This window comes from Callionymus lyra, chromosome 1, assembly GCF_982586985.1.
Source record: "Callionymus lyra chromosome 1, fCalLyr1.hap1.1, whole genome shotgun sequence".
Taxonomy (NCBI): Eukaryota; Metazoa; Chordata; class Actinopteri; order Syngnathiformes; family Callionymidae; genus Callionymus; species Callionymus lyra.
In genome coordinates this window covers 42348373-42420461 of record NC_141818.1, presented here as the reverse complement: position 1 = coordinate 42420461, position 72089 = coordinate 42348373, and the positions used below count along the sequence as shown (strand labels likewise).

General features: G+C 37.7%; 5 protein-coding genes across 6 annotated transcripts in view; 4 read left to right on the top strand and 1 right to left on the bottom strand.

Annotated features, from left to right (window-relative positions):
• The window catches only part of smc3 (structural maintenance of chromosomes 3), a 12276-nt gene extending 7400 nt beyond the window's left edge, over positions 1 to 4876 (top strand). The window contains exons 21-29 of the mRNA XM_087808329.1: positions 1 to 75; positions 458 to 565; positions 1412 to 1520; positions 1876 to 2123; positions 2214 to 2426; positions 2506 to 2697; positions 4016 to 4193; positions 4263 to 4369; positions 4444 to 4876. The exon at positions 1 to 75 is cut by the window's left edge and continues 84 nt beyond it. Coding sequence (XP_087664455.1) covers positions 1 to 75; positions 458 to 565; positions 1412 to 1520; positions 1876 to 2123; positions 2214 to 2426; positions 2506 to 2697; positions 4016 to 4193; positions 4263 to 4369; positions 4444 to 4515 — 1302 coding nt within the window. The 3' untranslated portion in view covers positions 4516 to 4876. The remainder of the gene's footprint in view (positions 76 to 457; positions 566 to 1411; positions 1521 to 1875; positions 2124 to 2213; positions 2427 to 2505; positions 2698 to 4015; positions 4194 to 4262; positions 4370 to 4443) is intronic.
• A 9949-nt stretch (positions 4877 to 14825) lies between these two features.
• rbm20 (RNA binding motif protein 20) lies at positions 14826 to 56886 on the top strand. The gene is made up of 14 exons (XM_087808324.1): positions 14826 to 14924; positions 36692 to 37676; positions 37743 to 37807; positions 38613 to 38722; positions 38812 to 38912; positions 45587 to 45733; positions 45804 to 45935; positions 46824 to 46903; positions 47187 to 47787; positions 47854 to 47928; positions 49590 to 50118; positions 50878 to 50943; positions 55077 to 55198; positions 56389 to 56886. The coding sequence occupies exons 1-14, from the start codon at positions 14863 to 14865 to the stop codon at positions 56455 to 56457; spliced, it is 3144 nt and encodes a 1047-aa protein (XP_087664450.1). The 5' UTR covers positions 14826 to 14862; the 3' UTR covers positions 56458 to 56886.
• A 789-nt stretch (positions 56887 to 57675) lies between these two features.
• On the top strand, positions 57676 to 67950 carry pdcd4b (programmed cell death 4b). The gene is made up of 12 exons (XM_087808322.1): positions 57676 to 57784; positions 58149 to 58221; positions 59274 to 59573; positions 61720 to 61814; positions 62493 to 62606; positions 63365 to 63586; positions 66030 to 66127; positions 66199 to 66313; positions 66369 to 66476; positions 66532 to 66642; positions 67323 to 67462; positions 67531 to 67950. Exons 2-12 carry the CDS (start codon positions 58179 to 58181, stop codon positions 67586 to 67588), a joined length of 1404 nt encoding a protein of 467 aa, XP_087664448.1. The 5' UTR covers positions 57676 to 57784; positions 58149 to 58178; the 3' UTR covers positions 67589 to 67950.
• bbip1 (BBSome interacting protein 1) lies at positions 67850 to 69276 on the bottom strand. The gene is made up of 3 exons (XM_087808323.1): positions 69220 to 69276; positions 68247 to 68312; positions 67850 to 68096 (listed from the first exon to the last, which is right to left on the bottom strand). Exons 2-3 carry the CDS (start codon positions 68290 to 68292, stop codon positions 67942 to 67944), a joined length of 201 nt encoding a protein of 66 aa, XP_087664449.1. The 5' UTR covers positions 68293 to 68312; positions 69220 to 69276; the 3' UTR covers positions 67850 to 67941.
• Positions 69277 to 70898: 1622 nt separating this feature from the next.
• The window catches only part of shoc2 (SHOC2 leucine rich repeat scaffold protein), a 15389-nt gene continuing 14198 nt past the window's right edge, over positions 70899 to 72089 (top strand). The window contains exon 1 of one of the 2 annotated variants that reach the window (XM_087808320.1): positions 70899 to 71008. The gene's annotated coding sequence lies outside the window, so the exon portion shown is untranslated. Of the gene's footprint in view, positions 71009 to 71229; positions 71421 to 72089 lie in introns of those variants that run through there. The other variant, XM_087808321.1, reaches the window with a different exon arrangement.

Sequence of the window (72089 nt, the reverse complement as noted above, 5' to 3'; positions counted from 1 at the left end):
CTGCTCTCTCAGCTGAGCCTGGAGGACCAGAGGCGCGTGGACGACCTCAACGACGAGATCCGTCAGCTCCAGCAGGTCGGTTTCATGGCAGAGACGGGTTATAATCCATTTAACTTGTGAAGTTTCAGAACACAAGAACACACAATATAGCAGATGATTTTTTTTTTTTTACTGTCTCTAATTGACCGGCTGCTCTCTGAATCAAATCCCACTTGTCCTCCGTCCCACACAACATCTCCACCTCCACACCACTCATCCTTTAATGCTCTGCTCGGCTGTGAGAGAGTGGGGCGGCACTACAGAACATCTTGTGTTTACAATATCAAATGTTGTTTTTGTTCCCGGGATAAGATTTACATGCATATAGAAGCTAAGTCACCACAAACTGGGGAAAAAAAAACCATTGAACGGTTGTGATCACTTTAAAAAAGTCAATGCTGTTCATTTTCTTCTGCAGGACAACAGGCAGCTGCTGAACGAGAGGATCAAGTTGGAAGGAATCATGACCCGAGTGGAGACGTACCTTAATGAGAACTTGAGGAAACGACTTGACCAAGTAGAGCAGGTAAACTGTTCATATCAAAAAAAGACAAAGTGGAACTTTCAACTGTCTGAATGTGTCTTTAGCCCTATTCGCACGGGACGAGTATTACCTTTGGACCTCGGTGTTTTGTAAATGACCTCCTCTGTGTTTTTTTTAAGTGCATTCACACGGGATAAGCGACGTCTCTAAACTAGAGATACAGATTTAAAAAGCAATTACTGAAAGAGAAAGTTAGTGTAACCAAGAGTTCTTCTTTTAGAGAAGTTAAAGTGTATTTTCTTTTGTTTCTTAACTTAATTTGTGCAGATGCTCAACAGCGAGCACATAAATTTGCCCCAACATTATTCTTACAGAAGAGACACAGTCTGTTACAGTAGTTTAACCGGTTGTATTCGTGTGGGAAACAACGAGGCTGGAACTTAGTTTGTAGCTTTGCAGCGCGCACGTCTTCTTTACTTTCGTCATGTGGAACACACGTCCAACAACAACAAACTCGATCTTATTCCTTTTCAACCCTTTCAAAATAAAACGGCGGAAGTAAATATTAAATGGCGAGTGCCTAGAAGTCCGTTACAGTGACATATATGCCGCATTCAGAATTACAAACACAGACATTTGGATTCACACGGGACTAGTATTATCGCCCGACGAATGTCCGACAGTCGGTAATTTGAGTTATTACATTAAAAATCAGACATTCACAGAGGATTAAAACTAGGACATTCTCCGCAATTATAACAGATTACCAGAGGTCCCCGGGTAATGCTTGTCCGGTGCCAATCGGACATTTGATACATTGTCCATGAATTGTGAATCTTTCTCACGTTTTCTCGTCCTCCACCTGTTTTCCTGTATCTCGTCACGCAGGAGCTCAACGAACTGCGCGAGACCGAGGGGGGGACGGTGCTCACGGCCACCACGTCAGAGCTGGACGGCATCAACAAACGTGTCAAAGACACACTGTCTCGATCAGAAGGTAGAAAACTCACAACGCGCATGAGGTTTTAACGATGAGAAGAAAAAACCCAAAACAGCCGAGTATTTGCTGCCATCTGCTGGACACATCATCTTCCTGCACTGGACAAATGGACAATGAAAGTGATGAGAACGTTTGACCAGCTATGTAATAATGCAGCACAAAACGAGTCCTTGTTGAAACGTTTTTTTAAAAGGCAAAATGTATCTATTAGTATTCAAACAACAACGTAAAGACTAAAAGACTAAAAAGGTCCCTTTTTTCTATCATTTTCTTGAATGTATCATTTGATAACTGATGACTATTCAAGAAAAAGTGAAGGAAAACCTTCACCAGTTTCTTTTTGCTTCTCAAGACCTGGACGCTCTGGTGGACAAGACGGAGGGCGAGATCAAGGACCACATCAAGAGCATGGAGCGTTGGAAGAACATCGAGAAGGAGCAGAACGACGCCATCAACCATGACACCAAGGAGCTGGAGAAGATGACCAACAGACAGGGCATGTTGCTGAAGAAGAAGGAGGAGTGCATGAAGAAGATCCGAGAGCTGGGCTCGCTGCCTCAGGAGGCCTTCGAGAAGTATCAGACCCTCACACTGAAGCAGGTACATGTTCATGTTCCTATATTGATGAGCATGATCATGGGTTCTATTTTCAAAAAAACCTCCCTCATCTTCTGACGTTCCTCTTCACAGTTGTTCCGTAAACTGGAGCAGTGCAACACGGAGCTGAAGAAGTACAGCCACGTCAACAAGAAGGCTCTGGACCAGTTTGTGAACTTCTCCGAGCAAAAAGAGAAGCTCATCAAGCGCCAGGAGGAGCTCGACCGAGGCTACAAGTCCATCATGGAGCTCATGAACGTGCTGGAGCTGCGCAAGTACGAAGCCATCCAGCTGACGTTCAAACAGGTCGGTGCCTCCTAGAGGTCGGGAAGGATCAGTTGTTTCGTTACAGCCTGACTCCAATCAAACCATCTTGTCTTCTCAGGTGTCCAAGAACTTCAGCGAGGTGTTCCAGAAGCTGGTCCCCGGAGGTAAAGCCACGCTGGTCATGAAGAAAGGCGACACCGAAGGGAGTCAGTCTCAGGATGAGAGCGAGGGCGGCGGCGACAGCGAGAGAGGATCTGGGTCACAGAGCAGTGTTCCTTCGGTCGACCAGTTTACTGGAGTCGGAATCAGAGTAAGAAACTGTTTTCTTTCATTCATCGTTCACATGGTTTTTGTCACAAATTTTGCATTTTTACCTTTTTTTTAAATAGTAAGTAAGTAAGTAATATTTATTTATATAGCGCTTTTCCAGACCAAGGTCACAAAGCGCTTTAACAATCAAAACAATACTCAAAAAAAGTAAATACTTTAAAGATCAAGATAAAACTGAGAACAACACAGGAGTTCTAGAAAATCAAGGAAAAGCCTGAACAAATAGAAACGTCTTAAGATGTTTCTTAAAGGAGTCAGTAGATCCATCAAGCCTTGATTCCCGTTTTTTTTTTTACTACAGTTGAAAATTGTTTGATTATAGTTGAAAATTGTTTGTTTGATTATAGTTGAAATTAAAGTTGAAAATTGTTTGATTATAGTTGAAAATTGTTTGATTATAGTTTAAATTATAGTTGAAAATTGTTTGATTATAGTTTAAATTATAGTTAAAATTGTTTGATTATAGTTGAAATTATAGTTGAAAATTGTTTGTTTGATTATAGTTTAAATTAAAGTTTAAAATTGTTTGATTATAGTTGAAATTATAGTTGAAAATTGTTTGATTATAGTTTAAATTACAGTTGAAAATTGTTTGATTATAGTTTAAATTATAGTTGATAATTGTTTGATTATAGTTGAAAATGGTTTGATTATAGTTTAAATTACAGTTAAAAATTGTTTGATTATCGTTGAAAATTGTTTGATTATAGTTTAAATTATAGTTGAAAATTGTTTGATTATAGTTTAAATTATAGTTGAAAATTGTTTGATTATAGTTGAAAATTGTTGAAAATGGTTTGTTTATAGTTGAAATTATAGTTGAAAATTGTTTGATTGATTATAGTTGAAAATGGCTTGATTATAGTTTAAATTATAGTTGAAAATTGTTTGATTGATTATAGTTGAAAATGGTTTGATTATAGTTTAAATTATAGTTGAAAATTGTTTGATTATAGTTTAAATTAAAGTTGAAAATTGTTTGATTATAGTTGAAATTATAGTTGAAAATTGTTTGATTGATTATAGTTGAAAATGGTTTGATTATAGTTGAAATTATAGTTGAAAATTGTTTGATTATAGTTGAAATTATAGTTGAAAATTGTTTGATTGATTATAGTTGAAAATGGTTTGTTTATAGTTGAAATTATAGTTGAAAATTGTTTGATTATAGTTGAAATTATAGTTGAAAATTGTTTGATTATAGTTGAAAATAGTTTAAAAACAATAGCTAAGACAACTTCAGAGAAAAGACAGGAAACCAAGAAAGACACTCTGATCGGGTCCATGTGTCTCTGCAGGTCTCCTTCACTGGAAAACAGGGTGAGATGAGGGAGATGCAGCAGCTCTCTGGAGGACAGAAGTCTCTGGTGGCGCTCGCTCTGATCTTCGCCATCCAGAAGTGCGACCCCGCACCGTTCTACCTCTTCGACGAGATCGACCAGGCGCTGGACGCGCAGCACAGGAAGGCCGTGTCTGGTGAGAATCAAAATCCTTCGACCCGTCGTAACGAGTACAATCCAGCCCTGAACGTGTCGTCTCCTGCAGACATGATCGTGGAGCTGGCGGGACACGCCCAGTTCATCACCACCACCTTCAGACCCGAGCTGCTGGAGTCGGCCGACAAGTTCTACGGCGTCAAATTCAGAAACAAGGTGAGCGTCCGTCCGACCGGAAACCCGCCGCCGTCACAAACACCTGCTCACGACTCTGTCCATGTGTCCTCCAGGTGAGTCACATCGACGTGATCACGGCGGAGCAGGCCAAAGACTTCGTGGAGGACGACACGACCCACGGCTGAGGACCTGCTGCGTGTTTTAACATGGTTTTCTAGAAGCACCAGAGCTTAAACCTGACGCTTGTAAATACTAGTTTCTGTCCACGTTTTATAGTGTTCACGTTTTTTCTATCCCCAACAATACTGTCTCCATTTTTTTAATGATATAATCCTTTTCAAACCTTTAACTTGTTCAAAAGTTGTCCCACGATGGCGTTTATTTAGTTCAGTTTCAAGTGACGCGTCTTTCTTTCAATACAACAATTCTACTGTTCGCTGATGACTTGTGTGTGTGTTTGTGTGTGTGTGTGTCCGGACTTTTGTCAATGTTCGAGCATATGACATGTTTTTTTTTTCCAAAAGTAGAATAAAAAATAAATAATAATACTGTGTTTTGTTTACTAGTGTTGGCCACTAGGTGGCGTTAAGCTAACACATGGTCATGAGAGGAGTATCCACGGCGACCGTCAAAACAATCTTCTGTTTACGAATCAAATAACTTGATAATTAAGACAACTTTTCAATACTTTTTCTGATGATGAGTTTATGTTTCACACACTTGTGTTTGGAGCTTCTCTCCTGGTGCGAGCGTCTGTCGTGATGGTCGCTCTGGTCGCGAGAGGATTCTGCTGCAGATGCCAAGTGTCAGTAGTCCTGGTGTGATATTGACAGCTCACCTCATCATCCTGCGCTGCCTCCAGATTTGTGGCTTCGCCGCCGCAAGTCAACAAGTCCACGCACTCGGATCAACAGCCGGTGCTGTCGAGGAGTCCAGTCTTACATTGAAAGGAATGATTTCGTGTTTGAACCGATCACACTAAATTATACATATTAAGTATTTTTTACTAATGAATCAATTTAGTTAAATACAAATATAAGATTAAATTAAATTAATGAGTTTTGGACTTTATAAATAAACGTCTTTGATAAAAAACAAACAAAATGAGCAGAATATAAATTATTATAGTTTAAAATTGTTTGATTATAGTTTAAAATTGTTTGATTATTGTTGAAAATTGTTTGATTATAGTAAAAAAAATTGTTTGATTATAGTTGAACATTTTTTATTATAGTTGAAAATTGTTTGATTAAAGTTAAAAATTGTTTGATTACAATTGAAAATTGTTTGATTATAGTTGGAAATTGTTTGATTATAGTTGAACATTTTTTTATTTTAGTTGAAAATTGTTTATTGTTGAAAATGGTTTGATTATAGTTGAAAATGGTTTGATTATAGTTGGAAATGGTTTGATTATAGTTGGAAATGGTTTGATTATAGTTGGAAATGGTTTGATTATAGTTGGAAATTGTTTGATTATAGTTGAAAATAGTTTGATTATAGTTAAAAATTGTTTGATTATAGTTGAAAATGGTTTGATTATAGTTGAAAATGGTTTGATTATAGTTGGAAATGGTTTGATTATAGTTGGAAATGGTTTGATTATAGTTGGAAATGGTTTGATTATAGTTGGAAATTGTTTGATTATAGTTGAAAATGGTTTGATTATAGTTGGAAATGGTTTGATTATAGTTGGAAATGGTTTGATTATAGTTGGAAATTGTTTGATTATAGTTGGAAATTGTTTGATTATAGTTGAAAATTGTTTGATTATAGTTGAATATTGTTTGATTATAGTTGAAATGGTTTGATTATATTTGAAAATTGTTCAATAACAGTTTAAAATTGTTTGATTATAGTCGGAAATTGTTTGATTATAGTTGAAAATGGTTTGATTATAGTTGAAAATGGTTTGATTATAGTTGAAAATGGTTTGATTATAGTTGGAAATGGTTTGATTATAGTTGGAAATGGTTTGATTATAGTTGGAAATGGTTTGATTATAGTTGGAAATTGTTTGATTATAGTTGGAAATTGTTTGATTATAGTTGAAAATTGTTTGATTATAGTTGAATATTGTTTGATTATAGTTGAAATGGTTTGATTATATTTGAAAATTGTTCAATAACAGTTTAAAATTGTTTGATTATAGTCGGAAATTGTTTTTATTATATTTAAAAATTGTTTAATAACTGTTAAAAATGTCCAGAACATAAATAAAAAAATTGAATCATCATCCAACAACTCAAACTCTTTCTAACACACTGAAGATCTCGTCATGTTTTAAGGACAGAGTCAAACTCTCTCAAGTTTCTTATCTCGCTGACAAATCTCCCTCAAACGTGTGCGAGTCACGGCCGAAACCGAAACGGTTGCAGTTGCTGCCGCGCGCCCTTGAGCCAGTTGCCGTCAGATATCAGTTTCACATCTTTTGATGGGAAATGTTGCCAAAACAAAAACCAAACCCCGGAAACAATCATATATATTTAACAATTATACTGAAGGTTTTTACTAAAATTGAAACTTTCTAATGCTAACAATACATTTAAACAAACAACTTGTGTTTGCCATAGTAATTATTTTTAATTGTTTAACTTCTGCAGTTGTGTATTGATGGTGAACAGGTGAGAACTTTCAGCTCAGACCCTCAGTTTTAATTTTTCCTTGAACTGTTCCCAGAGTTGTCGCAAACCCATCATTCAAGTCCTCAATTCCCTTAAAACCCCCTCTGTTAATATAATCCTTCATTTTCTTCATTCTTTTATACCTATTTATTTGTGGAAAAACCGTCCGTGTGTGCTTTTTAAGTGCCTCTCGGAGACAAATATCAATAAAGTTTTATTGCATGAACACTTGTAGCATGCTAATGTTGCTAATAGCTAACTTTTTTTTTAAATGTTTGGTGTACGTTTAACTTCTGTGAATCTTGTTTACAAACTCTTCACTAACAATAACTGTCATAGAAAGAATGTTTCTATACAAAAAACATCATACAAATAATTATATTATTTTTAAAAAAAATAGTGTAATTACAAAATGACAATTGTCATAATTAAAAAGAAAACAAAAGAAACTTCTCTGACATATTTGAAGAAAACAAGCTAGAACTAGATGGTTTTAAAATATATATATATATTGAATTATTAAGTTTTAAATGATATTTTGATATTTTGAAGTTTAAAAACGAGTGAATGTTTGTTACATCTGTTACAATAAGTAGTAAAATGTTAAACACATGAATGATTGACTCTGAGCTGTACTTCTCTTCTGCACCGGAGACAAATATCAATAAAGTTTTATTGAATGAACACTTTTAGCATGCTAATGTTGCTACCAGCTAACAGTTTTTTTTTTTTTTTTTATGTTTGGTGTACGTTTAACTTCTGTGAATCTTGTTTACAAACTCTTCACTAACAATAACTGTCATAGCAAGAATGTTTCTATACAAAAAACCATCATACAAATAATGATATTATTTCTTCTTAAAAATAGTGTAATTACAAAATGACAATTGTCATAATTAAAAAGAAAACAAAAGAAACTTCTCTGACATATTTGAAGAAAACAAGCTAGAAAAAGATGGTTTTAGAAATATATATATATTGAATTATTAAGTGTTAAACGAAAATTTGATATTTAAAAACGAGTGAATGTTTATTACATGTGTTACAATAATTAGTTAAAATATTTGACTATAATGTTAAATACATGAATGATTGACTCTGAAATCTTCTTCTCGTCTTCACCGGACGAATAAACAACTTTCCACCGCCATGTTGTCTCCACGTCTGACTCTCTTGGCATCGTCGTCCTCCCGCTCGTTCCCATAAACACCACGAGTGGATCTCATTGTCTCAACGCAGTAACACCGGCTCCCGCCGTCGAACTGCGGATCATAAACAACAACATGTCTCGCTCTTTACAGTCAACCAGTCAGTTCGTTTCGGGAACAGGTGCCTGGTACGAGCACGGATGAGCTTCATGGTGGTCCATCTGTCGGTCCTGGTCCGGACCAGAACCTGCTGTCCACAGTCACATGTTCGTCTGTCACTGGTCACGGTTATTCATCTTCATGGAGGATCTAATAATCATTTACTCACAGATATAATATATATATAGTGACGTAAAAGTGTTTTTGTTCTTGTTTTTCTAGTGAAGCAACTCAGTTACAGTTTTGTAGCTAAAGCTACAACTAAATCACAATTCAAGTCTCTATACAAATATATATTTGTATATAACCTTCTGGAACTCCTGTTGTGTTCTCAGTTTTATCTTGATCTTTAAAGTATATACTTTATTGAATATTGTTTTGATTGTTTTAAGCGCTTTGTGACCCTGGTCTGGAAAAGCGCTATACAAATAAAAATTACTTACTTACTTACTTACTATATATTTATAATAAAATATACATCAATATAAACATTAACTGAACAACCTCAAATCAAATAAATACAATATATTTCATATTTTCCATATTTTAATGAAACAATATTGTGTGTAAAAAAACCTCCATAACCTTTTTTTTTTTAAACCTTTCAACAAATTATTATAAAGTACAATCATATATTGTACTTATACTATATATATTGACTCATTCCCCCATTTCAAATCTCAACTCAAAACACATCTGTTTAAAACTGCTTATTCCATTTTATGCTATTCCTCTACCCTTGTCTGCTACTTTTTATTTATACATATTTTTTTGTTGTGTTTTAAATGTTTTATGTAGGTTTGGTGACCTTGAGTGCCAAGAAAGCCGCCTTTAAATAAAATGTATTACTATTATTATTATTATTATAATATATTTTCGATCGTTATTCATTTGCGTTCAACAATTTCCCACCGTCATTGAATGCAGCACAAATCTGACCTTCGTCAAATAAAAGATGGATTGAAAGAAAGTACGAATAAAGGAGTAGGTTTATTTTTAACTTTGTTTAACTTCACAACTGTTTCATAAGTAGTTTGTATCATTTTTATTTTTATTTTTAAAACTTTACTACTTGTTGCTAACGGTTCAAGCAGCTAAGTGGCTAACTAGCAGCTAAAGCTAGTTGCTAGCTAGCGGCTAATTGTAATATTACCAGTCATGGCAGCTACTTACTACTAGAATTATTCAATAAGAAAATATAATATGAATCTCATACAATGATTGTTAAACTGACACTTTTGTTTTATTTATTATTATTTAAGTGTTCTGTTAATCCTGTGTCTGCTAGCATAACCTAACCGTCTTTTAACAGGTGCTTTAAATGTTAGCATTGCTAGCATCTTTGACAGCATTAATACACGTCTAACTGTGGCTGGTTTTACTTTCACAGGAAAAAGTTTCTGGAACAAGATGATCCACTTTGTAGGTTCCACACGGTTTCTCAAGAGGTAAGAATGACGAAGTACAACTGTTGTTTGTGGTGAAACTTTTTAAAAAGTGTTTTAGAATCAACTATCTTTACTTGGATTAAGATGTTATGTCTATAGACGACAACACAAGGTCTAGTCTGTTGTTTTTATTTCAATTTATACGAAGTTTTTTTGTGTCCATTAATGAGCCAGTGTTGTTGGATGGATAGACGGAAGACTATAGAAGACTTTAGCTAAAGTATATACAGTATATGTATCTATCTATAGAAGAAAAGTCACACATTGTTTAATAAGTATTTGATTCTTAAATGATTGTCCAGTTTCTCACTAATACTGATGTTCATCTTCATCAATGAGATGTTTTCTACTGACGTTCGAGTGAATATTTCTTAATCATTTACTGTTGAACATACTGTACTATACTGTAAAACAGTACTACTTGATTCTCTGAGACTCCTGTGTCTGTCTCGGTCTTGTCTTGACTTTTTAAGTATATATTTTATTGAGTATTGTTTTGATTGTTTAAGTAAGTAAGTAAGTAAGAAAGTAATTTTTATTTGTATAGCGCTTTTCCAGACCAGGGTCACAAAGCGCTTAAACAATCAAAACAATATTCAATAAAGTATATACTTTAAAGATCAAGATAAAACTGATAACACAACAGGAGTTCCAGAAAATCAAGGAAAAGCCTGAACAAATAGAAACGCTTTGTGACCCTGGTCTAGAAAAGCGCTATATAAATATAAATTGCTTCCTTTCTCTAGTCGCCTTAACTTTGCTTTACATGAAGATTTTTCCAGGCTTAGAATGAATTTAGTCTTTGATATTTACTTCACAAGTTTAAATAAAATCTTAATCAGTGAGATTGGAAATCGAAAAGTCTTATTTTGCTTTTTCTTGTTCTGTATTTCGGGATAATTGTATTTGCATTTTTCAATGTTTTTATTGAGTTTTTTCTCAGAACATCTTGCAACTTTTCAGTTTTTACGATGTACTTCCTTTTCTTCAGTTTTTCGTGTTTTTTGTCGTTTAAGATTTCATACCTTTTTTCTTTTTTGTTTAAATTGTATTATTTCACAGTTGTTTTTCTTTTCTCTATCTGCTGCTTCTGTTTTCCGTGTTATTTTTTTTTCCTTCTTTGTGCAGGTTTTTAGGATTAATTAATTCATGTTTATCACACATATTTATTTCAGATTTTCCTGTTTTCTTTTACTCGTCCTTTTGTTGTTTATTTCTGTTATTTCACAATATTTGTCTTTCCATTTTTCCTGTCTTATTTCGTGATTATTATTTTTCAATTTATTTCAGTATATCGTGCAATTTCAATTGTCGTTATAATGTTTTTCTGTTTTTTTATCTTTCTGTATTTTCTGGGGTTTATTTTATTTACATTTTTCATGCCTTTTTCATGGTTATTATATATATATTATATATCGTGCATTTTTCTGTTTTCTTATCCATGATTCTTGCTTCACTTCTGCCCAACATTTCATGATTTAATCCTTTAACAAACACCATATCAGCTGTTTTCATTGACACACGGCTGATTGTGATGGATGAATCGTAATAGTGTAAATAAAGTAGTAAATGTTTATTATTTTTTACCAGACAAATACTCTAACCGCCACATCAAGTGACTGATGAAGCAGTTACTTGCTTTTACAAGCGTATAAAACTAAAATGTGGCTGTGAAAGAGTTTCATGTTTAAACTGTTGGTGTGCAGGTTCTATTATTTCCCATTTTGAAAACCATTTTCTTATGATTGGACGACGGGCGTCTCTCTTTGTAGTTCCGTGGCAGCGCGTCACCATTTAATTTTAGTTCCAGCAATAAAGAAAACTGTCCTGTTGTGAACAATGGCATTTACAAGCTGCTGTCGGTGATCGTTGGAGCCTCGTTTCTTTTTTATCTTTTATGAGCTTGTGTGCTCTTTAGATCTTTGGCCAAATGCAGACGACCCGACCCAAACCCTTGGACGTGTAGGATGGACCTACTACGAAGTACTACTATAGAGTGTGTGCCGGCAGTTGCACAAATACATGAGTATTTTTGATTTTTAACAAGTACATGTTATTCTGCGGATATGTTGACTTTTCTATATTAACATTGAACAGTTTTACGTCCAGAAAAGATTGACTTCTGACCTCTTGCTTTGTTTAAATGACTTTTCTACCTTTCACGATAGATCTATTTGTATGAAATTACTTCCGTTTAAAGTCAAACAGACTTTATTAAGTCGTTGATTTTCACAGAAAGTGTGAGCGTTTTTTTCGTGGGCATGTGTACCAAACAAAGGAGTGTGAAATGGATACGTTGATCTCGTGCGACGACCATAACCACATTTGACCTTCAGCGTATATGTTCGGGGGGGTGTGTAGGGTGTGCGTGGGCATCACATGTGCACATGAGTGTGTGTGTACGTTGTGTGATATGCTTTCAAGAGAGGAGGCCATAGGTAGAATATCAAAAGCTTCCAATTAACACACTGAGCTGCTTTCAAAGACTTCGCACATGTCGATCCGCGTAAGATAAACATTCCCTGCTTCATGCTAATGCTTCGCTCCAGACAGGAATTCTCAGCTGCACCGGGAACTTTTTCTGGAAAACTGATTGTCTGGGAAGAGAGTTGCTTATTACATAGTCATGGCCTTAGGTTGGAATTTGTCAAATGGTTACTTTGAAATCTATTGTTTTGGTTCTCTTGTTAAGGCACTGCGGCGGAGATGCTCAAAATAACATTTTCTACATGATAAGCATGTGGATAAACCTGCGTCGGGTCCTTGATCCCCGTCAGGCTGTTCTCTCTTCATTTTCAGTCATGTATGCTCCAGTGTTTTAAACATAGCACAGCTGAAAATACACTCAGATCTTTCACTTAATATAATAACACATTTGATTTAATGGACGACACAAGGGTACACAAGATACAAATGTATATCAGTGTATTCAGAATATTTAGTGGTTGAATGAAACAGTTCAAAGGTTTTTTTCTAGGTTTGAATTCATTAAATATTTCTCTATTGGAGGATTTCTTTTTAATTTTTATTAAATTGTATTTTAAAAGGTTAAATATTTTCTTTTGAATAATTGAATTAAAGAAAATATCTGGAAAGATTCATCATGCTTAATTTTAATTCATATATGTAGAAAATATGCGAATTATTGCAAAAGATGATAATAAAAAAAAGTTATTTTTATGTAAACAGGAACATTTTAAAATGTTTCAAAAACACATTTTGTTTATTTGTTGTAATGACAATGTTATACTAATAATAGATTAACTTTATTAGTCCCTCTGGAGATCTCCTTTGGGAAATTGGGTAATAATAAGACAAACATGAATAATAATGTTCGAAATGGAACATTAAGATTTAAAAATAAGTATAAAAAAATTGCCCTTTTTAATTTCATTTATTTGATAATCGATTAATTAAATTTCTTGTAACTTTGGCTCAATAGCATAAAATATGATATGATTAAAATATGTATATACTGTACATGCTGTATAGTTATATCCTTTGATGAAAGAGGAGTCAACAGGTATCATGATAATTAGGGCTGTAGTGATAAAATTTGATCTTTCGATAAACTTCTATGATTCTATTGATTTTAAGGGAAACTGAATTCTTGTGACATCTTTTATTGTATTTGATTGAAGTTAATACACTTTATTTGTACATCACTTTTCTCTCTTGGTTGAAGTATTAGAACTGAAAAAAAACATGTTCAAAAAACAACTTTAAAAGCTGCTGAAGTCGACTGTATCCTCTCATCCTCAGCCAACGTCCATAAAGGATTTCCTTGTTCATTTAGGCGCTAGAGACGTAATGACTGCTGCCATCTAGAGGCTAGAAAGCCAGTTGCAACACAATTTTCTGACGCGTCTGACAATAATAATATCAGCGACAATCGGTGTATTTGATGCTTGTTTGTTATACGAACAAAATGACAAAAAAAAAGGTTTTTACATCGTATTGTTTGACCATGAATTTATTTGTAAACTATCACGAGTCACCACTGTGTAGGTTTTCATGCTAAAATGTCTATAAAAGTCGTGTTATGCTTGTCGAAAGATTTAGACTCAGTAACATAACTCTCCTGTCACACTTCACACATAAAGGTATTCTGGCGTGACCCCCGGCCAACGCCATCCGACGCCATCCGACGCCACGCCTGCATTAATATACGCTTTTCCCCGGGACAAAAATAAATAGAGTTTGTTGTAAACGCTCAGGTCCTTGTCGTCCACAAGAGTTTAGACTTCACAATGATTATTAAATGGTTTACCGATGATGGTTCCTTCATAATTATTACAAGTATACACTTGTGTATATAATACACTTGAACTTCCTGATATAAGAAGAGCTTTTTACTTTCCCCTGACTCAGCAAATTCCACCTTTTCACACGTCTTCTCTGCTCAGTTTAATGAAATCTTCATATGGAGTGGTTCTTCTCAGCACCCTTAGGCTGATGTTTCTCAAGAGTTGCCGCCGTGATCCCACTCACTATACCCTCCTCGCGATAATATATAGCCGCCCCACCTTTTGGCTCACGGGCGGTGAAACCTCAGAGCGCCTGACCATTTGAAAATGTGAATAATCCGACACTGCCCGGAGCGCGAGCGAAACCCTTCCAATGATTCAGCAGATCAAGTGATCTTGACACCTTCCGTGCGACTGATGGCTTTCCCAGAGTTCCACCAGTCCAGTGTGTGTGTGTGTGTGTGTGTGTGTGTGTTGGTGCGAGGTGATAATTGGGAGACTTTCTTCTCCTGCTGTTCTGCTGGTGGGTCTGTCCCAGTTGTTCCACCAACTCTGTAATTCTCTCTGATGCCCCAGACAGTCCTGAAGACACTAGTTTTCTACTCTTGTTTGGGGGGCTCATAGTTTGTCTGGAGTGGCTGTTTGAGGAGATAAAGTTTGGGGTGAGTGTGGGGGTGTGAGTGTGGGGGGGCACCTCTCCTGGCGGCTGTGGATCAAGAGTGTTAAGTGCTCGAAGAAACACTTCTGTCTGAGAAGTAAAGGAGGTCGCTTCCTCGGGATTTGCTTTCTTTGGATTGTTGCAGTTATTTTTGAGCGGGTGTTAAAACTGCAGGTGGTGCTAGGGAGTTGGCTTCGGGCGTAACTTATGAGGAGTTGAACAGGAAGCGTCCCCGAAGTCGAGGAAAAATGTTGGGAAAAGGACAAGCTGGTGGATTCCCATCAGACGCGAGCGGTGACGTCTTCCAAAGGTAAGAGAGATTCACCGGTGGACGACACGAGTGCTTGTTTCAAGGGTTTAGGCCAATGTTTGATGAAACTATTCAATGTATGTAATATAGCGTATGGACGACTAACTAACCTCTGCACTTTGTGTGACAAACTTGATAAACACTCAGTTTATTCAAGTTTAAGATGAATAAAACAACGATTTTGATATATACGCTTAATGTGTTTTTCGAGGTATTTTTAAATATAATAATACAATATATATATTATTATTTTTATAATGTTCATAATGTTCTGGTTTCATCAGTAATGAGTATTGTTTGTGTGTAGTTATATATATATATATATATATATGTATATATATATATACATATATATATACACACACACGTTATTCCAGCTAAAAACTAAACGAAATATATATATTAATTGTCAATTTAATAAAAAAGTTTAATATATCTTACATTTAAATAGAAAAGTAAAAATGTATTATTTGACCAGATGTATGTCACGCAAAGTTGGCCAAACTCTATAATATATATACTGAATATTAAAGTAGTTTTCAGCGTTAGTTTTCAGCATATTAAAGTAGTTTTCAGCGTTAAGTTTTCAGCATATTAAAGTAGTTTTCAGTAATTTTCAATAACTACTTTTGTGTAACAAAAGTCAAATAGTTTTAGCTGTTGAGGACTTATATCTATACATTTGCCGTGAGAGAAAAAAAAAAGTAGTGTAATTAATGTAAATTATTTTTAAATATTGTTAATATAATCAAATAACATTTTCAGTTGTAACGACTCTAAATCCAATGCTTTAAAGTTGCTAATTGTTGGAGGAACATCGGCCTTTGCGAGGATTTATGATACAAGTCCAGCGTGGTAAACATGCCGTATACCATGATTTTAACCTTTTCCATATTTCACTTTCCTCGTCTTACCCCGGGTCCACCTGCCGGCCCTATATCACTCTGGTGGCGTGTCACGCAGGAGAAAGTGTCTCCAACACTTCCTCGCAGACTTCACACATGACTTCAGCTCAGTCTTCACACTCGTCTGATCGCGCTTTTACAGCCGGAACCTGTTTAGCTTCACGCCGCGCTGCTTCTGAAACCTTGACGCGCGAGGATGTCTCGGGGAAGGTAATTCGCTTTGTATCTCACTGTGAGCGACTTTCAATTAGTTTCAATTAGTTTCACGTCTTATGAATTTTTGACTGTTTTCGTCTTTGCCATTTCATTTTAAAATGACATCTGAAAATGTTGCATTTTAAACTAGCACGAGTTTCAGGATTCATATAAGTTAATACAAGTTAATGACTCAAATTAAGTGAATCATCTCTTTATTATAGTTAAGTGATATAAAAAATATATAATGGCCAAAAAGCATTTTAATGCTACTTTGAAAGATTTTGGTTAATTGTTTACATACATGATTGAAACAAATAAATTACAAATACATCCCTTTTTGTCAACGTATTTAATGTATTTTGGATCTGAAAAACAATTGAGTAAATACAACATTGAATCTGTTTCTGTGGGGAAAAGTAAACATGCATCAGTTACATTCACCGTTAAAATTAAGTTAATCTAAGAAGGTGAGCGTACGTCACAAAATAATAGAGTAAATCTCAGGAACCAGCACCTGAGCCATGTGTTCAAGGCTCTGTTGACACGTGGAGACAACTGTGGTTAAGCTCCATGTTAAACGGCTGACAGTTGCATGGCACAGGTCAAAGGTCACCAATGGCTAATAGTTACCACAGTCATGTCGGAATTCTCCTTACATGATGGTGCACTGTACGTCTGTGTGTGTGTGTGTGTGTGTGTGTGTGTGTGTGTGTGTGTGTGTGTGTGTGTGTGTGTGTGTTTGTGTGTGCTGTACCTATATAAGTAATTAAGTAAGTAAGTAAGTAATATTTATTTATATAGCGCTTTTCGAGACCAGGGTCACAAAGCGCTTAAACAATCAAAACAATACTCAAAAAAGTACATACTTTAAAGATCAAGATAATACTGAGAACAACACAGGAGTATAACTTTAAATCTGAGGACATGCAGACAGTTAACCTCTATAAGTGTAGATATTATCATGTTGTTGTTAGATTTCAAAGAATCTCATCATTGACGTCTCTCAAGACGTTGGCTATGATTGAAATGATTAAACTTAAACAACCCCCACCTTATTTACCAACTTATTAATTTATTACATGCTAATTATAATTCCACATCAATTAAAATACAGTATTAATAACATCGTTGTAAGGGCTTTATTACCAATTGAATAGTTTTATTTTACGTATATACATATATCGATACAGGGACAACGACAGGATATATAGTGATAGTGTAGTAACAAGGATATATGTGTAGTATTGTCGAGTACTTGACTCTGTTGTTGTGTTAGTGTAGTAACAAGTATATATGTGTAGTATTGCCCAGTACTTGACTCTGGTGTTGTGATAGTGTAGTAACAAGGATATATGTGTAGTATTGCCCAGTATTTTACTCTGGTGTTGTGATAGTGTAGTAACAAGGATATATGTGTAGTATTGCCCAGTACTTGACTCTGGTGTTGTGATAGTGTAGGAACAAGGATATATGTGTAGTATTGTCGAGTACTTGACTCTGGTGTTGTGATAGTGTAGTAACAAGAATATATGTGTATTATTGACCAGTACTTGACTCTGGTGTTGTGATAGTGTAGTAACAAGAATATATGTGTATTATTGACCAGTACTTGACTCTGGTGTTGTGATAGTGTAGTAACAAGAATATATGTGTATTATTGACCAGTACTTGACCAGACTCTTGACAAGGACGTAACTACTTTCATTTGTTTTCAAACCAAAATATGTCCAAACATCAGCTTTAAAAGCTTCTGGACTCATTGTATCCTCTCGTCCTCAGTCATCGATGGGATCTCGCAGGATTCAATTATTCCTTCAGAAAGTACTGACTTCTTGTTGAAAATATTCATGGTCATCTTTAGTTTTCTGTATAAAATATTCTTTTGAAATTGAGTTGTTTGTTCAAGCATCTGAGAAAAAGAAAAACATCTTTTAATTGGTTATATATAAAGCTTTTTTAAAAACTGGTATTTGACAGTTGTTTGCCTCTTAAGTCAAAGTACACTGTCGGCGATTATCAAGTTATAACTGGAATTCCTTCCCTGACACGGCGAGGATGAGCGACGCGACCCTTCGAGCACCAGCCCTGCTATCTATAGTTCCCCAATAACATAGATGCCAGATTTCAGTGTCATGTAAAAGCACAGAGCCGTCCACCATCGCAGTGGTCCAGGACCACACCTCTGTGGTGATAATTCACTTGGTGCTCCTTTATTAGTGCTGTGCTCTCTGTTGACTGCTTTCCAAATGTGTCAGCTGGTGGAGGCTGCAGCCTTTATTAATTCAGTAATGTTGTGTCAAGTCGTCTGATGACCGGATCATGTGTTAAGATGTCTAATGCCTTGTAATGAACTGTGGGTTAAGAACCCAGTGTTGACTTTCCACGCTCAGTTTCCGACAGTGATTTTAAATCAGCTGTGATACAAATAGTCTCTGTTTCATATACTACAATATATGTGTATAAGTACAACATCAACCATGTTATTGAATGAACGTACAGTGTGCATCGCATGTGTGTGTTTGGTCACTTTATATATATATATTTCAAGTTTATTTTGATGCATTACAGCAGGTATTTTAAATTCAATCACAATTTTTTTTCACAGCCCTTATACTGATCTTTAACGCTATCTAAACCCATAAAATTCCCTCTCTTAATCCTAGCGGTGTGAGAAAAAATACTCCATATTCAACGGCATTGTATCAGTTTATTTTTTCAAGCTATATATATATATATATGTATATATATATATATATACTTTTAAAGTTTTTGTTAATTTATACTCAATAGAATGTGGTATAAAATAAAAACAACTAGCTATTTCAATATCATAACAGTTAACATGGAAATTTTCCTGCGTTTATTCATTTTGGTGTTGCAATTAAACCTCCGGCCGCTAGATTGCAGTCCTAAAGGAACAACGACATCCCAGCGATGACTGAGGATGAGAGGATACAGTTGACTTAAACAGCTTTTTGGCCGTTGTTTGGAGTGAGTGGAAGACACTGGAACAACTACAATTCAGAGTCTCTGCCAGAGTGTCTGGCAGAACAAAAACAAACAAACCTTTTTAAGTCTTTTTCTTCTAAAATCGATCAGAAAAGGAAAAGTATGTTGAAATCAATCGTCAGACTTTTAATGGCTGTAATTGAATGTCATTTTTTTGTTAGGGATACGTTTGTTTTTCTTTTTAACTCCATTCTGTTCTATGATTGAAATTTGTATTTATTGTGCCTTTTAAAATCATTTTATTAACATCTCCCAGGTTTGATGAATACATCAGTTTTTTTGCGACTATATTTGGCTCATTTGTCGTCGACAAATCATGGTTTTAGGCCAAACACTATATGCTCGTCATCACTAACGGTTTGATCGTGACCGTATGTGGCAGCAAGTGTCAGCGTGAAAAAGTGTGATGATTTGTGGCAACATTAAGTTATAGTTAGACGTATTATATGGCAGGGGTTGAGGATCTGGTTGCCGAGGGCCCTCGTTCCTATTGGTTTTCCCCGTACGGCGGCAGCGGATCCACGTGTTCCCGATCACACCTTTTCGCTGGAGATCTCGCCGAGGGCCGACGGGGCCAACATTTCGGGAGACGCCGTCCTTCACGAGTCTCTGCCGGTGGCATTCGGTGTTAAGCCTGTCCCTTAAAACTTAACGGATTTCACAGTGATTTACGCCCGCGTTTACGAACGGCCGTGTTAGATGCTGCCATCTTGTCAACGGTTTGGAAACTGGATGAAGGAAAATAAGGTCGTTGACACGGATCAGGACGGAATGTTTGTGACGATTACACTTGGAATTCAACTATAACTGGCATTAAAATGATTCTGATTCTGAAAAACAACATTAGACAAAACGGTCACAAAGTTTAATACTACTATTTAAAAAAATGTTGTCTTTGGAGATGTGATTGATGATGATGATGATGATGATGTTTGTCGTCTCCTGCCTCTGGAGCTCAGACGGCAATATAAGGTTTGTTCCCTCGGGGCATGTTCGGCGTTCACATTTCGTCTTTGCTGAAACATTGCAGCTGCAATTTCACATACTGTACATCTGCATGTTTCTTGGCTTGAAATATTTATGCTGGCGTCTGAGATTTCACACGCGTGGAATCCAGAATGTTAGACCGGACAAAGAAACCTTGACTACAGGAAGAGAGGGTCCCAAGAGACCAGCACTCAGATTCATTCATCCGTCAACAGAGACCATGTTGTTGTATCTTGGACGGACATTCTCTTTGAATAATGGAGTCATTTTCCTAAATGGGTTTAAGTTTAAACATTTGCTCTTCCTTGTCTATTGAATATTTCTTCACATATGAATGAAAAGGTTTATTCTTAGTAAAGACTTATAATATTTGTATTATTAGATTACACTTAATTAAAGTCACATTCCCCATATTGTTCTAAAATCCTCTAATTTCAAGATATTAAAAGACTTAAGTTAAATTACACCTGAATTGCTTGTTAACAATAAAAAATAAATCTTACCATAGGTTTAGAAATAACTCTTCTTTTTAGAAACAGAAAATGTTCCTTACCTGAGTTTTTTAGCTATAAAACAGTAATTTAGGTCATTTTTGTCTCTTTATATGTTCAAATAAGACCCTTTTTTGGACACATCAGGTGAATGTAGCTCATCATTCGCTCAAATGAAAACCTTCAGTTTTTTCAGTGAGATTAGTTTGAGCAGGATGACGGTAGTGGGCTAACATTTATTTAGTCATCATAGGTTCTAACTGAGTGTAGGTTTGTGATTATGTTAGTTACTTTCAAACTAAGAAAATGGAGCAAGTAAGGAGTTGCTGGAATACTGTGGTTTAGCATTAATACAGTATATATATCCTCTTAGGACTTTAACAGCGTAACTGTTGTCCACATTAAATGAACTAGTGCCTCAAGCCAGAAGAAAGAAGGGAACAAAACAATAAAGCCTTAGTGTAATTTGGATAAAAAAAAGTTATTAGCGGAGACAAAAACAATGGGTATAATAATGCAATTACATGATAAATATAAAACATTGAGTCTTACATTATCCCCATGTATATACAATATATTTACTTCCTTATATAAATAATAAAACACATGGAAAAAACTTGCAAATATGATGTTTTCTTTTTCCAATGTTTCATTTTATTGAATTTTCAAGTAAAAGTAATTAAGTCTTAAAACAAGAAAGTTATATTCATATTCAGTGGTCATTCACTTCACAATTATCATTCAAACACACCAACACACACATAGAGTTGTTGCATACAAAGGTTGAATACACTATATACTGTATAAATACCTCAAATATTGTCATATTGTAAATAAGTAAGTAATATTTGTTACTTAATATTTGAAAGTGCTTTTCCAGACCAGGTACACAAAGCGCTTAAACAATGAAATTAATACTCAATAAAATATATACTTATACACCGAGAGGAACACAGGAGTCTCAGAAAATCAAGGAAAATCCTGCACGAATAAAAATGTCTTGTGAATAATTTACATATAAATGAAGTGTTTTATTCACAAGTCATCTCTCATTAGCAGGACTGAAGGGTTGGAGACGAGTCAACAGTAAATCATTCAAGTTTTGTCATAGAATGTTTCCATCCTCTTTTTTTGTTTGGTTCAACTGTTGTCTTTATTCTTGGCAGCTGTTATCGACGTCTCGTGCCGCTCTCAGCAGAGCGTCGTCTGTGTAGAACAACAGTGACGGAGGGCTGACTAAATAAACAGCGTCTTCATGCTGTGACAGTTTGTGAAACAGATTAGAAAACTGCGAGCTGGTCTCACCCAAAATACCCTCGGCGAGGAAGAGGAGCGCCTGGAGGGCTTTCTGTGTGTCAGCACGACACTAAACGCGTTCAGTGCATTTCCTGATGATTAACCTCGGCCTGATCTATCGCAGCTCAGGGACGACACGTTCACACGACGGTGTAGAAGACGAAGAGGGAGTCCATCGTGACTTTTACTGGCAACAAAAAAAAGAGATTGCTTATAAATAAAGGTTCATGCTTTTGTGTATCTGCGAGTCCCAGCTGTCAGTGAGTCATGAGCGTGGAAATAGAAGCGTTGTTCCTGCTCGCCAGCAGCCAGTGGATTTATTAGTTACCACAGTAATCTAAAGATAAGTCTCGCTCAGGCCTGTCTGATAAGTATTTATTAGTATTAAACTGTGATTAACGACCGTTACTTGACCTTTTAAAAATAACCCATATCCCTCCATGTTTGTTGACTTTTATAAAGACTTTTTATACCCTAGTTCAATCCAAGTGTATTTTGTTTTCTTTATATGACATTATTTCACTCGGAAGATGAAGCTCCTAAAACAAATGTATTCACTCCAGCTATAATTTAACCGTTATTCTCTTCTTTGTGTTTGTCGACATTTATAATATATAAATAGGTTACTGTAGGTTCTATCAAAAACTGTCTTACTAATTTGTTTGGATTATATATATCCTTACCCCTTCATGTTTGGTGATATTTATACTTTTATCCAAGTATATTTTGTTTTCTTGTCATTTTTTCAGTCACACAATGAAGCTTATGAAACAATTTTATTCGCTGCAGCTATGATTTTAACATCTGTATTTCTTTGTTTATTCTTTCTTCTTCTACGTGCTTGTTGACATTTATAAAGATTACTGTTGGTAACAGTTTTATTTATGTTTTTTTTTCCAGATAAAATATCCTTATCCCTCAATGTTTTTTTACATTTAGATTTATATTCAATACTTTTATCAAGTCCAAGTATATATTTTTTTTCTTAACTGATATTTTTCAATCACGCAAAGATACACAACCATACTCATAAATCTATTTCATTCACCTTATAATTGTTATATATTTGTACTTCTTCTTCCTATCTGTTGACATTTATAAAGATATTTTATACTTTTATTTAATCCTAGTATACATTTGTTACTAACAAGAGATTGTATCCGTCGCACAATAATGCTCATGCTTCGTTCACTCCAGCTAAAATTGCAACTTTTTGTTTATTTGTACTTTATCATACAATTGATAGGAATTCAAACAAGATGTCCTTGTGAAGTTAAGATCAACAGACTATTTGAATGAATAAACTTAAGTCAAGAATGTAATGATTATAAACCTACTAGGATGCAAGTTTCACGTCTAACATGACGTTTTTATTTGTTCAGGCTTTTCTTGATTTTCTGGAACTCCTGTTGTGTTATCAGTGTTATCTTGATCTTTAAAGTATATACTTTATTGAATATTGTTTTGATTGTTTAAGCGCTTTGTGACCCTGGTCTGGAAAAGCGCTATATAAATAAAAATGACTTACTTACTTACTTACTTATATCATCAGTTGCTCGTATAGAACACGTCTGACTCTGTTGGTTGTTGTGTAACTTTCATAACTTGTCATTTACCCAAAGAAAACATTGAACGAGCAGCTCTTGTATTGTCGACTCGGTGTTGAAGAAGCGCTACAGTCGTGCGAACATCCACTGTTTATCTGCGCGTGTAACTTTAGATGCTGCAAATCTGTTTTAATGTTCATTGACAGATGTGGAAGATTAATTCTCGCAGGCGTCTGATATCTGTCTAATACACCGTACATAAACGTGTGTATCCACGATGCTGTGTCGGATTGTGTTGTCGACACAAGCTGGACTGGATCCGTTAGTACGACGTGAAATGACTTTCTTAAGGTGGAAACTTTTAAACTAGAACATTTGGTGATAAATATATTTGTCGTTTTAATACTGTGGATCATTTTTAATACTCCCTCGGTATGTGGCTGCTGAGGAGGATTTTCCTATTTTCACTTAAAATCTGTCACCTCAGAGTTGTTGGAGCAGCTGTGAGCGAGAAGCTCGCGCCTTCTAATTTGGTTAATTTGTGCTAATGATTCTAACAGCTTGGGACGTCCGTGGTCGCCTGACGGCAGAAGTGCGAGACCATATGGCCAAACTTATTTCTCACGCGTCGGAAAAAGACGGAAAGATAATCTATCCTGATCTAAAAGCATGCTGTTTATAACCCTAAATAATGTTGGTAAATAGTAAGGAGTTGTTCTATTTTGGTCACGTGTTTGACATTTAAATCCATCTTACGTAACCAATAAATCAAATACCATTTTCTAAATTAAAGCTTAAAATAAAATTACATTTAAATGATGCCAACAAGCTTAAACATGTGTTTAAGAATCGAGAGAGTCTTGTGTGGGAATATTGTCTTACCAGGAAAAACTTCCAAGGTTTCTAGATGGTATTTGTGTTTTTTCATTTACCTGCTCCTTCAATACTCATAGATCTAAAACGCTCGACGTAACGAAATTCAGTTATTGGTCAAAGATGATGCCTTTAAGGTTTTTTTTAATCCAATTTTCCTTTATTTATTTCAGTGTTTAGTTATTTGTTCCTTAATCATTTAGATGGAAGAGGTTCTGTAGAATCATAAACCTTATTTTAAATGCCATTTTCATATTGAGTATTTGAATTTTGCTATATAAATACTGTACGATAGGTTACCTCTTTTTATTTAGCAGCTTTAACTAGCTGGTATGTTTATCAAAAATGTTGTAAACAGGATAACAAATATTACCTTCCATTATTCCAACAACAACCAGGACCGGTTTGCCGGTTTAATCTGCCAGAGATCCCTTCTCTGTGACCTTTCACTTGGATGTCTGGTCTAAAGAGAGAACGGAGAACCATGTTGGACCGTAAGTCATGTTCAAAACCCAAAACTTAAATAGATAATTGGTCAGGTGTCACTCGAGGATACATTTATTTCCATATTTCCTCCATGTGGCCCACGGACCTGCCTAACGTCTCTTTGGCTTATGAACACTGTTGGTCTCCGTCGTATGCTCGACTGTCATCCGAACAATGACGGGGAGGTGAGACGCGACCAGACCTTCTATTGGCTGGAAGGTTAAAGAGGGACGATGTGGCGGGGTGTGACCGTGAGCACGAGAGCCGTGACAGATGGTAAAATGCATTGCTTGCTTTGGACGGAGAAGAAGCGGAGTGAGGTAAGAACAGAGAGAAAGTGTGAAATGTGAGGAAGGATGGATGGACCGAGGGGAGGGGATGTGGGAAAAGAGGCGACGTCACCTTGTGTACGGATATAGCTCTGATGTTGCTGACCACAGCCGGGGAAGACTTGGAGCGGAGTCTAAACCCGGGGGTGTATCGTCTGTGCTGCGAGAAGTGGTCTGAAACTTTGTCTGTGAAACATCGTAATAAATCAGAATATCACTGCCGACCGTGGCAGTGGACAGGATAACAGACTGCAGTGAAAAAGAATGATCTGTCAACAGCAAAAGCTATAAATAACTATTCCAGAGCAGCAGAAAAATGGCTGTTAAGAGTCAGTTGTCGAACATTCATTCTCCGGGCTGACATCCTCTGGCCGTTACGTTAAGTTAAGTTTTCTTTGTATGTAACACCTCCTCCGTATGAGGTGCTATAGATCGTCACCACTTTCTTATCTTTACACACAGAACTCTGATATGCTTTATTGGCTTTATCAAGAACCAATTTTTTTTTACAATATAAATGGAGTTTTACTCTTGCTGTTTATTTCTTTATTAGGAAATTTGCTTTTTTTTTTGTTGCACACAGGTGATAGAATTGAACCGTGAACAAACAAAAAATACAAAGGCCATGTTATTTAGTTTTAAATATTTTTTTATCACCCTTTAACATGCTTACAGGGTCTTAAAATAGTGCTAAAAAAGGGACAAAAACATTGAAAGACTTTGTAACTTGTTCAATATGATCTATTGTATATGAATTTTCGCACTAAAAATAATGCAGTATTTAGACGGTTTCTGTAGCACCCAGGATAGAACCCAAGCCGACTCAAATAACCTTCATAGGTATAGATATATATATATATTTATAATGGAGAATGAAACTTTGGTTTTAAACAAGATCCCTGCTATGTTGTCTGTGCCTTCAGCATCGCTATAGAAGCAGCACAATCTGACAAGTCCAATAATGCTTAATGCGACTTTGTCTGAAATCCTAGTCGGCTGTTGGGAGACATTCAGCTCTCAGCACCCAGTTAGTCGCTCGGTGTCAGCAAATCACAGGCAACTGGACTTTTCTCGCACCTCCAGTCAGCACGAGTCACACGTGACAGCAGAACACTCGAGAGGAACGTAGATCAATTAAAACTTGTGATCCAGTACATTATTGATCAGGTGTAGGTGTTACTAGGAAGTCTTCCTGCAGGCCAAATACGTGAGTAAGTAAATTAGAACTTGCACTTTAACAATCACAAACAATAGAAAGTTAGAATGCAAACTTTAAAAGGTCAAGACAACATAGAGACAAACACAGCAGTAACAAGAAAATTAAGAGAAAGCACAAATAAAGGTGTCTTAAGATGTTTCTTGAAGGAGTCAGTAGATCATCAAACACAGAAGAAGATCGCTCCAAAGCTTAGGAGCAACAGTCTGGAAGGATTTCTCTCCTCTGGTCCTGAACCGTTCAGGAACCATCAGTAGATTCTGATCCACAGACCTCAGAGCCCGAGCTGGGGTGTAAGTCTGGATCAGATCAGTGATGGAAGGTCTGACCATGAATAGATCTGAAAGTAAGAATCAGAATTTTAAAGTTGATCCTGAAAGAAACTGTAGCCAAAGCAGAGTTTTAAGGATCGGTGAAATGTGAGTTCTTCTACTAGAGCCGGTCAGAATTCTGGCTGCAGAGTTTTGTACTAACTGCAGGCGAGACAGATCCTTCTTGTTTATATTTATTGAAAACGTCAACTCTGGTAGTTCATGTATGTTCTCTGATGAATCATCATGTTGCCATGTGGACCAGGGATTGGTTGACTATTATTAAGATAAAGAAATGTACAGATAAATTGAAAAGGAATATGAAGAACCAATTAAGAAAAATATTGGAAAGAGAAGTTTTTCTATCATAGATAATCTTATTAACTGATTCCATTAGATCCAAAATTATTTTTTCTTCAACTTTCGTTCTATGTGTTTGGTTTGTTAAAAAATCCTTCCCCAGACCAGCTTACTCTGTTGCAATTGGTCAAGAGGAAGAGGTTCAGCTCTGGCATGAAAGTTGTTGCAATTAGACACAGCAATACTGAGGATAATTCATAAAAAAAAAATTAAAATAACAAGAACAAAGTTTCTATAAAAAGAAAGTACAAGATGACACAGTCTAAGTCTAAAGATAAAGAACATAGCTCAAAGATAAATAACAAAGGATACAAAGATTAACATAGAATAGAATGTCAAGTGAACTGCTTAACTTAAAGACACACTTAAACTCATGTAGCATTTTCAGCAGATAAGTCAGTTAAAAAAGGTAAAAATGCAGAGAAGCATCGCTTCAATTACATGTTTTCTTTCTGTCAATAAATGTTTTTGTTGAACTAAAGGGAATGAAGGCATTAATACACATCAATAAATATACTTGATTTGAATGTGAATAGTCTTTGCTGCCTGTATGCTTGAGGAAAGTATTTTATAGTAGATAACACTTAACTTTATCCAAAACGGTGCAAAAATTGACATTTTGTTAGTAGAACTAGGTCAACATATAAGGATAATAAAGATGTCTGATTACGAGGAATCCTGCTCCCTCAAGTATTTGGATCAATTGAATCAGACGTGAATCCGTCAAACAGGTGTCGTTCTCCGCGGTCCTGCGTCAGCACTTCTCTGAACACCGGTGGCAGTTTCTCTAATCGTGGAAGAATTTGCTGGAATGCTCTTTAAGTTCCACACTTGGAAGGCAGCTGTCAAGTCAGAAGGTTCATTTGACCTGCGAGTTTTTCGATGACCCCCAGTCTCCAGGATTACACCGTTCACATGGCGAGGGCGGCCACAACCTGCAGGGGGTAGAGAATGGCAAACACGAAGTAGACGTCGACAACAAGAGCGGCACCATCGCACGACTTCACTATGTCTGGTTCTTTATTCACTGTTGACTGTCAGTTTGTCTTCATTTTAAACATTAACATTCACAAGTTTGCGTCAAACAAGAGCGTAGTGTGTTTTGTTAAGAACCTGGCATTACGATACGTATCAGGATACAGGGTCAACAATACGATATATTATGATAAATTGTGATAGTGTAGAAACAAGGATATATGTGTACTATTGTCGAGTACTTGACTCTGGTGGTGTGATAGTGTAGTAACAAGGATTTATGTGTACTATTGTCCAGTACTTGACTCTGGTGTTGTAATAGTGTAGTAACAAGGATATATGTGTAGTATTGTGGAGTACTTGACTCTGGTGTTGTGATAGTGTAGAAACAAGTATATATGTGTAGTATTGTCGAGTACTTGACTCTGGTGTTGTGATAGTGTAGAGACAAGTATATATGTGTAGTACTGTCGAGTACTTGACTCTGGTGTTGTGATAGTGTAGTAACAAGGATTTATGTGTACTATTGTCCAGTACTTGACTCTGGTGTTGTGATAGTGTAGTAACAAGGATATATGTGTAGTATTGTGGAGTACTTGACTCTGGTGTTGTGATAGTGTAGTAACAAGTATATATGTGTAGTATTGTCGAGTACTTGACTCTGTTGTTGTGATAGTGTAGAAACAAGCATATATGTGTAGTATTTTTGAGTACTTACCGCTGGTGTTGTGATAGTGTAGTAACAAGGATATATGTGTAGTATTGTCCAGTACTTGACTCTGGTGTTGTGAAAGTGTAGTAACAAGTTTATATGTGTAGTATTGTCCAGTACTTGACTCTGGTGTTTCAGAATGTACAGACCACATGACTCTTGACGAAGTAGAAACTTCTTACAATACAAAATATGTCCAAACATCAGCTTTAAAAGGAGCTGGACTCACTGTATCCTCTCATCCTCAGTCATCTCAGGGATCTTGCAGGATATTATTCTTCATTTAGCTGCGCAGGACGTAACAGAAATTTCCCTGAGAGTGTCATCTCAAAGGGATCAATAAAGTGCAGTCTAAGTCTAAGTCTAAGTCTAACAACTGCTGCCATCTTGTGAATGGAGGTTTATAACTGCAACACCAAAAATATCTATGGAGTCTATCCTAGTTTCTGTGGGAGAGAGACGGGGTACATTCTGGGTCCCTTAAATGTAGGGAAAATGATGCAAGTATAATTGAAATGAATAGTTTGGCACAGCGCGCGGTGATGGTTGGTTCTATTTGCTCATCTTTCTGGGAGTCATGTGCTGCATCTCTGGGTGACTCCATAAAAACATTGTGACTGATCCCTGCACAAACCTGCTACTTTACAAGCACCATCAGATACAGCCATGAATCAAGACCGTTCTCATGACAAGCAGCGCCAGCCCGATGGGGGTCGTCAGGGGACAGAAACTATTTCTTCGTGGCACAGATACCGCGCCCATCAGACACCCGTAAATCAGACACAGCAGCCTTCAAGCCCCCTGTTGTGACTGGGCCAAATGTGGTGCAAGACAACCTGACTCTTCTCCTGACCCACACTGTGGCCCTCATGGCATGATGGTCACAGGTGTGTTGGATCGTTCAAGGACTGAAAAAAAGAGGAAAATAAATGAGTCTTCGGTGAACGAGCTGTTGTCGAATCCTGACCTCGCTTGTGTTTTAATTATTTTTCAAAAGTGTACCTCGTATGTTGTGTCTCTAAATTTCATCAAAGAACACTTGAGCAGCGAGTGTGTAGCGCCCCCAGATGGTCGACTCAATATCTCTTTAACATCCATGTGGCTAGCTTTGGTAGGATAGCACCACCTACTGGTGAGAGCAGGGACTAATAGAGCAACGTTACCTCGATATTTATGTTGCTATTAGTGCTTTAAAATTAGAAAACACAAATATATACAAGTGCATTCTGTTGGGTGTGGACGATATTAAAGTCATTATGTGTTTGATTTATCCTTCATTGTTTTATCAAGAAGTCAAAAAAAAAGATAAAATATCAAGCACTAAAATACAAATAAGGAAAAAAAAAATAGAACTGTTTTCCAGAAAATCATCGGGACACTAACAGTATTATATGTGTCAAAGATTTACGAATAATGTCAATTTCTTGCCAATGTTTTGTTGGATAATTTCACAGAAATGTTGATTTGTTTATTTAACACAACTACAGTCGCAGGTTTATCTAAACTTTTTGAAGATATTTTTTTGTTTTATTAATGGTCTGCGTCTCTTTCTCTGTCAGAAAAACAACCAATAAAAACTACAGTATGAAACAGAAACAATGTGGCCCTCGTCAGGTTCAGCGTAGAACATATAGAAAGTGTTTCTGACACTGTTGGCTACAATTTTATTTTGTGGCTCAAACATAGATTTCTCCCGTTCTTTGTTTAGGACTTTGACATTTGTTGTCCCAGAAAATAATTGATGTACATAAGTAAATATTGAGATCATATTAAAAAAAATTAAAAAAAATTAAAACTTTTGTTTTTTATTTTCTTAGTTATTTCATAATATTTTGGCTCCTCTTTTTTGGCTTGACGGCCCCTCACAACAGTCCCAATATAAAGTGTAAAGTGGCCCCTGAAGAAATATACTACCCAGGCCTGAAATAAATGTAATACGTGAATCCTTTGTAAATGTAACTGTCTTTGGTGCAAAAAGGCTTTGTATAATTTTATCTATTACCAGGTATTTAACTTTATTTAAATGATAATGTATTATATATATATATATATATATATATATATATATATATATATATATATATATATATATATATATATATATATTCATCAGGGGTGTGAGAAAAAAGTAAATACACCATTATGTATAGTTCTTCTTTTAGGGTAAGGTAAGGTAAAACTTTATTGATTGAAATTGTTTAAATAATTCTAATTCTTTTTAAATAAATGAAAATCACTGAGGATGAGAGGATACCGTTTACCAGAGCTTCTTGTTTTTAGGGATTTTAGTTCTATCAATTTAACCAAAAGAGAATGGAAATTAAATAAAAAAAAAAACACTTTCTGGTTATTTAATGATTTATAATTCCATTTCCATGATCCACTTTGTCACAATTACTATATACATTCACCATCTGATCCTCTTAAGGGCCTCCCTCGGCCGTTAATGCCGTACTCCCTTTGTGGCGCTGTGGCCCCGTCCCCACTCACACTCACACACACACACACACACACACTCTCACACACACACACACACAGCCACTTGTGACTTTTCATCACACGCGTCTCCTCTGCCTGTCCACTGATAACAGAGGGTCGCTGCGTCACGTACGGTGAGGAGACTCTGCCGGTTATGTCGGGTCAGTGTTCATCTGCTGGTGTTTCTAGAAGGACTCGCGTCAGCCTCGGCTCCCGAGCAGAGGTCAAGCCCGGCAGGACGGGACAGGGATTTAGCCGGGAGTTCCCACTGAAGGTTGGTTCGCCGGCAATTGTCGACTTTGTACAAAGTGTGTTGCGGCTTCCGAGGAGGATTTACAGTCCACGGAGGTGCCGAGTTTGGATGTTGTGGAATATTTAGTGTGAGACTCTCCTGCGGTCGGAGTGGAATTCTCCCGCTAATTTGTTTCTTCCTCCAATGAGGCTCGGTGGACTGACGGACCATTTGGGGTCCGTGTTTGGACTGGCAGGCTCTTTTATGTGGACAAATGGTGCTTCGTTTCACTTCACACATTAGTTTGAAATAGCTTGAAAGAACTTCTCGGTACGTGTGAATGTAACAACAATACTTGAAACCTAATGCCCTGTAGTTTTTTGTAAGAAAGTTAACACTCAAGGTACAATAACTGTCAAACAGTACAGCTATTGGAAATAAAATGAGGTATATCTTAATTTATTGGAATATTTGATGAATAAAATGTGACTAAATGCATATGTTAAGCCGTTTCACATGTTAATACATTGTATTTGCAAATAAAATAGCAAATATGTGTGTGTTTTAGATTTTAAATGTAGCAAAAGTGTGTATTGTGGGATTATTTTTTTATATGGACTTTTATATGTTAATTTAAACAAACTATAACTATTTCAAAAATACCCCAAACTTTAATTGAAATCAAAAGTTTTCTAATAATAATATTCGATTATTTATTTTCTTATTTTTGACAGTATAGAAGCCTCACTTTGGCTATTATTACTATATAATTTTGCTCTCTTATTGTTCTTTCATACTGTTTCATATACATGTTGTGTTATCAGTTTTATCTTGACCTTTAAAGTATATACTTTATTGAATATTGTTTTGATTGTTTAAGCGCTTTGTGACCCTGGTCTGGAAAAGCGCTATTGAAATAAAAATGACTTACTTACTTACATATTAATTTATTTAGTTTATTCCGTGTAAATCAGCATTTTCTGATAGATCCAAAATTCATAATATTTGACAGTATTTAATACATGGTGGATATTTGAATTTACACACCGACAATCTACATGGCTACAAACTTAATTAAATCAAATATATAATACATATGATTGTTATCCTTTCTTTAATGAAATAACGATGCACAGATTTTTTATTTCTTTTTCTTTTTGTATCGTACTTAGTTAAATGTTCACACTTTAATAACGTTTAGTAATCTAGATGCTACTGATAGATAACTGTCTAAATGGTTGCTTTACATGTGAATAATCCCTTTATAAATGAACGTTCTTTGATCCAAAGTGTGGTAAATTGAAGAAAAAAATGTATGTATGTATACATGTATATATATATATATATATATATATAATACGAGGAGTCAAAAGAAGCGTACAGGCCGTTTTGTATCATTTACCTTTAAGCAGTTTCCCAGCATATTACGTACGTCGGCACACAATAGAACGCGTGTCCGTACAACAAGTCCGAAGTGTTACCGAGCCCTTATTAGTCTATACACAAGACCGATGTGAGAGCGCGACTTCTGTATTTATAGCTTTGAGTCATGAGCCTGGACGCTGGAAGTGTATATCGACCCATCTGTGCGGCGGCTGCTGGTCACTGTTGTGCGACAATTGTCTGAAGTCGAGATGGATCGAGCTGAGATCGGACAGCGACGAATCAAATCAACTTCTCAGTCTTTACAATGTTTTTTCAGACGTATTTGTGTATTTCATTGAATTCTCATCAACACATTATTAAAGCTCTAAATTAGTCTGCAAGAACAACTCATTAAAAAACTATTTTTATCACCTTTCCCAAAGATTTAATTGGAATTTTACCATAAGTTTCTTTATTTAATAGAAATGAGATCCTTCACTTATCAAAAACATGCAAAATGGAGATAATTGTTGTACATTTGGCTTATTATGTTGCTTTAAGTTAGTGGTGTCGAACCCATGTCATGCTAGTAACCAAAGTCTTTGAACAGTTTGAGTCGCGGGCGGAATTATTTTGTATTTATCAAACTGTCTGTGACAGGAAGTGTGAGTCGAATTGCAATATTGTGTACCTTGAAGGCACAAACCTTATTATATCTACGTTCCTATCCTTCGACTTGTATTGTAAGTTTATTTGTTGACGTCTTTTCTTAGATTTAACACTGGCAGCTCTATAGGCCACCGTATCAACATGAACATTATTCTGCTTATTCTATGTTAAATCAGGGCTTAGGTGAAGTAGTTAAAACATGGAACAATCATGAACAAAACTCACTATTTTTGATTAATCTAGTCATAAATAATGGGTCATAGCCATATTAGACAAAATCTCTTATGGAAGAAGATTTGCGCAGTTTAACAGACTATTGAAGGCAACAAGTTCAGCATGTTTTGGTTTATTTAAGCTACTTGTTTAACATAGTTTGATTGTTTTTGTTAACTTTTACAATTACAAAATAATGTTGGATGTTAAAGGCAACGCACTTCAATAAATTATTGAACGTTTCACTTGAACTATAAAATATATACTTGAAAATATTTAGCTTTAAACCAAAAATCTGTTAAGCAAACCATAAATACAAAACGTATTTATTAATTATAATGACATTGAAGTTGGTTGCATTAAAACAAAAAGTTCAAGCAACTCCTTTCGATTGTTTAGATCATGGACTCCATCATATAAGTGGGTAAAGTTTTCCGGCAGTTAAAACAGGATGTATATTTACCAAACTGCCCCGAAAAGTATAAGTATGATAGCAAAATGATATTTTAGTACTCGCTTTATTATCTCAATGTTTAGCCTCCTTTAAACTCCTTTCTGTCGACGTCAGTTTTACTATGAAAAACATTAGCATCTTTAAGAACATGAACAGAAATCAACAGGATTTGTCCTCGAAGAAATATTACATGTAAACATACACTTTTAATTTGATTATGATTTTTGGACTAGTATTTGGTTTGTTACCGCGGGATCATTTCAGTTATGTATTTGCCATAAAATTATCCTATTTTGGTCAAAGAAAACCTGTAGGGTTTCTTGATATATATTTGGCAAGAAAGCTGAAAGAGCAGCCTCAGAAGTGGGCGACGTGAGAAGTTAATGATGTGACACTCTGTTAGCAAGGCACCGTCACCACTGCGAGAGCCAGCAACAACTTACAAGCCGGTGATAATATGACACGAGATTTAATTGCATTCATGTTATTCGCAAACTGCCGCATCTGCCACAGCAACCAACTCAGGAATAAAAATGTCAAAGGTTTTGCCCTGAAGACCCGGAGCAGTGGAGCCCGGAGCGCCGCACAGAACCGCCGGGTTCAGTCGGTTTAATTGGTGAAAGATTTTCGTCGTTAGCAAGTGTGAGCGGTGGCGCGATAGCACGCCTGTCAGGTGCTCGACATAGTTGATATGATGAATAGTTGAGTAAGACTAAGTTTAGACGGCATGCGAGGGCATTCGTCAGAAATTGAAAGGACGGGCCAGTCAAATGAGGTTACAGCACCGGGACCCCCGGCAGGTCCGCGGGTCTTGGTTACAGGAGCCGATCGCGAGCAGAGCAGAACCTTTGGGAAAGAGCGCTTACGCTGCGAAGCCCTTGATACTCGATCCAGACACGATGAATTTAATTAAAGCATGTACATAGTGTTCCGGCCCGACGGGTCGTAAATCTGCGACAAAGTTGAAGCTTACCTACGGGATCATTGTGCGGACGTGTCCCGGTGTCGCATCACAGCTCTGTTACGTCCACGAGGACCTGACGTCTTAATGTTCAATAATGGACTCTCATGATGTCTGGCTTAATGGCTATATTTCCTAACAGCTGCTTCACATATATTACATCTTCTCTGACCATTTCTGAATTATGCCTCAACAACTGTTCTGAACAAAGAGTTCACTTCTCGAAAAGTAATCGTGCAAGTAGGCGTTAAACGTATTCTCCATCTTTTGTTGTGAAGCCTTCTGAGTTATGGGGATTTGACTTTCTATAAAAGTAGGTTAGAAGTTGTTTTTTTATCCATGGACTTTCCTTAAAGCAGTAATACGTAAAATTGAAAAGATTGTTTCTTGCCACCAGAGTAACTTCAATGTCATTGAACGTCCATTGCCACATGCAACATGTACATTTGTTTACCAAACAAGTCAAAGACTTAAAGTGTGTCTGTGTTTTGTTATTGGTGGTCTCAAAAAAGTCTCTCAACATTTCGGACTTTAACAGGTTATATCAAAGAATGTGTCTTTTTTCATACTCAAGGCTCACTGGATTATAAGGCACAGTAAGTGAAACTAAACAGTCGGATGAATTCAACTTTATTCAACATTGTAATGCTCAGACGACCCTTTAGGCACTGATGTGTTGTAACTTACCAAAGTCGTACTAAAATATTTTGACTGATTTTTGAGTGCAGTCAGTGCACCATTTAAAATCGCTTTAAGTACAGTAAATACTACCAGAAATGCACCAGATTAAAAGGCGTACTCTCAGTTTTTAAGAGCCACATAAAAACATCACTCAGAAAATATCAACCAAATATGTTCAGAATGTTATGTAGTGCTGCTTTAAAATCCCATTCACATATCACTAAATTATGCGATTTACTAACCGCTCTAACGAAAAGATGAAATATCGATGTCAAAATTGTCTTGTTTACATTGTTCTGAAGAATGTCTACCCCACCTTTATTGTAAATACTTGTAACTTCATTATCGTATTTCTGTCTCTAATCAAAGTAAAACTGTGATCGATGAATATATACAGTATATTCAGTGGTCCCTTGCCATATTATGATCTTACAGATGGTTTTATTTGTACATGTTACTAAACTTTTAAATATATTGTATTAAACTGCAGTCAAGTACATCAAAGTGTCTTTGTTGACTCTCTTACAAACATGGGATTCATTTGAAGAGCAGATCAACACAACCACAGAACTTAGTGGGAGACTCTTATTACCGCCAGCAAAACATTCAACTCCCATGATGCCTTTCTACACACTGCTCTATTTGTGGCGGCAGATTGGTCTTTACAATATTGTGTTTAAATTGTACATCTATGTTGTTATGTCAAAAGTTATCACTAGCTATGATCGGTTGGCTGGGCGGCAAAGCATTACGTTACTGGGAGGGATGTTGAAAGGGATGGAATCTCATATGCAATGTTGAGTTTCCAACTGCTAACAAATGTTGAATAAAGCAAGTGAAAAATGAGTGATCAATACTAGGAAGGTTTATTTCATCAGGGTGGGTTTTCAGAAAGAAACTGGTGCAATAAACAAGGATCAAGTGTATAGTATATAAACTTTAGTCAAAGACTCCACAGTGTTTCAAAGTATAATTTCAAAATAGTTACTAACTATGGCTTTACTTCCTTTTTTCTTCAGCGGGCAGCCGTTGGACGATATCAATAAGAAGGGGCTCCTGGTTGGTGGCCAGCTGTCTGCTGGCGTTCCGTTGGGGCCTCAACAGCAGAACCAGCAGCTACTCCTGACTCCTGCCAGCCTCCAGCTCGCTCAGCTCCAGGCACAACTTACACTCCATCGCCTCAAACTGGCTCACGGTGGAAACACAGCAGCCGCCGCCAACATCCTCAACCAGGTCCTCTCCAATGTGGCCATGTCTCAGCCGCTGTTCAACCAGCTCCGGACTTCCACGATGCTGGGAAACCATCGCGGCGCCCTCCCGACCGGGGTTCTGGGTTTCCCCTCTTCAAACACAGCATTAGGGGCCTTAGGATCTGGAGGATTTAACCAAAACCCAGGGAATGTCAGAGTGAACCACAATGGTGGAGGAACTCAAGCCAGTCAACAGGGAGCAGATTTTTCCCAACAACCCGGATTGACGTATCCGTCCGACACAGACCGACGCCTCCAGTATGAATCACCTGCTGCAGAAGAGCCTCTCTTCTCCGGCAGTAAACAATCGAACAATATTGGATTCAAACAAGATTTCTATGGCCAGGACTTTACTGGAGCACAGTTCCGCGATCAGAACTTGAATGTTTACAACTCAGCTGGACAAGCGGAGCAGTGGAAAGTACCCGCTCACTCCGGAGCGATGGACATGGTGCCCGAAGCAGCGTCTGCGTGGACGGCAGCTGGACAGCCTTTGCGGCCCAGATCTGATTTGTATAACCCAGAGGAACCGACCTCCGACCCCAAGTTTAATCCCAAGAGTGGGGTTCCTCCTTTCGGCTCCGTCAGCAGACCCGGTTTTAGCGGCTACCAGCCCATACTGGGAGTCGAAGAAGCCATGTGTCCCGGCAGCAGAACGCTTCTGCCTCAGCAAATAAATGACTACCACGCCGTCATCCCCACTCAACTCCCCCACCAATGTAGCATCTGTGACAAAAAAGTTTACAACCTCAAGGTGAATCAAAAATAACTATCTCACCTCAGCAGAGCCGGAAGTCAACGTTGACATTTGTGTTTGCAGGATTGGGACCAGCATGTGAAGGGAAAGCTTCATCTTCAGAACCGGCTACTGTACTCAAGCGAAAGGTGAGGCGAGGCTTTGTGGTATAACCCCTCGAGGCTCCGTAGTATTGCCTAGCAAGGCTCTGTAGTATTACTTGCGAGGGTCCGTAGTATATCTCCACTAGGCTCAGTAATATTACTCAGCAAGGCTCTGTAATATTTATTTGCAAGGCTCTGTAGTATATCTCCAAGAGGCTCAGTGGTATTGCTCAGTGAGGCTCTGTAGTATTTCTCCATTAGGCTTTGTAGTATTTATCCAGGAGACTCCGTAGTATAACTCCGCAAGGCACCGTACTGGAATCAATAAAAGTTGGCCTGTAGTCTTGCTAAGCGAATCTCCGTAGCGAGGCTCCGTAGCATTACTCCGTAGCATTACTCCGTAGCATTACTCCGCCAGCCTCTGTTGTATTACTCTGTGAGATTCTATAGTATTAATTCACCAGCGTACGTAGTTTTACTCTGTAAGCTTCCAGTGTATTACTCCACCAGCCTCCGTAGTATTACTCTGTGGGCTTCCATTGTATCACTTCTCGAGGCTCTGAAATAATACTACAGTAGTTTTACTACTTCAACATCGTTCATATCACAACTTAGGAAAGAGAAGTTTTTTGGCTGAAATGAGGAGATAATTTCAACAACAAGTGTTTGTCCAAACAACACTTTTCTTCATGGCTGAATGCAGTACCAGTACCAGACAACACATAATAGACGAATATCCTGTTTTATTTTCACGTGTTATATTTACGGCTGATGCTTCGTTGAATTTGATCCGTCACAAGATATCGAAGCATGTCCGGCAGCTGAACTCAGCCTTCTGTGATTGTTGCAGCTCGGGGGTGGCATCGGCCGGAGCTGCTCACTACACAGTGGGTCGGACCTCTGATGTCAGCCTCTGCACGGCCGGAACCAACTCCATGGTCTACTCTGCGGCGGGTCAAGGTAGGACGTTCGATGGAACCCTCTAACAGAACAGACAGATGCATGGATTCTTCTGGACATCTGTGAAAATGTCAGAAATGTCTTCACAGATGCGTCCTCAGGAGCCAGCGCCGCGTACTTGCCAGCTGCAGCCATGAACACATATCCACTGTCGAACACAGGATTTACTGCACACCAGCCCGAGTCAAAGGTCAGGCCAATGTTGATTTGACTTATGCATTTAGGATGTATGTCTGATCGTGAAGCTCAACACATGGACGCATTTATATCGAAGATTAGTGGTTTATTACAAATGTATCATCATGAGTCTGAGAACCTTTGTCTTCGTTTATATTTTATCCTCTGATATATGGAAGTAGATCAATGACATCAGAATATTGAATGGTTGAACTTAACATTTACAAATTTTGGTAGTTTTTTTTTTATTGCATTCGTTTATTATTCTTGTAATAATTGAATTCAACCATTTCTGTATTGAAATGTTGATTTTCTTTTTAATATTAAAAAAATGAATGCATTGTTCCACACATAGAGTTTGACACTCTAATTCCAATAATTAAAAATATATATTCAATTTTTTATTTTTTTTATTTGTAGTCATTTAAATTCAATATAAAATGTTGATATAAGAGTCACAAGATATAACAAAAAGAGCAACAACTACTTGATCCAACTTTCAGCCAATTATGCAAAACACGAGCAATCGTTCAAACAAAAATCATTTAAACGTAACTTTATTGCTTAAAGAAAATAAGCAATTAAGTTTTAACATTTTGAAATGTTAAATTAATTCAATACATTTATGGCACTGATATAATTTCATACAATAAAAGCAGTTTAACGTATGTTTAAGATTTAAATTGAACGTTATGTTTTCCAGTAACGTTAACGGTCGTTACGATCAATGATCGCGGTTCCATCTACACTACATATAGACTGTAGAAAAAAATGCCGCCTCAGTTGGAATACCTGACCAAATTTGTTAGTTGCTGACTGGAGTTTTGAAAAACAGCAGCTGTTGACGGACCTCCCAAGCTACGACGAGCGTCTGGGAAAGCAGCATAGTGTTAATGATGAGGGAGGTGAAATGGAATTAGCCCCCGCCAAGCTAAGGAAAGCTTGTGCTGCACCAGCTTTCAACAGCCTCCGTCCAGCCTCGACCCCTGCCGAGAGCTTCTGGCTCAGTTTGTGACAAATAACCCAAATTCATACGAAGAGAATGTTCCTCGGATTCATGATGTTTCCTCGGCGGTCATGCTTGTTCGAACACGACAGGTGTTGCTTTTTGAGTTACTGTTTTAATGCCGTCTCCTGTCCAAAGATCACGCTCACTCACGTGTAATGGTTTTTTCTCTCGAGACATATTTGGTTTCACATATTTCTAGCAAAACCAGAATCAGAAACAGCTTCATTCACCAACTGTATATGACGATATACTTTATCTTGGACTGTTGACGCCTCGGGGAACTTGAAGTTTCTTCTGACAGAAACTAGAACAGAAATAGAAATAAAATACAATAATATACAAACATCGTGAAGTGGAATGTATGTGTAATAGTACCTTTTATAACAACTCCATGTGCTGCAGTCAAAGGTCACGAATGTAAATATAAGGAGAGGAAAACTTTAATTTGGTTCCTCAAGTCAAACAGTAGTTTGAGATAAATAAACACCAGATTATTGCTGAATTCCATATGGAGCAGCGACATAGAGGCCGGCGTTACGGACGCCCCGACTACAGCAGTCTTGAATTACAGACTGGTTAGAGGCCGGTAAAATGATCCGCGAAGTCTTGAGTGTGTCTGTGTAGGAACGTTCAGAGGGACCAAGATCCTCCAACATGGATCCTGCTTTGTACAAATAAACACACATGTCCTCAGGAGGAATCCCAGCCAGTGTTCGTGTGCAGGCGCGTCAGTGACAACAAGAAAGTGTGGCGTGACATATTTTCCTCCTCCCTTAAACCACCTGATACTGGTCCAGCGTGTCGACTTGTGCACGAGGCTTTCGTCAACTCCACATATGGCACAAGGTCACCGTCATCTCGGCCGGGGTTTTCCTGCTCAATACCTCCTCGAATGTAGATTGAATGACGTGTTTGATGGTGTATAAAACAATTTTATACCATCATAGAAGAGGAGGAGTTGTAAAATAAATAAAAAATAAATTTAAAATGTCTCAATAAAAGTCAAGCTAAGATGCACACGAGGGAAAAATCACATAAATCACAAGTTAATAGTGAGTGTAAGAAAATATCGCAATGTCTTTTTGCAACAATACCGTATTGAACAGTTTTGTATGGATTATTTTTACTTAAAATTAATTTTATTTTATCAACTTTTAGGTTTACATTTCAATATAATGTGTGTAAAATAAAATTATTCAATTTTTTTATTTGTTACAATTAACATGCAAACATTCACAGCGTTTCTTCATTTTTGTGTTGCAATGACCAGTGAGCAGTAAATATATTGTCCACAGCTAAAAGAACAATGAAATCCCACGAGATCTCAGCCATGACTGAGGACGAGAGGATACAGTGAGTCCAGCAGCTTTTAAAGATGATGTTTGGACATATTTTGGTTAGAAAACAAATGAAAGCAGTTACAACTTCGTCAAGAGTCATGTGGTCTGTAAATACTACAACACCAGAGCTTTCTCCGGTCTCTGTGATCGGTTGGTTCATTGGCACGAATGCAGCTCTGTGTAGAAGTTGATGGTAAAGAAAGAAAAGATGAAGTCGAGCACTTGTACTGCAGTCGCAAAGCGTGCGCAAAGTGAGATTCATTGAACGTAAAAGAGATTTTTCTTTGCTCAAAACACTCTATTATTTGCTGGAGTAAAATTTACATGCAAACGGTTACCTATGTGCAAAACATATTCTCAGGTGCTCAAAATTTCTATCTCAAAAGTCGGACAAGTCAACAAATTAACACAAAGAAAAAGCCATAGATTCCTGGCCTGGTTTCTCTGCAACAAGTTTATCTAATATCGGGTTTTTGTGTTTTACTCAATATCTCAACTTAAATTTTCGAGTGATTTAGGATTTTTGACATGCATTCTTTTCTTTCTAAATTAAACACATTCCAGACAGTTTTAATCAATTTCATAGACGTTTATTTTCTACTTGAGTGCGGCCTGCTAACAAATGCCTCTTGGGCGGGAAGAGAATCAGACTTTCATGTTAAAACTTGACTGTTTCAGATTAAATGTAAATGTTATCGAAAACTGTAACATTGAATCAATAAAAAAGCAACTTTTTATCACTTGGAAGAAGTTTGTTGTGAGAGAAAACAATGGATTTCTAGCAAAATTATCCTTAAATACCTGAAAGAGATCCTGATATAACATTCTATTAAGATTATGGTTCTTGGTCACTTCAGCATTTCTTCTTATTTTTCATCAAACTATTCCCTCCATTGGTAACCACTGCAGTGCAGGAAGAAGGGTCTTGGTTAACTCACACCCACTCGCCAACCAATCCAAACTCTTTCATTCCGTCTCAAGACGCCTCCGGAGTCGTTTGGCACCTCTTGTGTCTCGACATGTCGCGCTGACGTTCGCGCCACTTTGCCTTTGATTCACTGAGCTGACAGTCATGTCGTCTTCTTCCCGCTGTCTTGTCGCTTCCTGTTTGAAACGTGTTACTCTCTGAACTTCTGTTCCACTGAAGGTCAGATCCAAAACTGTCGAGGCTCTTATCAAACGTAGAATGAGATCTTGAAGGAACTGTTAGCAAGATGTGTTTTTATTTCAGGTTTTCTGACGGAGTTTAAACGTTCGGCGACTAAAGTCCGGGTCAAACATCAGTGAGCGAGGGTCGCCTCGACCAAACAATCCCGTCCTGCCTGAAACTCCAAGAACATAAACAGTCTATTTCTGAATCTGTTTATTGGGCCCAACCTGGATTGACCTTCATGTATTCTGGTGGTGCCAGTGGCTTCATGCTGCTAATAGAATTATCACTTCTGTGTCCGTGGCTGTTTATTTCACTCCGCCTGCCAGAAACCATTAAGACTTTGCAACAAATATCAGAGATTTGTTTTCCAGATATGATGTTTCACTGGGGTTTAATCAAATCTGTGCCTTTGGCAGGTTCACGTGGATTAGAAGCAGCTTTTCAGCTACTGGCCTGGAACTTCCTGTTAGTGTTGGGATTTAAGGACGGTAGTAGAAGGTAGTTCCTGATTCATGAAGCGTCTGCCTGTTGAGTCCGAGGCAAACTGGGGTTATTGTCTGCGGCACACAAGGAACTTCCCGTCAAGTGTATGAGTCAGAAAATAGTTTTAAAAAAGTGGTTGGTGGTAATGATGACACAGTTCATTCAATAACTTTCAACTCTGTGTCCCGATGCACCTCATTGAGTCACAATCCAAATGAATTTCAGTTTGAACACGTTTCCTCTGTGTTTTCTACTGTGAATGAGGGATGGATGAAAGAAAAATGATCCTGGTCCCCCCATAATAATGCAGTGATCCACCAGACAACAGATCCCTACACTAATAACACTTTCCCCCAAGTTATCAACTTAGTGTTGAATGTTAAAAATAATTAACATCTATTTCGGTCTATATCATTTTATTGTATATTTTACATTCCCAACCCCATGAAAAAAAAATCGTCTTTATTTTTTACGCAACTGGCAATAAACATGTTCTGATTCTGATAAATAATAATGAGCTGTTTATATCTCTCTTTATATGCAATATTTGTTATATATGAGTCTATTCATTAAACTTGATGTAATGACACGGATATCAAATACAGTCGATCCTCATTTTATGTTATGTAATTTTAAAATTTACCCCCTCATTTGAACAATGCAAAAACAATGTGTCCTTCCCAGCCCTAGAATCAATTTATATCAACCTTTATTTTATAGAGTAAAAACACAAAGAATACGTGTGCTGCTAACTTGACCAACTTAATTCTTCGTTTACTTCTGCTCCATTTATCACCTTTTTTGGAGTAATACAGGCTGATTTGAAGTATAAATAATGTGACAAGTGCATATTGCAATTAGGACTGTGTATTCACAAGTATCTGATATTATACGTATCATGATAGGGGTGTAACGACAAGATATATAGTGATAGTGTAGTAACAAGTATATATGTGTAGTATTGTCCAGTACTTGATTCTGGTGTTGTGATAGTGTAGTAACAAGTATATATGTGTAGTATTGTCCAGTACTTGACTCTGGTGTTGTGATAGTGTAGTAACAAGTATATATGTGTAGTATTGTCCAGTACTTGACTCTGGTGTTGTGATAGTGTAGTAACACGTTTATATGTGTAGTATTGTTGAGTACTTGACTCTGGTGTTGTGATAGTGTAGTAACAAGGATATATGTGTAGTATTGTCCAGTACTTGACTCTCGGTTGTGATAGTGTAGTATTGTCGAGTACTTGACTCTGGTATTGTGATAGTGTAGTAACAAGGATATATGTGTAGTATTGTGGAGTACTTCACTCTGGTATTGTGATAGTGTAGTAACAAGGATATATTTGTAGTATTGTGAAGTACTTGACTCTAATGTTGTGATAGTGTAGAAACAAGGATAAATGTTTAGTATTATCCAGTACTTGACTCTGGTGTTGTGATAGTGTAGTAACAAGGATATATGTGTAGTATTGTCCAGTACTTGACTCTCGGTTGTGATAGTGTAGTATTGTCGAGTACTTGACTCTGGTGTTGTGATAGTGTAGTAACAAGGATAAATGTGTAGTATTGTCGAGAACTTGACTCTGGTGTTGTGATAGTGTAGTAACAAGGAAATATGTGTAGTATTGTCCAGTACTTGACTCTGGTGTTGTAGTATTTACAGACCACATGACTCTTGACAAAGTCGTAACTGCTTTATTTGTTTTCAAACCAAAATATGTCCAAACATCAGCTTTAAAAGCTGCTGGACTCACTGTATCCTCTAATCCTCAGTCATCAAAGTATCCTCTTGTCCTCAGTCATAGCCGGGATCTTTCAGAATTATATTCAGCTGCGGAGGACGTAATGACTGCTGCCATCTAGAGGCCACAAGATGAATTTCAGCACAAAATAAATGAACGCTCTGACTATTTGCGTGTTCATTGTAAATATAAATTGTATTATTTTATTTTAAACATTCCTCATTGAAAAGTAAACCATAAACAACTATGATTAAAAATAAAATATGATTTGAAAGCCAAAATAAAATAGAAAAAGATATAGATAATTCAAAAAAAATGATCCTTTAAAACATTGATACAGTGCTGTTGAATATTGATGTTGTATCATGTAAAAAAACATCGCAATATGTCATTATTTTGATATTTTTTTGCGCACTTAGTGACCAGTGTTGTCTAATGACATCATTATAGCACAGTTTATAAACTTAAGCACCATTTGTTTACAACTGACCTGTCAACCTGTGAGTGTGACTATTTATCTTGTGCTGGTCATCGTCCACCAGTTACTCAGAGCATCTCCAGGTCCATATAAAAAAGGTTTCAAGGATCATCCTCAGTTGGCATCAACTGCTAAGGAAATGAAAAGGTGTGATGAAGGATGCGTGGGTGGCTGGTTTACAAGTCTGCAAATCCGAAAAAGAAACTTTCATGATGACCAGAGGACGCCTGCCAGGCTGCTATTAATAGTGAGGAAGTGGTATGTGTGGTGGTGTCGCGCTGACGTCCAGCAGACAGACCCCCCCCCCCCCCCCACACCCCCCTCTGACTTCTGTCCAAATTGATAAAACACTTTGCATTAATGACACCGTCTGGTTCAACTGAGGAGCTTTTTCTATTTTTAAATTGAACACGACATTTGTTCGAACCAGACGGGGGGATGTAAAGTGTGTTTAATCTCTGTTTGTTTGGGATCCATCAGGCGTTTCCACCCAGGAAAGCGACGGTCGGACGAGTGGTTCACATCTGCAACCTCCCTGAAGGAAGCTGCACGGAGAACGACGTCATCAACCTCGGACTTCCTTTTGGAAAAGTCACCAAATACATCCTGATGCGATCCACGCATCAGGTAGAGCTTGTTTTTTTGTTTTTTTAAATGACTCAAATGAACCATTAACAAACATGTTTCTCCGACACAGGCGTTTCTGGAGCTGTCGTATGTGGAGGCGGCTCAGGCCATGGTCCAGTACTACCAGCTCACCCCGGCCATGATCAACAATCAGAAGCTACTGATACGCATGTCTAAGAGGTACAAGGAGCTGCAGCTGAAGGTACGGTGGACCAACATGGGAGAATAGATCAGTGTCATCAGGATATTGAGGGAATTGAACATTTTAAATGTTTTTATATTGAAATGTTTAAGCAGTTCATTATTTTTTGAATAAGTCAATTTGACAATATCTATATATCGAATGTTTATTTTTATTGAACGCTCAGTCCCACAATCTGTGCTCTGTTGGTTTTGTCTGCTGACTCTATTATACCAACATGTTTATAATACATTTAAAAACCCTGAGTTAATGTATTGAATTAAGAGCTTTTTTTTTTTTTCAAATGATTAGAAAGAAGATTAGTATAATGTGTGTATTGGGTTTTTTTCTATTAAAATAAACCATTTAATATATAGATTTTGAATAATTGATATATATTTATATATACTGTATATATATACATATATATATATACATGTGTTATTGAATCATCTTATTCAAAACTGTCAAAAGGTTGAATTATTTTTTTGTTGAATAATTGAATTAAAGACATATAGAATATTTTCAAAATCAATGATTTTTTTTTACACATAGAGTTTGATATTCTTATTCTGATAATAGAAAAATAAATTACCTAAATTCAGTGTCAAGAGACAATACCAACAGAGCACCGAGCTACAGTACTTGATTCAACTTTAAAAATAATATTAATATAATTGAAAATATTACATTTTTCAATAACATTATTCAAAGACAAACTAATTTATCCTTTCAATATAAAAACGATTGAATTCAATAACAGAATTCAATGCTTAAAAAACAACTATTCAACATTTTAAATGTAAAGATCAACCATTCAATATTCTGATGACACTCATTTACTTCCATTTATAAATAATATAAATGCGTGAACTCTATGTTTTGATAAACTCGTTTTTCTATCCCTAGAAACCTGGAAAGGACGTTCAGACCATTATCCAGGACATTGCCTCCCAGTGGGACAGAGAGGAAATGCAAGAACATGAGCAGTAAGAATCCTTTGATAGATCAGCACGAGAGTTTCTTAACACCAGACTGATCTGCAGTGTTTTGCTGCCCTCTCTGGTTAAAAGCACTTTGTGGTCTCAAATGTGCTGAGTTGCACTCGAACCACAGAGGTGGCCTGTCCGTCATGCACCCCAGGTAAGAAGCCCCACCACTGCAGGGTCAGCAAAGACTCCCATCAGTGGGTGTTAAGTTATTCTTCTGCAGGACCTGAGGTGTGATCCGTGAACCGGCGACAGGTGGTGATGTCTCGTGGTCTCTCCACAGTTACGTCCCGGAGAGAGCTCGTTCCCGGAGCCCGGTCTGCCGCTCCTCCAGCCCGCACTCCCACAGCCCCAGCTTCAACTCCTGCAGCTCCGTGCACAGCCCCCAGGGGGCGCCGCCCAGGGGTCAAGAGCGCGGCAGCAACGGCATGGGCAGGAGCTCCTGGGAACGATCCTCGCACATGAGGCGGGACGACGAGAAGGACAGAGAACCCTGGAGGAACGGGAGCGGCCCGGACGACGAGCGGCCCAACGGACGCAGGAAAGGTTACTCCGACTTCTCCAGGGCGGCGGATGACCGGGACGAAGGGATGCGAGGCGGCAGAGACTGGTACCCGAGGGGAAGCCCGCAGGACTACTACAGGAGACTGGACGACGGGTTCTCCGGGAAAGAACAGATGTACAAGTCGGACAAGTCCAGGCAGTACCAGAGACACGAGCCGAAGCCCAGGAGGAAGGAGGGATCCGAGCACCACGGCTGCAGGTCCAGGCAGGTGGAGACCACCGACGACCTGTCGCCCGAAGAGAAGAGCTCGCCTGGCAGAGGTCGAAGCAAAAGATCGGGCAGGAAGTTCAGCCCCTCCGAGAAGAACGTGAGGAACACAGTGAGTAACATTAGAGTAACAGCAGAGTAACGTCTCCTTCACTCATGTTTTCCTTCTGCTTCACAGTCTAAAGAAAAATCCTCCTCGCCTCTGAAAAACAACAAGACACATGAGACCAGTGATGAGAAGCAGAAGGTTGTGGTGAGTTGAAATGTATCTTTCAGGGGTCAAAGTTAAATGTGGGGGTCACCAGAGGTCACTTCTGAAGGAGACTTGGGGTCTTTCAGATGTTTTTTAAAAAATGTCTTGTATCCAAATTTAATTTATTTCCGGTTGTTCAATGTTTTATGTGTTTTTTCGTGGTTTCAATGATAATTTAAGACATTTTTGTCTGATTTCACATAAGAAATCTGTTAAAGATAAAATAAAGTTATAAACAATGTTTCAGACTATACAGTAAAATAATAATCAGTGTATTATATAATTTTATAGTATTTCTCTGGCAGTCTTCATAGTATAATATCCAAAAGCTTTGTAGAATTACACAAGAACTCGTAGTACTAGGACATGAGGCTCAGTAGAATTACTTCTTGTGGTATAACTCTGCAAGGCTACTTAGTATTACTCCATGAGGCTTTGTGGTATTTCTCTATGATGCACGGGGGTACTACTCTGTGAGGATCCATAGTATTACTCCGCAAGGCTGGAGTATTACTTTGTTAGGCTTTTAGTACAACTCCCCAAGGCTGCGTAAAATTACTCAGCGAGGCTCTTTAGTATAACGATGTGAGGCTGCGTAGTATTTCTTTGTGAGGATCAGTAGTATTACTCCCTAAGGCTTCGTAGTATTACTTTGCAAGGCACATTAGTATAACTCCCAGAGGCTGTGTAGTATTTATCTGTGAGGCTAGGAGTATAGTCAGGAGCCTTGCAGGGTAATACTTGGGAGACTGACAGAGTAAAAATATTAAGTCTGTCTGACGGAGTAATACTATGAAGTCTGACGGAGTAATACTATGAAGTCTGACGGAGTAAAACTAGGAAGTCTGACGGAGTGATACTATGAAGTCTGACAGAGTAATACTATGAAGTCTGACGGAGTAAAACGATGAAGTCTGACAGAGTAAAACTATGAAGTCTGACAGAGTAATACTATGAAGTCTGACAGAGTAATACTATGAAGTCTGACATAGTAATAATATGAAGTCCGACGGAGTAATACTATGAAGTCTGACGGAGTAATACTATGAAGTCTGACAGAGTATTACTATGAAGTCTGACGTAGTAATACTATGAAGTCTGACGGAGTAATACTATGAAGTCTGACGTAGTAAAACTATGAAGTCTGACAGAGTAATACTATGAAGTCTGACAGAGTAATACTATGAAGTCTGACGGAGTAAAACTATGAAGTCTGACGGAGTAATACTATGAAGTCTGACAGAGTAGTACTATGAAGTCTGACGGAGTAAAACTATGAAGTCTGACGGAGTAATACTATGAAGTCTGACGGAGTAATACTATGAAGTCTGACAGAGTAATACTATGAAGTCTGACAGAGTAATACTATGAAGTCTGACGGAGTAATACTATGAAGTCTGACGTAGTAAAACTATGAAGTCTGACAGAGTAATACTATGAAGTCTGACAGAGTAATACTATGAAGTCTGACAGAGTAATACTATGAAGTCTGACGGAGTAAAACTATGAAGTCTGACGGAGTAATACTATGAAGTCTGACAGAGTAGTACTATGAAGTCTGACGGAGTAAAACTATGAAGTCTGACGGAGTAATACTATCCGACTTCAAACATGGCGCCTACTGCTCGGCCCGCACTAAAGCTCTACATGTGGTTCTGAAGCAGGAGAAGGAGCAGGAAGGTGCAGAGAACACGGACGAAGAGTGTTGGTATCCTAAGAACATGGAGGAGCTGGTGACGGTGGATGAAGTGGGAGGAGAAGATGATTCCATCATCGAACCAGACCTGCCGGAGCTGGACGAGCTGACCTGCAGAGTGTCTGCTGAGGACGCCGTCACGGAGCCGTCGATACCTTCAGAGACGCCGGACGTGTCGGGTCACAAGGATGGTGTCGAGGTGGTCTGCAGGGATGCTGCGAGTCAGGAGGACTCGTCTGCATCTGGGAACCCTCAGGGAGATCTTCCAGAGAGCGCCGGAGAAAAAGAGGCCCCTGAAGCTCACGACACAAACCTCAGTAACTTCCCCAGCGAGGAGTTCAAGGCCGCTCTGGAGGAAACATGTGCGTCTGACAGAGTGAGTGAGTCTCAGGAGGACACGATCCAAGGTCCAGCTGAGGAGAGCAAGAGTGTGGAGCAGGTCACTGAGCCTGTGACTCATGGAGCTCCAGCCAGAGAGGTCGTCGTCACTCAAGGTACGGACCTGTTTCTCCTCAATGTTGTCTCATCATCTGTGTTCTGTCAGAATTATTTGGGGGTTTACTTGAGTGTGCATCAGGGGCAGGTGGGTTCAGGTGTGAAGGAAACACCTGTCCTGTCAATCACTGGTTCAGATATGACCTATTTATACAAACATGTTAAATATGTAGATTTGTATCACAGGAAACAAAATATATTTGTATTTTTTACCACCACTTATTCAATCATTTATATATTGATTCGTTGAATTTCAAGTTTCAAACTTTAAATTGTTCCATTTAAAATGTTGTTTTTATAAAGCATTGCACGTTTTTGGTTTAATAATTGAATTAAATGTTTATATTCTAAAATGTTATGTTTGTTTTTCAATTCCAAAAGAGCCGCCATGATGGTTTTAAAAGTCTGATCCAGTAGCTCGGTGCTCTGTTGGTTTGGTCTTGTGCGACTTTTATACCGACATGTTTGTATTGAATTGAAAAGACTATGAATTAAAAAGTACATCAAAACATAATAAGGATATCCATTTATAACGATTTATTTTGAAAATATTTAAATGTATTTATTAAATTGCTCAAAAACACAAAAACAAATTCAATCTTTAAATTAAATTCAATTATTTTGAAGTGTCAGCTTTTGAAATTCAATATTCTGTTGATACTAATAAAGAAGCTATTTAAGTTTTAATGATCAAAAAGTGTATTTAATGTAAAAAAAACAAAACTATTTTTGTGATGTTTTTCTTTCTTCTCCTGAAGATATCGAGGCTCAAACCTCCTCCAACCAGCAGGACAAGGCCGTGAGCGAGCTGAGTATTCCTCTGGGTGAGTGTTTCCTCGTGGAGGATCTGTTTGTTCACTCATTATCTGGGGGGTGTCGCGGCAACGAGGCGCAAATGTCAGGGAGCCTCGACCTGTGATCCCGGCGCGATGTGAAGCACCGTTAATAAGAACACTGACAGTCTGATGCACGAGCGCAGTAATTGGCCGCATGCTGACCCACATCCATGACAGCTCGTGAAACGCACCCCAGAGAGGAGAGTATTTATATTGTCATTAGAGCAGGAGTGACGTGAGCGACACATGCTGGACCTGCAGCAACACTTACGTAACAACACAACCAGAGTGTCTGCACAATCTTGCTGGTCGCACACAAACAAGTGTGTTCTCGGCCGTTCTCAGTCACACTTGGAATAATTGTGATGAACAGTTTGTGACTTTGTTTAAAGTGTAACTAAACTGTGTATTTGTGTGTGTGTTGTTGTGATGTGTGACTCTAGTGTATCATCAGTGTGTGTGTGTTGTTGTGATGTGTGACTCTATTGTATCATCAGTGTGTTTGGTTGTTGTGATTTGTAACTCTATTGTATCATCAGTGTGTGTGTGTTGTTGTGATGTGTGTTTCTATTGTATCATCAGTGTGTTGTTGTGATGTGTGACTCTATTGTTTCATCAGTGTGTGTGTGTTGTTGTGTTGTTCGACTCTATTGTATCATAAGTGTGTGTGTTGTTGTGATGTGTGACTAATGTATCATCAGTGTGTGTGTGTTGTTGTGATGTGTGTCTTGTTTGTATCATCAGTGTGTGTGTGTTGTTGTTGTGATGTGTGACTCTATTGTATCATCAGTGTATGTGTTGTTATGATGTGTGACTCTATTGTATCATCAGTGTGTGTGTGCATTGTTGTGATGTGTGACTCTATTGTATCATCAGTGTGTGTGTTGTTGTGATGTGTGACTCTAGTGTATCATCAGTGTGTGTGTGTGTTGTTGTGATGTGTGACTCTAGTGTATCATCAGTGTGTGTGTGTATTGTTGTGATGTGTGACTCTATTGTATCATCAGTGTGTGTGTGTGTTGTTGTGATGTGTGACTCTAGTGTATCATCAGTGTGTGTGTGTTGTTGTGATGTGTGACTCTATTGTATCATCAGTGTGTTTGGTTGTTGTGATTTGTGACTCTATTGTATCATCAGTGTCTGTGTGTTGTTGTGATGTGTGTTTATATTGTATCATCAGTGTGTATGTGTTGTTGTGATGTGTGACTCTATTGTTTCATCAGTGTGTGTGTTGTTGTGTTGTTCGACTCTATTGTATCATAAGTGTGTGTGTTGTTGTGATGTGTGACTAATGTATCATCAGTGTGTGTGTGTTGTTGTGATGTGTGTCTTGTTTGTATCATCAGTGTGTGTGTGTTGTTGTTGTGATGTGTGACTCTATTGTATCATCAGTGTATGTGTTGTTATGATGTGTGACTCTATTGTATCATCAGTGTGTGTGTGCGTTGTTGTGATGTGTGACTCTATTGTATCATCAGTGTGTGTGTTGTTGTGATGTGTGACTCTATTGTATCATCAGTGTGTGTGTTGTTGTGATGTGTGACGATTGTATCATCAGTGTGTGTGTGTGTTGTTGTGATGTGGGACTTTATTGTATCTTCAGTGTGTTGTTGTGATGTGGGACTTTATTGTATCATCAGTGTGTTGTTGTGATGTGGGACTTTATTGTATCATCAGTGTGTTGTTGTGATGTGGGACTTTATTGTATCTTCAGTGTGTTGTTGTGATGTGGGACTTTATTGTATCATCAGTGTGTGTGTTGTTGTGATGTGTGACGATTGTATCATCAGTGTGTGTGTGTGTTGTTGTGATGTGGGACTTTATTGTATCTTCAGTGTGTTGTTGTGATGTGGGACTTTATTGTATCATCAGTGTGTTGTTGTCATGTGTGATCTTAAGCTCCGCCCACTGAAAACACTTTCGTTTTTCTGGAGATTCAATTTTGTTTACCATAACCACACCCACTCTGCTGTGATTGGTCGAGCATGGAGTTTTGTCACTGCGTGTCATCGATCCCAGAAGTCTCCCCCCGACAAGGGACTCGTTGTATAAACAAAGCGTGATTACAGCTGGAGGAGGAGTGAAGCCATTATTACGTGATAATGGACTCTCGTAACCTCTCGTTCGTCCAGATTTCAGAGCAACTTTATAAAATAATGAGTGTAAAACATGAGGAGGAACTTACTGCGTCTTGAGAGAAGAACATTCACACAAATGCTTGAAAAAACATTTGAATAATAATAAAAAAATCCAACATAAACATTGAAACTGTTAAATTCATCTTTATTCTAATAACACTGACAAACGAGTCCCTTGTTCTCAGTGTCTTACTGACCAACACTCTTTAATTCTCAGAGCTAATCCTGGTGGTTATAACTCGAGCCTCTCATTACACGAGCTCCAAAATGCCAAATGTTTATTTGTGTCGGACATGAAGTCACTCTCAGCCACAGAACTGCTCCTGATCGTCTGCTCAACCTCTTCATTAAGTCATCTTTTCACGGAATATTTAGGAAATTAAAAAGGAAAATGTGTTGTTATGTGACGACAAGATAGTGACGGTGATGCTAAGAGTCACTCAATGTCATCACTATTCTCGTCCTTTTTAAAAACGTTTGTAAATAAATTATAAATTTATATAAAACTTAAGTGACGCTAAATAACAAAGAGGGATTTTAAGTAACTGTTGATACAATACGTGTCACGATACAGTGTCAACAATACTATATATCGTTATACTGTAGTAACAAGGATATATGTGTAGCATTGTCGAGTGCTTGATTCTGGTGTTGTGATAGTGTAGTAAGTATATATGTGTAGTATTGTCGAGTATTTGACTCTGGTGTTGTGATAGTGTAGTAACAAGTATATATGTGTAGTATTGTCCAGTACTTGACTCTGGTGTTGTAGTATTTACAGACCACATGACTCTTCACGAAATCACAACTGATTTCATTTGTTTACAAACCATAAATATGTCCAAACATCAGCTTTAAAAGCTGCTGGACTCACTGTATCCTCTCGTCCTCAGTCATCACTGTTTCCTCGTCCTCAGTCATCGTGCATCCTTTAGCTGCAGAGGAAGTAATGGCTGCCATCTAGAGGCCTGAAGTTTAATTGCAACACAAAAATGAATTACTTAATACAAATATTAGAATGTTATCTGTAGATTAAAAAAACAACTAATTCTTTTATTTTAAACACTCTTTATTAAACTGTAAAAACATTTAAAAACTGTGGTAAAAATATCAATATAGTATATATCATGAAAAGTATTAATATTTCTTTCCACAGAATCATTATTTAATGGCCTTAATTTGACATGAAAACGTTAAAAATAAATCATGTATTTTTTGTGTTTTGACTCGTTTTCTCTCGTTTACTGGTTTATTTTTGAAGTAAATTTGACGGACGAGTCAAGAGTCTCGTGCTGTATCTCAAATCGCATACTACTCTTAGTATGCTAGAAGTTAGTATGCATCAGTTTAGTGTACGTACTAACTAGTACGCAAATTCTCCACAGATAGTATGTCTCAAATCAAACTCTGCTGCTACACACTAACCGGAGATCACATGACAGCTTCTTCTTCTACTTCTATTTAACGATGTTTCAACCAGCTGTTTGAACGCTATTGCCACCTGCTGGCAGCACGTTTTGCAAGTTTGGAAAAAGAAATAAAGAAAAAATATGAGAATATAAATAATCGCGAGATATTTCAGCTGGTATCAGCAGCGAAGACGTGTTTATCCTCCTACTGCTGCGGTAAATACACCTGTAAGTATATGAATATATATGCATTTATATATGACGTAACTTCCGTTTAAAACGTCACTAAGATGGCGGCTGTTTAGTGTGTTTAGTGTCCATCGAACCATACTCAGTTTTGTGGGCGTGTTAGTACGCCACTTTAGTGTGCATGGCGCACTAAATTTCGCATACTAAGAATTGAGACGCACTAACGCACTAAAAATACTAACTTTTAGTACGTTAGTATGCGATTTGAGACACAGCATCGGACTAACGACACCTCAGAGAAAATGCTCTTTTTTTTTTCAAAATAAAAGACGGTAATAATCAACACAAACATCACAAAGTGTCGCTAACACTCGTGTGTCTGCAGGCGTGGAGTTCGTGGTGCCGAGCTCCGGCTTCTACTGCAAGCTCTGCGGACTCTTCTACACCAGCGAGGAAACGGCCAAGTCGGCTCACTGTCGCAGCACCATCCACTACATGAACCTGCAGGTACACACCACTCTCTACACACACAGGTGCGCAGGTGTCGCTACAATGTGTCTGCACACACACACACACCCACACCACACACACACACTGCATGTGTCTCGGGTTTCTTAAATATTGTCCGCTCAGCGTAATGTTTCTGCGGAGCAGCTGCTCAGCTGACCGGCGTCTAACATTCCCAGTGACAACATGTCCAGCACCTGTGCTGTCCGTCAACTGCTGCACATCTGCTGCTGCGCTTGTCTTCGTTTCAACACTTTCACACTTTCGTTCTGTCACAGAGGAATTTAACGTTTTAATCTTTTAATTCAATGTTGTTTTTTAATCCTTATTATTATATATTTTTTTATAAGTAATTGATTTAAATGATTTCTGTAATGACATTTAAAATCTGAACAATTAAATGAATGTAAAAAATGTACACATAGAGTTTGATATTCTAATAAGTAAGTAAGTAATTTATATTTATATAGCGCTTTTCCAGACCAGGGTCACAAAGCGCTTAAACAATCAAAACAATATTCAATAAAGTATATACTTTAAAGATCAAGATAAAACTGATAATACAACAGGAGTTCCAGGAAATCAAGGAAAAGCCTGAACAATATTGAATAATTCAATATGTTGTCTTTTAAATTCAAAGATCCATGATTGGCTCAAAGTCTCTTTTATGGTATTGAATTTAAAAGGTTACAAATTAAAAAAAATATATAAAGAGAGAATTTAGAAAATGTGTTTTTAATTTATTGAATTTACAAAATGTACAATTGTCTACAGCCCTTGACCCTGAGATAACACAAGGGTTAATACAGACATTTGTATTTGTTCAGGCTTTTCCTTGATTATCTGGAACTCCTGTTGTGTTATCAGTTTTATCTTGACCTTTAAAGTATATACTTTATTGAATATTGTTTTGATTGTTTAAGCGCTTTGTGACCCTGGTCTGGAAAAGCACTATACAAATAAAAATGGCTTGGCATTTATTTATATTTTATATATATATTTCAATACAGAAAATTATTGAATTTAATTACTCAAAGAATAATTAAATCCTTCAAAAACAAATTAAACCTTAAAAAAAATGTGTCACTGATTCACTTCCACACAAACACAACAAAGAAGTGTTTTTGTTTGGATCTCCAGAGTGATTGTGTAGATCACAGGTGTGTGTGTGTCTGTGTGTGTCTTCGCAGAAGTACTTGTCGCAGCTGGCTCAGCAGAGTCTGATGATGGAACTGAACAAACCCGCCGTCACACAATAACCGCCGCCTTCGAGAAGACGAACAAACAATGTGACACAATTTAAACTTGAGGGTTTTTTTTGTTCTTTAAGGAACGCTGTTTAAAAGCTTTTCTTCTCGAGTTCAAATGTATTTCTTTGAATTTATCGCTAATAAAAATGTTGTTTAAAACTTCAGAGTTTGATTTTAACGTTTAATAATTGTCACCAGAATGCTAATCGGCTGTTAGCCTACATGCTAAGGGTAATAATTGAAGGATTTTGAGTGGATTTGTATTTAATTCTTTTGCCCAGTAAAACGAACTGAGGCAGATTCTCAGGAAAATACGTGTTTCTGTGATGGATTCAACTATTTATTGAACGTGTTTTTACACAAAACGCTGCGACCGTCACGGCCACGTCAGGTAAATGTAAAGTTGAAGGTCACGCCTAAAATAATCTCATCCCTTAATTTGACCTCCAGCCGGACCATGTTGTGTCTTTGCTGTTCTCATGTTGAATCACTGACTTTTATATACTGTGAATACTTTTGTCTTGCAATGAGAATAAACTTTTCAAAAACAAGTTGCTTCGCTTGAATTTTTCCGGTTTGTTTCTCATTATTTTGTCATTTTTTTTGCATTTATTTTGAATTTAAATGTTTTATCTTTTGAAAAACAGAAAAAAAACACAAAGAAAAAAAACAGTAAATTAAAAAATCCCAATAATATATATATATATATATATATATATATATATATATATATATATATATATATATATATATATTTTAAATATATATATAAATAAACCTAATGTATGTGATTTTGCAACTGAGGCAGCTTCTGTAAATTACATTCTTCATATTTGGTAAAAATGTAACTGAAAAAAATAACCCATTTAAACTAAAACCCATTAAAAACAATCCTCTAGTAAAAATTGCATTAAAACGTTTTGTTTGCACAAAAAAAGCAGCAATATATATATTTTTCTGAAAGACAAGAAATATATGTTTTTGCGATCATCATGTTATTTGTAATGAGTTGTTAAACTATCGTTACTATTCTAAGTCGTTAAAATAGTTTCGTGAGAATATATTTGCGATAATAAATAAGACTTTTACTTTAAAAAAAAAGAAAAAAGCAACTGCGTTATTCCAATTACTGCCGCCAGGGGTCAGAAGACCCGCAAGTGAAGCCACGGAACGTACGAGAAGAAATGTCACTCGGGCTTCTGATTGGCTCTCGCTTTAAAGCCCACAGCCTCGTCGACCAATCAGACTAACAAAACAAAGGCCTGAAAGATCCAGTTGCTGGGCAGAAGTTGGGAGAATATTGAGTGTTTGGAGCTTCGCTCAACTGAAGGTTCAAGTGAGTAAAAATAAAATTATATTCTTTTTAATTTTTATTGTTTTTATTTTCAACTAAATCTTTTGAAATCAAGTGAGTTTTGCTTCCAAAGATTTATAGTTTGAATCGATACTAGTTCCATCTGATCAATGATCGTGTATTTATCAACAACAGTGACGTTTTTTTTCTGCAAATAAATAAACGTTTTAAAGTATTTAAAAAATAATTAAACATGTCTTTTTTTTAATGTTGGTTCTCAAGTGTGTCGCACTTGTTATTAGCCGTTAGCATCCAAGCTAGCGCGTCATCGCTGTTACCGACACAGTGTTGACCGGAAGAAGAATCTCGTTTATTTCGTCTTTTATTTCACTTTATTTCGCTGCAGGTTGAATATCTGTGAAGATCCTCGTACGACATGGCGACAGACTGCGAGGCCTGGCTCAACTCCAACCCGGTCGGTGCGTAATAACAATAGTAAACAATTGCTCTTTAAACACGTTCAATAAACACAACATATCGAGGAACAAACGTGGACCAGACTCGCTGATCTGACCCTGAGTCGACACGTTAAAGTTTGAATCAATAAAACAAAAATAGTATCAAAACAGACATACGTACAATATTTAAGATTGTGTACCTTTAATATATTTTTAATATACTTTTATTGTGAAATATTGTGCATTATTTATTGTGAAATACTGTTTAAATCACTGCAGATAAGATCAAGTATTTCTTTATTCTTCTCATAGTCAAGAGGATTTAAGTTGTCTCAGCAGTTTATAAAAAGAAAACGATGAAACATACAAATACTATATATATATATATATATATACAAAAAAATAAGAAGAATGTTATAATGTGATGTATAATATAATCCTAAAACATAATTTCTGGCAACAACTCTGTTTGTGATTGTATCTCATTGATACATGTATATATAACAAATATAAACATTAATACAAACTTCAGAAGTGAAGTAGTTATTTGTTTATGGATTATTTCATCGTCATTTATCTAAACCGTATAACGTCTTTTATTATATTGCAGTTTATTCCTTTTATTTTTAACATTTAATCATATATCATGACCTCAACACTTAGTTGAGTTATTGATTGATTTTTTTTAATATAACAAAATCGTTTTTTTTTAATATTTTAATGAGTTAATTTTTTAATTTGTCTTAATGTTATGTACATTCATTATATTCTCCTTCACATTAGAGTTTTTTTTTGGAATCTATTTTTAATTTTTAATCATATGTCATGACATGAACAGAACAGTTATTTTGTTTAATTATTTTTGATGTGTTTTTTTTTTATATGTTGACTTAACTTATTGTTTAATCATATATATTATCACAAACGGTTTATTTATTCAATTAATTATTTATAATAGACCCTTATTAACATAATATTCATTGTATTCTATTAATCTTTGGACGTTGATTCGATCTTCATTTCTTACTGTTACTAAAGAACATGTTGACGACAATAAAGATCTTCACCTGCAGACGCCGGCGACCTCAGCGACTCGTTCCAGTCGGACAACGACGACAACGCCGCGTCCGCCAACAAGAACGAGATCAACGGCAACTGGGCGTCGACGCTCAGCAGCATCCAGGAGGCGCGACTCAAGGCCAAGGCCAAGCGCCGCCTGAGGAAGAACTCGTCCAGGGACTCGGGCAGAGGCGACTCCCTCAGCGACCACGGCGACGCGGTCCGGTGGACGAGCGTCGTGCCCAACAGTCCCAAGACCAAGTTGCTGGACCGACGCTCTCGACCCGGGAAGGGACGAGGACTTCCAAAGAAAGGTCGGAGACATTCGTTACTGAGGGTTTTTATCAATACGATGTGAGCAAGAGATTCATAATCACAGCTAGAAGGTTGATGGTTCCTCTCGTCCTCAGTCATCACTGTATCCTCTTGTCCTCAGTCATCAATGTATCCTCTTCCTCATACATCCCTGTATCCTCTCGTCCTCAGTCATCACTGTATCCTCTTGTCCTCAGTCATCACTGTATCCTCTCGTTCTCAGTCATTACTGTATCCTCTTGTCCTAAGTCATCACTGTATCCTCTCGTCCTCAGTCATCACTGTATCCTCTCGTCCTCAGTCATCACTGTATCCTCTTGTCCTAAGTCATCACTGTATCCTCTCGTCCCAAGTCATCACTCTATCCTCTTGTCCTAATTCATCACTGTATCCTCTCGTTCTCACTCATCACTGTATCCTCTCGTCCTCATTCATCACTGTATCCTCTTGTCCTCATTCATCACTGTATCCGCTTGTCCTCAGTCATCACTGTATCCTCTCGTCCTCAGTCATCACTGTATTCACTCGTCCACAGTCATCACTGTATCCTCTCGTCCTCAGTCATCACTGTATTCACTTGTCCACAGTCATCACTGTATCCTCTTGTCCACAGTCATCACTGTATCCTCTCGTCCTCAGTCATCACTGTATCCTCTCGTCCTCAGTCATCACTGTATTCACTCATCCACAGTCATCACTGTATCCTCTCGTCCACAGTCATCACTGTATCCTCTCGTCCTCAGTCATCACTGTATACTCTTGTCCTCATTCATCACTGTATCCTCTCGTCCTCAGTCATCACTGTATCCTCTCGTCCTCAGTCATCACTGTATTCACTCATCCACAGTCATCACTGTATCCTCTCGTCCACAGTCATCACTGTATCCTCTCGTCCTCAGTCATCACTGTATACTCTTGTCCTTAGTCATCACTGTATCTTCTCGTCCTCATTCATCACTGTATCCTCTTGACCTCATTCATCACTGTATCCTCTTGTTCTCAGTCATCACTGTATCCTCTCGTCCTCAGTCATCACTGTATCCTCTCGTCCTCAGTCATCACTGTATCCCCTCGTCCTTATTCATCACTGTATCCTCTCGTCCTCATTCATCACTGTATCCTCTCGTTCTCAGTCATCACTGTATCCTCTCATCCTCAGTCATCACTGTATCCTCTCGTTCTCAGTCATCACTGTATTCTCTCGTTCTCAGTCATCACTGTATCCTCTCGTCCTCAGTCATCACTGTATCCTCTCGTCCTCAGTCATCACTGTATTCACTCATCCACAGTCATCACTGTATCCTCTCGTCCTCAGTCATCACTGTATCCTCTCGTCCTCATTCATCACTGTATCCTCTCGTCCTCAGTCATCACTGTATTCACTCATCCACAGTCATCACTGTATCCTCTCGTCCTCAGTCATCACTGTATCCCCTCGTCCTTATTCATCACTGTATCCTCTCGTCCTCATTCATCACTGTATCCTCTCGTTCTCAGTCATCACTGTATCCTCTCATCCTCAGTCATCACTGTATCCTCTCGTTCTCAGTCATCACTGTATTCTCTCGTTCTCAGTCATCACTGTATCCTCTCGTCCTCAGTCATCACTGTATTCACTCATCCACAGTCATCACTGTATCCTCTCGTCCTCAGTCATCACTGTATCCTCTCGTCCTCAGTCATCACTGTATTCACTCATCCACAGTCATCACTGTATCCTCTCGTCCTCAGTCATCACTGTATCCTCTCGTCCTCAGTCATCACTGTATCCTCTCGTCCTCAGTCATCACTGTATTCACTCATCCACAGTCATCACTGTATCCTCTCGTCCTCAGTCATCACTGTATTCACTCATCCACAGTCATCACTGTATCCTCTCGTCCTCAGTCATCACTGTATCCTCTCGTCCTCAGTCATCACTGTATCCTCTCGTCCTCAGTCATCACTGTATTCACTCATCCACAGTCATCACTGTATCCTCTCGTCCACAATCATCACTGTATCCTCTCGTTCTCAGTCATCACTGTATCCTCTCTTCATCTCTTCCCAACATTTTTTTGAACTGTATTGCATTAAAGATTCTTTATTTCAGTGGCTGCTCCGTCAACTTCCTCTTCTTGACGACGTCATTTCCTGTCTCTGCAGGTGGCGCCGGAGGCAAGGGCGTGTGGGGGAAGTCGGGCGAGGTTTACGGGCCGCAGGAAGTGGACGAGAAAGATCCGAACTACGACGAGGCTCAGGTCCAGACGTCAATCAAGTATTTTAATGATATATGGAAGTAAATCAGTGTCAGAATGAATTCAATCGTTTCTATATTATAGTGGTTTTTATTTTGTAATGATGACTTGTTTTTTTTTTAATAATTGAACTATTTGAATGAATAAGTGAATTCAATCATTTGTTTATTAAACGCTTACATTATTAATTTAATAAAAAGTTTTAAATGTATTATTTTCTGAGTGTAGTTCCAATAGTTAGAAAAATATATATATATTTTTTTATTGAATTCAGAAAAAAACAGTTTTATATTCTAATTCCAAAAATAAATAAAAAATTCTAAATATATACATACTTTTTTTATTCATAGTCTTGTAAATTCAATATAATTTTTTTTTTTATTCGGCTTAAATTGAACTAAACCTTTAAATAAAAAAAAATATTGAATTAATTTATATATGAAATAACAACCTTTAATATACACGTTATTGTATTCAATGAAAACATAACCAGGCATAACCAAACGAGCACCGAGCACTGTGAACATTTAATCGTCATGTTGTGTGTCTGCAGGTGGACTGTTGTGTCATGTTGTGTGTCTGCAGGTGGACTGTTGTGTCATGTTGTGTGTCTGCAGGTGGACTGTTGTGTCATGTTGTGTGTCTGCAGGTGGACTGTTGTGTCATGTTGTGTGTCTGCAGGTGGACTGTGTGTACGAGGCTGTGGTTCCTGCTCTGGACGAGAGAGACTTTGAAAAGACGGTCGCTCCGATCGTTCAGGAATACTTCGAGCACGGAGACACCAGTGAAGTCGTGGTGTGTACTTGTTTGTACTTGTTTGCACTTGTGTCTACTTGTTTGTACTTGTTTGTACTTGTGTCTACTTGTTTGTACTTGTGTCTACTTGTTTGTACTTGTGCGTACTTGTTTGTACTTGTGCGTACCTGTGTGTACTCGTTTGTACTTGTGTGTACCTGTTTGTACTTGTGTCTACTTGTTTGTACTTGTGTTTACTTGTTTGTACTTGTGTGTACCTGTTTGTACTTGTGTCTACTTGTTTGTACCTGTTTGTACTTGTGTTTACTTGTTTGTACCTGTTTGTACTTGTCTTTACTTTTTTGTACTTGTGTGTACCTGTTTGTACCTGTATGTACCTGTTTGTACTTGTGTCTACTTGTTTGTACTTGTGTGTACCTGTTTGTACTTGTGTCTACTTGTTTGTACTTGTGTCTACTTGTTTGTACTTGTGTTTACTTGTTTGTACTTGTGTGTACCTGTTTGTACTTGTAAGGTAAGGTAAAACTTTATTGTGTGTACCTGTTTGTACTTGTGTGTACTTGTGTCTACTTGTGTGTACTTGTGTGTACCTGTTTGTACTTGTGTCTACTTGTTTGTACGTGTGTGTACCTGTTTGTACTTGTATGTACCTGTTTGTACTTGTTTTTACTTGTGTCTACTTGTTTGTACTTGTATGTACCTGTTTGTACTTGTGTTTACTTGTTTGTACTTGTGTCTACTTGTGTGTACTTGTACTTGTACTGCAGACATGTTGTGACACGTGTGTGTCGCTGCAGGAGATGCTGGCCGACCTGAACCTGGGCTCCACCAGGAGCCACGTTCCCTCTCTGGCCGTCACTCTGGCGCTGGAGGCTAAAGCCAGCCATCGAGAGCTGACGTCCAGGTTGCTGGTGCGACTCTGCGGGACGGTCTTGTTGCCGTGTGACCTGGAGACGTCCTTCGACAGACTCTTGCTGGAGCTGCAGGACCTGGTCCTGGACACACCTGACGCTCCACAGGTAGAAAGATGTTGTGTTGATGTTGCATATCATACGTCATTATTGTCTGTATTTGTATTGTGTGTGTGCGTGTCTGTCTGTTTGTGTTTTTAAATGTGTTTGTGTGTGCATATATGTGTGGTCTGTCTTTCCTTTCTTGTGTCTATTGTCGCTCTTTTGTGTCTATTGTGGCTCTCTTGTGTGTATTGTCGCTCTCTTGTGTCTATTGACGCTCACTTGTGTCTATTGACGCTCACTTGTGTTTATTGTCGCTCTCTTGTGTCTATTGTCGCTCTCTTGTGTTTATTGTCGCTCTCTTGTGTCTATTGTCGCTCTCTTGTGTTTATTGTCGCTCTCTTGTGTTTATTGTTGCTCTCTTGTGTTTATTGTCGCTCTCTTGTGTCTATTGTCGCTCTCTTGTGTTTATTGTCGCTCTCTTGAGTTTATTGTCGCTCTCCTGTGTTTATTGTCGCTCTCTTGACTTTATTGTCGCTCTCTTGACTTTATTGTCGCTCTCTTGAGTTTATTGTCGCTCTCTTGAGTTTATTGTCGCTCTCTTTAGTTTATTGTCGCTCTCTTTAGTTTATTGTCGCTCTCTTGACTTTATTGTCGCTCTCTTGTGTTTATTGTCGCTCTCTTTAGTTTATTGTCGCTCTCTTTAGTTTATTGTCGCTCTCTTTAGTTTATTGTCGCTCTCTTTAGTTTATTGTCGCTCTCTTGACTTTATTGTCGCTCTCTTTAGTTTATTGTCGCTCTCTTTAGTTTATTGTCGCTCTCTTGACTTTATTGTCGCTCTCTTGTGTTTATTGTCGCTCTCTTGTGTCTATTGTCGCTCTCTTGTGTTTATTGTCGCTCTCTTGTGTCTATTGTCGCTCTCTTGTGTTTATTGTCGCTCTCTTGTGTTTATTGTTGCTCTCTTGTGTTTATTGTCGCTCTCTTGTGTCTATTGTCGCTCTCTTGTGTTTATTGTCGCTCTCTTGAGTTTATTGTCGCTCTCCTGTGTTTATTGTCGCTCTCTTGACTTTATTGTCGCTCTCTTGACTTTATTGTCGCTCTCTTAAGTTTATTGTCGCTCTCTTGAGTTTATTGTCGCTCTCTTTAGTTTATTGTCGCTCTCTTGAGTTTATTGTCGCTCTCTTGACTTTATTGTCGCTCTCTTGTGTTTATTGTCGCTCTCTTGACTTTATTGTCGCTCTCTTGACTTTATTGTCGCTCTCTTGAGTTTATTGTCGCTCTCTTGAGTTTATTGTCGCTCTCTTTAGTTTATTGTCGCTCTCTTTAGTTTATTGTCGCTCTCTTGACTTTATTGTCGCTCTCTTGTGTTTATTGTCGCTCTCTTTAGTTTATTGTCGCTCTCTTTAGTTTATTGTCGCTCTCTTTAGTTTATTGTCGCTCTCTTTAGTTTATTGTCGCTCTCTTGAGTTTATTGTCGCTCTCTTTAGTTTATTGTCGCTCTCTTTAGTTTATTGTCGCTCTCTTGACTTTATTGTCGCTCTCTTGTGTTTATTGTCGCTCTCTTGTGTCTATTGTCGCTCTCTTGTGTTTATTGTCGCTCTCTTGTGTCTATTGTCGCTCTCTTGTGTTTATTGTCGCTCTCTTGTGTTTATTGTTGCTCTCTTGTGTTTATTGTCGCTCTCTTGTGTCTATTGTCGCTCTCTTGTGTTTATTGTCGCTCTCTTGAGTTTATTGTCGCTCTCCTGTGTTTATTGTCGCTCTCTTGACTTTATTGTCGCTCTCTTGACTTTATTGTCGCTCTCTTAAGTTTATTGTCGCTCTCTTGAGTTTATTGTCGCTCTCTTTAGTTTATTGTCGCTCTCTTGAGTTTATTGTCGCTCTCTTGACTTTATTGTCGCTCTCTTGTGTTTATTGTCGCTCTCTTGACTTTATTGTCGCTCTCTTGTGTTTATTGTCGCTCTCTTGCATTTATTGGCGCTCTCTTGTGTTTATTGGCGCTCTCTTGAGTTTATTGTCGCTCTCTTGACTTTATTGTCGCTCTCTTGACTTTATTGTCGCTCTCTTGACTTTATTGTCGCTCTCTTTAGTTTATTGTCGCTCTCTTTAGTTTATTGTCGCTCTCTTTTGTTTATTGTCGCTCTCTTGTGTTAATTGTCGCTCTCTTGAGTTTATTGTCGCTCTCTTGAGTCTAGTGTCGCTCTCTTGTGTTTATTGTCGCTCTCTTGTGTTTATTGTCGCTCTCTTGTGTTTATTGTCGCTCTCTTGTGTCTAGTGTCGCTCTCTTGTGTCTATTGTCGCTCTCTTGTGTTTATTGTCGCTCTCTTGTGTTTATTGTCGCTCTCTTGTGTCTATTGGAGCTCTCTTGTGTTTATTGTTGCTCTCTTGTGTTTATTGTTGCTCTCTTGTGTTTATATTCGCTCTCTTGTGTTTATTGTTGATCTCATGTTTATTGTCGCTCTCTTGTGTCTAATGTTGATCTCATTTTTATTGTCGCTCTCTTGTGTTGCAGTTTGTGGGTCAGTTCATCGCTCGAGCAGTGTGCGACCAGATATTGAGTCGGAGCTTTGTCGAAGGTTACAAAGGCAGAGTGGACTGTCAACACACCAGGTGTGACATGTTGTCGTCATATTTGAGACGAATGGAGTTGTAACACACACAGTGTTGTGTTGCTGTCTCAGGGCGGCTCTGGACCGAGCCGCGGTGCTGCTGAAGATGAGTTCTGGGGGTCTTCGTCTGGACAACAAGTGGGGCTCGGGCGGTGGTCAGAGACCCGTCACTCAGCTGGTCAAGGAGGTGAAGTGTCCTCCACTCTTTTGACGAACCATTTGTGTAACGAGTCGCTCCTCAGATGAACCTGCTGCTGAAGGAGTTTGTTCTCTCTGGAGACGAGAAGGAGGCCGAGCGCTGCCTCAAAGACCTGGAGGTTCCTCACTTTCACCACGAGTTCGTCTACGAGGTTGAAGATTCAACTTTGTGTGTGTGTGTTTGAAATGACACGTGTTTTTGTTCAGGCAATAATTCTGGTGCTGGAGTCGAACGGAGAGAAAACATCCAAAATGATTCTGTTGCTGCTGAAGTTCCTCTCAGAGTCCTCCATCATCACCGTGGACCAGATGCGGCGGGTACGGTGCCCCCTAGTGGTCAACTCTCTGCACTGCGCCTTCAGAGCTGTTGTCTTTTAAATGTTTTTTTAATGTCATTTTGTGAATGTGAACTTTTTTAAACAATGGTTCACATCGAGTCAAATACCTTCAGTTATAATCAAACAATTTTCAACTATAAGACAATTTTCAACTATAATCAAACAATTTTCAACTATAATCAACTATAATCAAACAATTTTCAACTATAATCAAACAATTTTCAATTATGATCAAACCATTTTTAACTCAAATCAAACAATTTTCAACCATAATCCAATAATTTTCAACCATAATCCAACAATTTTCAACTATAATCAGACCATTTTCAACTATAAGACAATTTTCAACTATAATAAAACCCTTTTTAACTAAAATCAAACAATTTTCAACCATAATCCAACAATGTTCAACTATAATCTAACCATTTTCAACTATAAGACAATTTTCAACTATAATCAAACCCTTTTTAACTCAAATCAAACAATTTTCAACCATAATCTAACCATTTTTAACTAAAATCAAACAATTTTCAACAATAATCCAACAATTTTCAATTATAATCAATTAATTTTCAACTATAATCAAACTTTTAACTTAAACTTTTTAACTGTGAGTAAACAATTTAAGTTTTTTCCTCTGTGTGTATAATATATTTCCAGGGATACGAGAGAGTTTATATGGATATTGCAGAAATCAACATCGACGTTCCTCGAGCGTACTTCATCCTGGAGCAGTTTGTCGACAGCAGCTTCAGTGCAGGAGTCGTGGACGTCAAGCTGCGGGATCTTTGTCCATGTCGGTGAGTAAACTCACACACGAACACGCACACATACACACAAAGTAACTGTGACACTTGTCTGCTCTCAGAGGTCGGAAGAGGTTCGTCAGCGAGGGCGACGGCGGCGTCATCAAACTTGAAAGTTAAGACTTGATTTTGTGCCAGAAGAAACTTTTGTACTCATATTTTTCCAAAAAACATTTGAGTAACGTGTGTTTCCTGGACGCTTGTGACTTTGAGAAGCCGGTTGCGCTTGAATATGCACTTTTGAACGACGCTGGTGTAGACAGACGTCAGTCATTCCCCTTGAGTTCACTGCCGACCTTCAGGTCTCCTTCAGAGAAGCTGCTTTTCTCCCGTCATCCTGCTTTTTGTTTTCTCGCTCAAGGAGGAAAGTAGGGCCACGAGTCATTGTACCAGGAGTTTATTTTTATAGTGTAAAAAAAGTATCTGCAACGACATGTTTTTTCTAAATGTAAACATCTTGAAATAAAGATCATTTATGGCGAGTGTTCCTTGAGCTGCTCCTGCTGTCTGATGGCCTCCTGAGCCTCCATGTGCATCTTCTCCAGCTTCTCCAGCGTCACCGACTTGAGCGGCAGCAGCTTAGGTTTGCACAGAACCATGGTCGGCGCGTCTTCCATGGACAGCTGGCCTGAACAAGAACACCTTTGATATTGAACTTCAGAAACAATCCTGGACACAAAGAGCGTATTCAAGAAGAACACGCTCAGTCCACTGACCAGAAACATTTTCTAGATGCTCTGCGAGAATAAAAGTTGTTTTTATTGTGAACAGAACCGACCTTGTTTGGGCAGAACTTCCCTCAGAGTGGACTTCACTTCTGGCATCGTGTTCTCTTCGTGTCCAGCTGTTGGGAAAAGTCACGTTTAGCTTTTGACTCTTGGGTCGAATCAAACACATTAACAACTTTCAACTATAATCAAACACATTAACAACGAAAAATCAAACAATTTTCAACTATAATCAAACAATTTTCAACCAAAATAAATTATAATCAAACAATTTTCAACTATAATCAGACGATTTCAACCAAAATAAACCAATTTTCAACTATTATCAAACGATTTCAACCAAAATAAACTATTATCAAACAATTTAACTATATTCAAACAATTTTCAACCAAAATGAACTATATTCAACCAATTTTCAACTATAATCAACCAATTTTCAACCAAAATAAACCAATTTTCAACTATAATCAAACGATTTCAACAAAAATAAACTATTATCAAACAATTTTCAACTATAATCAAAAAATGTACAACCAAAATAACTATAATCAGCCAATTTTCAACTATAATCAAATAATTTTTAACCAAAATCAAACAATTTTCAACTCTATTGAAACTATTTATTTTTGTTTTGACTCTGGGGTCAGATTAATAATAAAAAATTCATGAAACACATTAACATCACAATAAAAAAAAACATATGAATCAAATAAAGCAAAAAACGTGATGTTTGTTGATCCAATCGATTATAAACATAAACTAAACTTCGACGGTGTCTAACGGAACAAACAACGTTAGGTTCAAACAAAAGCGTTTGTTGATAAAAGAGACAAATGTTCACATGTTGAGGTTTGACCAGTTGGATTAGCATAAGCTAAGCTAACATCGTCTTCTACAAAAGCAGGATATTTTACGTTTTTTATTGTAAAGTACAGACGCGGACACTGAGCGACATTAAAACGTGTGTATTTGACAACGATCACGATTCACTATCAGCGAGTTTTATCTTGAAATAAACTCACCTTTCGCAGAGATGTCGCTCGTTGTCAAGCCAACGGGATTTACGGCTCAGGAGTTTCAGAAACTGGGTTTTACTGACACCTAGTGGAGACATCCAGAATTACTCTCAGCGTCTTTCACGGACAAATACAAATAGTTTAAATATTATTTCAACAAATATATGTTTATATATCTACGGAAATATCCTTAATAATATACGTTTCAAACATGACAAATATCTAGTATTTCGTTTTCAAAGCGTTGTGTTTTTACATTATGTTTTCAAAAACACATTTATTGTCCTTTAAAACGTTTATATGAACCACGCATTCACTGCTTTCTCTCTGTATTTGAGCGGCATCGTCACTGTCGTCATGTTAGCCTCTCATTTCAATGAAACATACATTAAAATAAATAATAACAAAGTGGTTCTTCGAAAGTCGTAATGAAAATACACAACAACCTACATCAATTTTGTATTTATAAAGCACTTAAAAACGACACACGTTGGCCAGTGATTAAACCAAATAATAAAATATAACAAGAAAACATATCTATCTATATAAAACCATGAGATAAAACTATAAAATTAAAGATATTTAACAACAACAATATGATTAGCCACTGTTTGGATAAAAGCCAAAGAGTAAAACAGTTTTAAAATGAAATACAGTCAATTTATTACCACATTTAATCTATTTATTATCTGTATGTTCAATTTTAAACGTGTTTCTTTTTTTCCATTATAAACTAGGCTTTTCAAAAGCTTTGATACTAACATATCCGAATACTTATTCTTAAAACTTGTTATAACAGTTGCATTTTCTTTAAATAACAGTTGTTTATTATTATAAATACTTAAATCATTTTTAATTTGAGTGTTTTTAAAAAAAAAAAATCCTTGTAGCATTGACACACTATATTGAGTATAGGACATAGAGTATCAACATCCAGTTGAAAATGTTAGAATTGCTAAAAACATATTATAAACATATAAACTATCTACTTTTTTTATATTCTATTCCTTGTTTGCCAAAAAAACGCCAGCTTCCTAAAGAAAACACAAACAGACAAATATTTCCTCAATCTCACCTCTGCTTGCACTACCTGTGCATTAACGTTTATATTCTGTTTATTAGTTGATTATTAATTGTCAATCACTCAATTTATTGTGTTGCTTATTTATTTTCTTGAAAGTCTTAATTAATGAGGGTCAGAGAGGACCAACATTTCATTGATGCTGTATATGTCTTAACACATGTAATTTATTTGACAATAAAACAACTTGACTTGAATAATTCCTATGATTTCTGATGACTTTTGTTTATATTCTGTTTATTAGTTGATGATTAAAGTTTGTTGATTATTTATTTAATTCTGTTGCTTATTTATTTTCTTGAATGTCTTAATTCATGAGGGTCAGAGAGGACCACCATTGCATTGATGCTGTATATGTCTTAACACATGTAATATCTTTGACAATAAAAACAACTTGACTTGAGTATTTCCTATGATTTCTGATGAACGTTATTATTATTGTTGTGAACAGATGTCTAGAGAAGGTCACTCGAGGTTCGATTCTTCTGGACTTTAGTTCTTCCACACAAACGTTATTTGTGATGTTTTGGTCACTTCCTCAGTTGCAGCAGGTCCGTCCAGCTCTGTGATTGGTGGAGAGCGCGGATGACGCAGGTTGGTGTCGGGGGGGAGGGCGAGGATCAGAGGAGGAAGCAGCAGCAGCAGCAGCAGCAGGAGGAAGATGATGATGATGATGATGATGATGATGGCGGCGGAGGAGTCACACCTCTGAAGGTAAAAAACTCTCCCTTTTTTTTTTCATCTTGCCACCGCGGGGCTCGCGCCTCTTGTCCGACAAATCCCGCCACGTCCGCGCGCGCTTCCCCCCCCCGCGAGCCTCGCCTCGACCCGTGTCCGCGGGAAAAATGTCGTCGCGCGACGGCGAGCTCTGGCTCTTTTGTTCGCTCTCATGGCCGCTGCTCCCGCGGAGGCTTCGCTGCGTCCCTCCGGTGACGGTGTTCGGCGCCACAGCCGTCGGTGTGTCCGGGGCGTGAGAGCAGCGCCTCCTGTGCTGTGGCTCCGCGCGGCCCTGTTGCTCTGTTTAGCTTCGACAAAAACCCCGAGAAATAAAACAGCAGCGCGTCGAGGAGAAGCGACGACAACCATCACGTCCTCCTTCCATAAACACACGGCAACGTTTCCACCGGTTAGTGAGTTTAATTCTGTCCGTTTCCGCTGTTTTTTCGGTGCTTTTGTCGACTAGCTGGCGGGCTAGTTGACGTTAGCCTGTTAGCATCATAGCATAACTGTTGCCTAGCTTTTCCCCCTCGTACGTGTCTTATTGTCAGCTCGTCTGAAAGAAAAACACGCATTTAAACAACAGTTTTGTCATTTATTCTTCCGCTTATATTCTGTTATTTATTGGAAAACATCGTAAAGAGTCGCTGGTTCAAATCTCAGGCTGGTTGACGTTTACGTCACAAACCAGGAACAACTCGAACGTTTCCCATAGAATACCGTAGTTGTGTGTTTTTGTTGTTGTCAACGCTTGTGTTTGCACACATTGTGTTGATAAAATGAACAAATCCTGCACTAACGTTCTTATAAAGCTGTCATTGACTTAACGGGGTAGTTATGGTATCGCTTCTTTTGTGGCGTCAAAGTGCTTCAGTAGTACTAGTTAGTGCTTCAGTAGTACTAGTTAGTGCTTCAGTAGTACTAGTTAGTGCGTCAGTAGTACTAGTTAGTGCGTCAGTAGTACTAGTTAGTGCTTCAGTAGTACTAGTTAGTGCGTCAGTAGTACTAGTTAGTGCGTCAGTAGTACTAGTTAGTGCTTCAGTAGTACTAGTTAGTGCTTCAGTAGTACTAGTTAGTG

Coding starts and splice junctions, on each gene's coding strand:
- rbm20 (XM_087808324.1), top strand. CDS start 14,863: ATGTTGGGAAAAGGACAAGCTGGTGGATTCCCATCAGACGCGAGCGGT. Junction 47,929..49,589: donor ATGAGAAGCAGAAGGTTGTG/GTGAGTTGAAAT, acceptor GTGGTTCTGAAG/CAGGAGAAGGAGCAGGAAGG. Junction 55,199..56,388: donor TCCACTACATGAACCTGCAG/GTACACACCACT, acceptor GTGTCTTCGCAG/AAGTACTTGTCGCAGCTGGC.
- pdcd4b (XM_087808322.1), top strand. CDS start 58,179: ATGGCGACAGACTGCGAGGCCTGGCTCAACTCCAACCCGGTCG. Junction 61,815..62,492: donor CGAACTACGACGAGGCTCAG/GTCCAGACGTCA, acceptor GTGTGTCTGCAG/GTGGACTGTGTGTACGAGGC. Junction 63,587..66,029: donor ACACACCTGACGCTCCACAG/GTAGAAAGATGT, acceptor CTTGTGTTGCAG/TTTGTGGGTCAGTTCATCGC.
- bbip1 (XM_087808323.1), bottom strand. CDS start 68,292: ATGCCAGAAGTGAAGTCCACTCTGAGGGAAGTTCTGCCCAAACAAG. Junction 68,097..68,246: donor GGAAGTTCTGCCCAAACAAG/GTCGGTTCTGTT, acceptor GTTCTTGTTCAG/GCCAGCTGTCCATGGAAGAC.